At 39.9% G+C, this 51,882-nt stretch overlaps 1 protein-coding gene across 2 annotated transcripts; it reads left to right on the forward strand.

Moving 5' to 3' along the window:
• The first annotated feature begins 235 nt into the window (after positions 1-235).
• Positions 236-46,865, forward strand: slc1a2b (solute carrier family 1 member 2b). Of its 2 annotated transcripts, none has more exons than XM_081355345.1 (11): positions 236-365; positions 29,573-29,712; positions 30,520-30,672; positions 32,261-32,511; positions 32,858-33,008; positions 33,101-33,227; positions 33,314-33,547; positions 33,700-33,894; positions 38,075-38,209; positions 40,232-40,466; positions 44,604-46,865. In XM_081355345.1, the coding sequence occupies exons 2-11, from the start codon at positions 29,583-29,585 to the stop codon at positions 44,676-44,678; spliced, it is 1,686 nt and encodes a 561-aa protein (XP_081211471.1). In that variant the 5' UTR covers positions 236-365; positions 29,573-29,582; the 3' UTR covers positions 44,679-46,865. The 2 variants fall into 2 exon arrangements, with proteins under 2 accessions (XP_081211471.1, XP_081211472.1); XM_081355346.1 differs by having other exon boundaries at positions 40,232-40,420; positions 44,604-44,686.
• Positions 46,866-51,882: the final 5,017 nt, after the last annotated feature.

A 51,882-nucleotide genomic window follows, 5' to 3' on the forward strand; every position in this document is an offset into this window, starting at 1 on the left:
ATCTCGGACTCTACATCCCTGACTCCACACTTACTGCTGTCAGTAATACATGTCAGTTCTGAAGGAATGAGTTTTCCTGATGAATGTGAGCGGAATCCCTGAAGAGTGTGAAGACAGGAGGAGGCTGGTGCGAGGCGGGGCAGGAGGAGTGTGTACACACACAGCCTGTGTTCTCACTGAGGTAGTCTTCCTTCAGTGTGACTGTAGATGTGCTCGGAGCACCGGATTATCCACACAACACACAACGCACAACGCAGAACGCGCTCCCGACGCGTCACATCCTCACCAAAGCGCATGAGAGAAACCGAGCAAAGAGTGAAGAAAACAGCGACATTCACCCGTTCCTGAGTCTTCCAGGTCGACAGGTGAGTGAGAGCTGTTCAGGCGGTGTGTGTGAGTGTGTGATCCATAGTGGTAGCTGTAAATATGTCATTCATAGATTCATACTTGCATTAACATTTATTAATGCGCTCAGTATATTTGAAATATGTCGTTGCATCTTTCTTTCTTTCTTTCTTTCTTTCTTTCTTTCTTTCTTTCTTTCTTTCTTTCTTTCTTTCTTTCTTTCTTTCTTTCTTTCTTTCTGGATTAAGCACACAATCATAAGAAAACTGGTCCCACTTTGTATTAAGTGTCTTTAACTACAATTTAATATCATTTAAATGAATAATTTGCTACAATACACTTGTTGTGGACATACGTGTATTTAAAATTGTACTTGTATATAAAAATACCTGCGTGTAATTACATCTGTAATTAATTTCTGTAATTACATCTATAATGACACTGTTAACAACCTTAAACCCACACATACCTGTGCTAATCGTACCCGTATCCTCCTCAATAACAGCACATGTGATTTACAGTACAACAACACAATAAGTACATTTAACTTAATTATTCTAAGTAGTTAAAGACACCTAATATAGTGTTAAAAAATCAGCAACTAAATGTTTAACTAAATGAGAGTGTCATCATTAATTGTGCTCACGTACATTCAACTGTTGTCAAATGTGCATTTTACTCAAGATATCTGCATTCTCTGCAAAGCTCCTGTAGCTATTCACTTAATAGTAATAATAAGAAGGAACAGAAATGTCAGGTTATCCAGCAGAATCTGGGGTCATTCAGTGTTGGTTTTTAAACCCGGCTTTATTTATTTCTGACTAGGACCGCTTGACTAATGTGTGATTTTAAGAGAAGTATGAGAGAGCCTTCATGCAAATAATCCATTATGTTCATTCTGGTGGAGATCAAAAGGCTCTAGAGTCGCAAAACGTTCAGTACAAGTCCTCCATTCAGTGTGTGTGTGTGTGTGTGTGTGTGTGTGTATAGATGCATAATGTGTTTATGCTGTACCTCCAGTGATTCATGTTATTTTTATTCTAACCTATCAGCTACACAGACAGAATAAAACGATTTTTGAAAGTACCTTTATTTTAGCTTCATTTCTGCAGGTTGTGTCATACTTTGATTTGGCAACACGATGGATTATGAAGCGTTGTGTGTCTGATTTCCTCCCCCACTCGTGTCACATCGGTGCTGGGGGTCAGAGGTCAGCGTGAAGGCAGGTGTGATGGGCTGAAATGAGCGCGGGGGGTTGGTGTGTCGAGTCAAAATCAATGTAAAGTGCATCCTGGGGAAATAGAGCATGCCGTGAAGACTCATCAGGTACATCTGTTGTTCAGCGTGGAGGAATCGTTCAGTTCATGGTTCTGCGTTTACTGAGGAGTAACTGGGGTAGGGTTGTGTTTCTGGATACGCATTCTGAAGACATTCCCGTTACTGAGCGTCTGTCGGCTCACAGAGGAGGAAGAAATGAGGCTAATTAAAGTGAAAAGCAGGATGCCCAAAAATAGTGGATAAATGGTGTGAGAGAGAAATTTAAAACAGCTTAAGGAGTGTTAGAAGTGAAAAGATGAGGGGAAGAAAGGCTGAGCGACAAATAAATGTGTGTGTTTTTCGGTGTGAGTAATCCTCCTGGGAAAACGCCGGCGCTGCCAAAGTGCCATCCAACTCCTTTCTCCGCGCGCTCTTCATCACCCCTTTCTTCCCTCCTCCTCCCCCAAACGTGGACTTCAAACACATGTGGTCATGAGAACGGGTGAAGATGCTGCTCCTGCTCTTTTAGCTGTCCGATCTGAAGTGTTCGGATCATTCCCACACCGGATTTCCCATCGCTCTGAATGAGCTCAGAGCTGGAGTCTCCGTCTTTGATATTCAGCGCACTCCTCCACGAGGGTTTTGTCCCAGCGATGCCTTGAGAACCGTGTCTGGTTCCCCATAAAACCTCTCAGTGTTCTTAAAGCACCTAAAGAACCCATTTCTAAGCTTTTGAATCCGTGGATGTTTAAGGTTCTTCACTAAACCATCGATGCCCATAAAGAAGCTTTATTTTTAAGAGTGTGTATTTTTAAGGTTTTTATTCGATTTTTCTGTGTAGGGTTGATCAAATATGAGCTAATTATCAGCTAATCCCATCCAGGATCATTTGCATGTGGCCGTTATTTTGGCGTAATCAGTATTTTAAGATTTCCTTCAGTGAGTTGGATACAGCTTTGAATAATAATCTTTAATCATTTTTGAATGTGTGCTTCACATCACATGATAACTGATCCAGCTATGAGTCCCGGGCCAGTGTGATCGATGGGATTGTTGACTTGTGTGGTCTATCATCCTGAATGAACTCACTCTCACGATCATCTCTCAGGTTTGGAGAAGAAGGCAGTGTTGTGTTGTGTACAGTCTGCCACACACACACACACACACACGGCCAGAACAGTGTGAATCAGTGCGTGTGAGATTCTGTTTGTTCATTGTGCAGCGATTATCAAAGAAACATTAGCATTAGGATCCATATATCACACACATGTCCTCTTCCGAGTGTGTTTTTGTTTTCCCCAGCCTCGGATGCACGAACCCTCGGCTTCCACTCAAGTCTCCGGCTTTGTGAGTGTCTTTGTGTGCACTGTCGGAGATCGCGGGCCATTAATTTCACTCTTGTGAATGTAAATAAGTAAATGTGTGGGAGCGCAGAGCCGTTACTCACTGGATCCGAGAGAGCTTTATCACCCTCTGCTTCTCTGAAGGGACACGCATGAGAATCCCAGCGCTGCACACAATGCCAGCTCCCACAATGGCACCCTATGCCCATCTCCATCAGCTTCCGTCTCTGTCCTTCCCGAGCTCCGGGAACACTGGCCGCTGTGTGTTTACCTCCGGCTGGGGCCAACAGAGCACAACACAATCCCCTTCATTGCCTGTTTGTCAGCTCTGAGGCTTTTGAAAGCCGGCGAAAAAAAGAGAGATGGGAAAACAATTAAAAGCCCCTCCTGAACGCTGCACTAACATTTTCCCAGCTCAGGGAGCCTGTGAACAGGGACAGAGCCTCTAAACGCCTCCATTATCCCGGCGCTCTTGGCCTGATCCGAGACTCAATGAAACACTCACACAGAGAGCTTTTGTGGAGGAACTTGGCAGAACTCAAGCACTGGTTAATTAAGATCTGTCTCTCTATCTATCTATCTATCTATCTATCTATCTATCTATCTATCTATCTATCTATCTATCTATCTATCTATCTATCTATCTATCCATCTATCTATCTATCTATCTATCTATCTATCCATCATCCATCTATCTCTCCATCTATCTATCTATCTATCTATCTATCTATCTATCTATCTATCTATCTATCTATCTATCTATCTATCCATCTATCTCTCCATCTATCTGTCTATCTATCTATCCATCTATCATCTATCCTTCTATCTATCTATCTATCTATCTATCTATCTATCTATATATCTATCTATCTATCTATCTATCTGTCTCTCTATCTATCTATCTATCTATCTATCTATCTATCTATCTATCTATATATAATCTGTCATCTATCTATCTCTCCATCTATCATCTATCCTTCTATCTATCTATCTATCTATCTATCTATCTATCTATCTATCTATATATCTATCTATCTATCCATCTATCCATCTATCTATCCATCTATCCATCTATCTATCTATCCATCTATCCATCTGTCTCTCTATCTATCTATTTATCTATAATCTGTCATCTATCTATCTATCTCTCCATCTATCTATCTATCCATCTATCATCTATCCTTCTATCTATCTATCTATCTATCTATCTATCTATCTATCTATCTATCTATCATCCATCATCCATCCATCTATCTCTCTATCTCTCTATCTCTCCATCTATCTATCTATCTATCTATCTATCTATCTATCTATCTATCTATCTATCTATCTATCTATCTATCATCTATCCTTCTATCTATCTCTCTCTATCATCTATCCATCTATCTCTCTATCTATCTATCTATCTATCTATCTATCTATCCTTCTATCTATCTCTCTCTATCATCTATCCATCTATCTCTCTATCTATCATCTTATCATCTTATCATCTATCCATCTATCTATCCATCATCCATCTATCTCTCCATCTATCTATCTATCTATCTATCTATCTATCTATCTATCTATCTATCTATCCATCTATCATCTATCTATCTATCTATCTATCTATCTATCTATCTGTCTATTAGGGCTGGGCGATAAATCGATTTTATCGTTTAACTCGAATGTGTAGTTTACGTCAATTTGTTTGAATGAAAATTGGTTTTCTCTTTAAGTCAAGTCAAGTCATCTTCATTTATATAGCGCTTTTAACAATGTAGATTGTCTCAAAGCAGCTTTACAGAGATAAGCGTATAATTTAAGGTAACAGAGATTGTTTCGGCTTTACAGCAGAGTTAAGTTATTTCCATCTAAAGTTAGTTTTAATTGATTTGGTTCCGTCGCAACGATCATTTGTTATTAAATTAGGGGCCGCTAAGACGACACCATTCTCTCTACACAGACTTTAAACGCGAACCTGTGAGAAACGCTGATGGCGTTCACATGCGCATTTAGAATGGGTTCTATAGTTATGTGCGTTAGAATATACGCAGGTTTGGAATTCCCTACAAGCCAAGCCTAAACAAAGTACTTGTCTTTCCTTATAAATTTTGATAAGGAATTTTATTTTATTTGTTGCTTTGGGGTAGGACCGCAAGACGAATTTCCCGACAACGCCTTATCTGTAGAGTGGTAGTGGGATCCTCCATAGGGAGAGACTAGTTGGCACTTCAGCACTGCGTTGACACCGGGTCCAGGCGAAGGTCCTTCATCAGATCTGGATACGGCCCGGATCCGGCAGGCTGCAGGAAAAACCTTGGGATAAACAAAGACACTAAAATTAGCGTAGATGCCATTCTTCTCATGATGTAACGAGTACATCAGGAGTTATGGGAAGTGTTCCCGGTTCCGGCTGACCTAATCTATGCAGCATAACATTAAATTATAGAAGTCTATAATGTATTATGTGTATGCTAGGTCAAAGAGATGTGTTTTTAATCTAGCTTTGAACTGACAGAGTGTGTCTGCTTCCCGGACAATGGTAGGAAGACTGTTCCAGAGTTTTGGTGCTAAATAGGAGAAGGATCTACCGCCAGCAGTGGATTTTGATATTCTAGGTATTATCAACTGGCCGGAATTTTGAGATCGTAATAGACGTGACGGACTATAATGCGTTAAGAGCTCGCTCAAGTACTGCGGAGCTAAACCATTCAGTGCTTTGTAAGTAATCAGCAATATTTTAAAATTTATGCGATGTTTAATAGGGAGCCAACGCAGTTTTGACAGAACCGGGCTAATATGGTCATACTTCCTGGTTCTGGTAAGAACTCGAGCTGCTGCGTTTTGAACCAGCTGTAAAAACATCCACCGACGCTCCCTCTGGGCTCCCGTAGTTCCGAACGTTTGAGCGTTTGCCATAGAAGGCACGTTTCCATTACAGAATTGCGCAAAAAAAGCTTTTTTTTTCTAAATATCGATAAAAAACTGTTGCGAAATGACAGCGTTTCCATTAACCGATGTTATGCGACTAAAACGTAATTTTTTCCTCACGCGATAAGTCATTCCAAACATCATGGCAGCGGATGTTGGTAGGTTTATATATATCCCAGCCACCACACTGGCCATTATTATTATTAATGGAAGGAGACGTATGTGTGTTATCCAAGCATTAATGGCAAGGAAAGACCCTTAGGCTATACTGTGAGCGGCACATATGAAGTGTTTCTGGGTGTTTCTCCCTCAGATCTGCTGCGAGGTCTTGATTGTGGCATTTCTATGAGGTTTAGAATCCATTATTCCTGTCATTCTTTTGTCTTTTATGAACTTAATAAAAAACTCTGTCTCGTATTCTGTCCAAACACACCGCGTCGTCTACGTTCGGTGACCTTTAAATGCGCAAAAACTGTTTCCATTGCAGTTGTGCAAAATATTTCTTTTTTGAATTGCCTGAAAACCTCCTCATGCGAGCGGAAAAACTTTTTTGCGATAAATGGGAGTTTTTGCGAAATTGACGTGTTTCCATTGGCCGTATTTTCAATTCGCAATTTCAATTTGCGCAATTTGAAGGGTAATGGAAACGCAGCTAGAGATACACAAACAGCATCACAAATGAACAAGACCGCGACAGCACAAGCACACCCGCCCAAAACATTTACAAACTGAATCCGCAGGGCCGCCAACTCTCACGAACTCACCGTGAGACTCAGCCAATCGTCACTTTCACACGCTCTCACGCCACACATCCACTTTCTCATGCAGAGAAAAATCGTGAAGCAAAGAGGACACGGAGATCGACAGACAAGACAGAGAAAGTTACTACTGATATGAAATCAGTTCTTAGAGCTCAGATTTTGTCAATTTAATTATGAAATTCAAACAATAAATACCGTTTTGGCGCTTGTAAATGTGACGTGACTGATCTCTGACAGAGTTCAAGCGGCACGTGAACCGATCATGTTACTCTTTACACTAGTTAATGGTAAATAAACACCAATGATCAATAGGTAATTTGAAAGAGACAGTTCAACTTACCGAAATGTAATAAAACCGATCGATCAGTTTTTTCAACCGTGGAAAGAGGTCCATAAAACAGCTGGAGAACAACACGTCACATTACATTTACCTCAGGAAAGACATTTAATGACTATAGCACGTTAAGTTGGACTTAAAAAAATGCTATAGAGAGGAGTATTTTGCTAAATATGATAACTATATTACATATTTATTATATTTTTACCTATATCATTAAAATATTATAACGCTGTTATTATAAAAAAGCATTATATTTAATTTGAGATGTTAGTTTTAACCTTTAATAATAATATTAGCTGACAGGGCTCTGTATGTTTACAGCATTAGGTGAGTTTTTTTTTTTTTTTGGAGAACAATTAACATAACACATTAACATATCTACTGTACCTAATATTTATCTAAAGGAATCGATATTGAATCAAGGCCAGAATCAAACTGAATTGAATTGAAATTGTGAAATTTTTGGCAAGCAATAATAAAAACAGTAGCATACCAGTCATTGTACCATGCACACATTGTGTTGTCACTACACTGAAAAATTCTGATTAGTTACCAAATGTTTTTACAATCACAATTCTTATTGTTTAAGCTAGTTTTTTTTTACATTCACAATTTTGTTTCATGGGAATCAAACCCATGACATGGCATTGCAAGCGCCAACGCTCTACTGTTTCCTGAGATACAGGAAAGCTATACCTGTCCCTCTATCCATCTATCCATCTATCTATCTATCTATCTATCTATCTATCTATCTATCTATCTATCTATATATCTATATATCTATCTATCTATCTATCTATCTCTTCATCTATCTATCTATCTATCTATCTATCTATCTATCTATCTATCTATCTGTCTGTCTATCTCTCTATCTATCTATCATCTATCTATCAGTTATCTATCTATCTATATATCTATCTGTCTATCTATATATCTGTCTATCTCTCTATCATCTATCCATCTATCTCTTCATCTATCTATCTATCTATCTATCTATCCATCTATCCATCTATCTATCTATCTATCTATCTATCTATCTATCTATCTATCTATCTATCTATCTATCTATCTATCATCTATCCATCTATCTCTTCATCTATCTATCTATCTATCTATCTATCCGTCTATCTCTCTATCATCTATCTATCTCTCTATCTATCCATCTATCTATCAGTTATCTCTCTATCTATCTGTCTATCTATCTATCATCTATCCATCTATCATCTATTATCTATCTATCTATCTATCTGTCTATCTATCTATCATCTATCCATCTATCATCTATTATTGATCTATCTATCCGTCTATCTCTCTATCATCTATCCATCTATCATCTATCCATCTATCATCTATTATCTATCTATCTATCCGTCTATCTATCTATCATCTATCCATCTATCATCTATCCATCTCCATCTATCCATCTATCATCTATTATCTATCTATCTATCCATCTATCTATCTATCTATCATCTATCCATCTATCATCTATTATCTATCTATCTATCCGTCTATCTCTCTATCTATCTCTCTATCTATCCATCTATCTATCAGTTATCTATCTGTCAATCTGTCTATCCATCCATCCATCCTGATATTTAGTTGCAGACGTGGCTCAGCTGATGGCCATGTTCCACCTTTATGAGTGTAATAGTGTTAAAGGGATCCTTCACCGATTAGCATTAAGCTTTGTATCAGTAGAAACCCGGTAGTATTTTGGAATGACCGTGCTTCCCTCCCTCATGTCCCCCTGAGACCAGAGATTTCTGTATTGTGTTTTCTGGAAAAAACCTCTGATGACGCAAAAATCGTCATTTAGCATCGAAGGCTTTTCTGTCCAGAGGTGAGAGACTCCAGCCAGTAGGAGGCGCTAGTTCCGCATGTGTTCAACCTGGGGGATCTCACGATAAAACGCTATCTTTTCAGTTTCGAGTCACTAGTAGCCTAGCTGTATAATTTCTTCCGAGACTGCCCTCTGTAACCGGGAGGCGTTGCTTGGGAGTGTCCTCGTAGGGCAGCGAAGCAAGTGCATTCTGGGAGTTGTTGTCTTTCATCCACATGAGCCAAAAATACATTTTCTGGCTTTTCTCAGTCTAGAAGGCACCACTTTCTAACATAATTTCACATTTCTACTACATAAATGACCCAAGTTAAATACACATTCATCTTTCCAGCGGTCAAATATCCCTTTAAGCATAATGTTGCAAATTCAGTGTATAAATCTATACTTGTGGATTCTAAACAAACATAGAAAGCTCTTTTGACTAGCATTGCGTTTCTGTGATTTAGACATCTTTTTTTATCAACAAGATTGCATGTTGATATAGTCACAGTAAGTGTTTAAAGATACTGATCGTCTCTTCGTCTCATCTTAGTCTTATCTTTTCGTCATAGTTTTCGCTAACAAAATGAACTCTATACTTGAAAGCACAAAAAAGAGAGACGTGATCAAAACTGCAATGTTTTAGTCTGTAATGTTTTAAGTCTTCATACTTTGTGCACAAAGTTTGTAATTCCACATAAACATAATTTAATGAGGGGTGCATTGAAACTTTTACATATCTTTTGCTTCAGATCAGTGTTCAGAGTGTGTGTAAAACTGGCCACATCATGTCATCTCAGCTAACCAGGCTTCAGTGTGTACTACAGTTTCCAACCTTGATGTGCAGTCAGGTTCGAGTGTGTGCGCTGTTTGAACGAGTGTTCCCACTGATACGCTTGTGATTGTCCAGATTCGCGGAGTTCTGACGAGTTTTATAGTCTTGATATTGTTTCTTATTCAAAAGGTGTGTTTAGTATGTCACAAAGAGAACAGGCGGCGTTTGGAGGAGGAGGGGAGGTTAACGATTCTGATGAAAGATTACCAGTGCACATTACTAAAAAAAATTAACTTATAATAAACACTGCAGCATTCTGTAAAAAAAATAAGAATAGTCCATTTTGATATTATGTTGACCTTTGATTATATTTTAACCGTGCCAACTCTTCATCCAAACACTGGATGTCAAAAGTGTCAAAAGTCATTTTATCAGTCAGTCAATAAATAGCTGTATTCTGTACGTTTGACTCGTGTACGATAATTTTCTTCCAAATACGATAACGTTGAGCTTCTGGTACGATACTTGGACATTTCCAATCTGGCTTCAGGTTATGCATCAGACGTTTAGCACATGTAGTGTGGACTGAAACACAGTTTACAATATAAACCGTCTATCTCACAGGAGGAATATAAAATCTTCATATTATTTTTGCATTACCTTTATCCGGCAGTCGAGATGCAAGAAGAGAAATAAGAGAAGAAATTGCACCAGAAGAGCTGTATGAACTCATTTGTTAGTGAGTTAGTGAAATTCTGTGGGCGATATTTCACATTATCACTTTCAGATTCATGAGTGCTTGTATCTTTTTTAATGCTATAGGTAGTGTGTTGGTTTGTGTTGGCAGACTGATGGCACTGCATTTTGATAACAATATAGACAGTCAGACTTTATATAAGGTGTCTTTAAAGGATTAGTTCACCTCAAAATGAAAATTTCCTGATAATTGATCCCAATGCCATCCAAGATGTCCATGTCTTTCTTTCTTCAGTGGAAAAGAAATTAAGTTTTTTGAGGAAAACATTTCAGGATTTTTCTCCACACAATGGACTTCAACGGTAACCAAATTGTTGAAGTCCAAATCAAGCGTGACCTTTCCAACGTGATGACGTAATGCCTGGCGCGTCGCAGACCAGCACAAGATGAACAATTGTGGTTAAAAAGTATATACTTTTTTTATTTTTATTTTATTAAATGACCGATCGTTTCGCTAGATAAGACCCTATTCCTCAGCTGGGATCATGCAGAGACCTTTGAAGCACTTCAGAGTCCTTTGAAACTGCATTGATTTGGACTTCAACAATTTGGTTACCATTGAAGTCCATTGTGTGGAGAAAAATCCTGAAAACTTTTACTCAAAAAAATTAATTTATTTTCCACTGAAGAAAGAAAGACATGAACATCTTGGATGGCTTTGGGGTCAATTATCAGGGAATTTTCATTTTGAGGTGAATCCTTTAACTACTATGAACTGTGTAAAACAATAGATAGAAAATAGGTTTATTGTGTTGATGTTGTACTGTAAACACTTGTGCTGTTATTGAGGAGGATACAGGTGATATTAGCACAGGTTTACTGTATGTGTGGGTTTAAGGGGTTAACAGTGTCATTATAGATATATAGAATGACATTCAATTCAGTAATTAATTACAGATGTAATTACATGCAGGTATTTTTAAATAAAAGTACAGTGTAAAAACATGTACAATATGTACACAATAAGTGCATTGTATCAACTGATTGATTTAAATGTTAGAACATAGTTAAAGACACTTAATATAAAGTTGGACCCTATTTACTTTAATGATAGATAATAACATAAGTAGTTGACTAATTAGTTAAATGTGATCACCCTATTTACATATGATTGGAGTTAATTTACATACACATGATTAACTATAAAATATTTGAGCTTGTTTGTGAATCTGCCGGAGAGTTTTAGGAAGGGTCCATGGAAGATTCATGAATGACTCCCACTGTATGTTTTTTATCATCAGTCTATATGTTTTAGGCATTTGTTCAGTGATTTTTACAACTTGTTTCCCGTTGTTTACCTTGTTGAATTAAAATGCTTTAAATGAAATGAGGTGGAGGTGGAGAAGAAACGGATGTCCATGTGTTCTGGTGGAAGAAAGTACAGCTGTCTCAGTCCCTCAGGTGTTCTCACATCTCCGCTCAAATATTACCACACTACAACTGAAATCAAAGATAATAGAAATATTATTATACCATATTATTTTCTCTACAGTAACAGTGTCATTTTACCCATCAAATGCATGATGTATTTTGTTGGTCAAATAAAAGTAACTATAGAAAGTATTCAGATTATGCTACTTTCATGTTGTGAAATTTGCATTAGGTTACTAATGATGTTTTTAGGAACAATAATATGCTGAAATGGATTTACTCTTAATGCAGTAAACGGTGTTTTGTCATTCTTTGTCTTTCCTGAGAGACATTAGAGAAACTAATCCTATGCTTAAAGCACAGTTGTGACGATAAATCCACTGAAGGCGAGCGTGAGAACCCATGTGCAGTTTATTAAAGTACACCTGAATAGAATTGAACCAGAGAGTGACTTGACCAAAATTAACATAATAAACCATGAAACAAAGATTCACCAACAGCAAGTTACATTTAACAAAGCTAGATATGAGGGCTAAATATACAAGGACTAATGACATAAGACACACCTGAAAGTAATCAACACAATGAACCAGTGGAAAAACAGAACTAAATACCACATGACAAGACCATAAACCAATGAGAACCAGACCAAAGGAACCAATCAGAACATGAAGCAATGGAAGCACATGACAACAACTGGAAACATGGCTGACAAATTACAAAATAAAAGACAAGGAAACATGAACTGAGAGAGTATTAAATCATTATAGTCATTATTATCAAATTATTTATGGAATCGTCTTGTTTTGTGGTGAATTTGCTGTTTTTTGGAATTTAATTGAAACTGTGAATCGCGAATTGAATAAAATGAATATGAAGGGTTTTGGTGGTTTTAGTGTGTTTTGATAGAGAGATGTGTGAAGAGCTTTTTAAAAGTGTACTGAACTTTACATAAGTATATAAAATATAGTATATAGAAATTTGAGAAATCCCTTCAGCCAAAAAAAAAAGAAAAAAAGTTAATCGCACAATTACATCAGAATCCTACAGATTGTTTGAGTTTTAGGTTTATTTTAGGGTTGCTTTCTCAACATTTTCTGCTCAAACACTAACCAGAATAAGCATGGGATTTTTTAACCAACAAAATAAATGGCAAAAGCCTTCATATATAAATCCTCTTTTCCACAAGTAGTGTATAAACACAAGGAACTTTTGTTGCATCTGTCCCTGTGTGTTAATGTTACAAATCTAATATTATCCTACATTTCGCTAAAATACAATGACAATGTTTATACTTGTTTTGTTGTGTTTTTTTACATTTTAAATGTATGTAAATTGTATAGTGTATCATTTCAGTATTTTTGTGAATTTGTGATGGATACACATTGTCCTACCGTCAGTGCAGTCAACTGTTAGCATGCATATAAAAACACTCATTTTAAAAAGCCAAATCAATAATGAAACCAGGCGCAGTTTGTATTCATGATCAGACAGGGATAACAATCTATTTACATCAAAGAACGAATGAATAAAATGAAACACAAACAGAACCCTCCAAAAAAGTATCATTTTCCTTGTGGGAATGTGACTCTGTGCTTTCATTTTTCCACGCAGAGGATGCTACTGTGAACATGCGCATGAATGACGGCAGTACAAACTTGCATGAGGAGATAATTTTCCTGTTACAGCTGTACTCATTATATAGCTGAGACTCTGCAATTACAACGAATGGGAGAAACTGTAACACCTAATGTGGGGAAGTAAGTCCTGCCTGACAAACATGAAATATAAATATTCGAGATTTTGGTATTCCCAATTAAATTAGATAGGAAGTGTAGTGGCATGACTGAAAGCATCTGCCCGAGTGCGTTCCCAAGATGGCCAGCTAATGAACGGATTGCCTTGAAAGGAAGGTGTTTTAATTGGGCTGTGAGAAATTAGGACCATCTATCTTCTGTCCTGTTGTTTGCTTCACAGTCTCTTTGTTTTGCTGAGCGTTTGATTCTGCTGGTTGTGGATGTGATGGTCTGCTGTGTGTGTGGATTCAGGAGTGAAGCGTCTCTCTGTCGGTGTGGAGGACGAGATGCGGGGGGTTTAATGAGCTCCTCTGGGGTTCGGACTGAGATGATCAAATGCTGCTCTTCTCTACAGTCAGATAACAGGCTGTGTGTTTAATGATGAGCTCAACAGAGCTGCACTGGATGCCTTTACATCTGCACCAATAATGCTAATATTAATCAATGTTAAGACTTAAAGTCGGCATGAAAGGGGAGTTGCGCTGGTCTTTTATTCTCTGTTGTGCCGTATATCCGAGTGAAACGCTTCTGGCTTGATTGTGTCCGTAGGGAATTGATTGGATGGTTGTGGTTTGCTATTGGCTGATCTCATGTGAGTGACAGGTTGCCCCGCCCTCATCATCAGAGAAGAGAAGAGATGCTGCAAGAGGGAGGGGAAGTTATCCTGATTCAAGATTATTAAAACAATAATGATGTGCACCGATAAATCATTTATTTTGGAATAATTGATTCGGATTGGTCAACCAATGCATTCAACAATTTGCCAATATTGACCGTTGTCTATGGAAACACTGTATGCCAGACCGATAATCCAGGTAACTGAAACCGTCTCTCGTATAAAGTCAAATCACATCACGCCAGGTTTATTTGTATTGCTCTTTTCAAAGCAGCTTAAGAGACTGAATTACTGTACATGCTTCATTATCACATCTCTCCATAGAGTCACTCTCTGTTGTTATAGACGTAAATGCAGTCTCAGGTGTTTGTTGTTGTGAAAATGACCTCCTAGGACTTAAATTTTTATATTATTGTAATATTATTGCTGTTCATCTTGTTGCTTGAATTCTTTTGTACTTTACAATGGAGCATGTTTTTTTCTAAGTGGACGCTTTATATACAGTATAGCTAATATTGAAAAATAATTTAATCTTAAATCAATATTTCAAGGCCACATATTTACGTATTTGGTGAGAAGTGGTGTAATGTGTAAAATAAACTCATTCCGGGTGAAACGAGACCCGATTACCCTGTCTTTACGTTACTGATCGGCTGACTGTACATCATCTTCACTAATGTTTGTCATGTTTTTGAACCATCATCCACGTGTAGCTCTAGTACACACACACACACACTGATCAGAGTGGAAGAAATGTGAGTAAAGTTTATACGCACCTGTTTGATGTGATTAACATCGCAGTACTCCTCATATTTTACTCTGATTATGAGCATTATTTCATTAAAGTCCCCCTGAAGTCAATATTTGTATCCCTTAAAACTCACCTTTGATCACCAAAAATACATATTTCAATGTTTTTCCTTGAATTTTTTTTAAAAGGAGTAGTTCACCTTAAAATGAAAATTAGCCCATGATTCACTCTCCCTCAAGTCATCCTAGGTGTATATGACATTCTTCTTTCAGACGAATACAATCAGAGTTATATATAAAAAATATCCTGGCTCTTCCAAGCTTGATAATGGCAGTGAATGGCAACCAACAGTTTGAAGCTCAAAAAAGTGAATTGTGAAGATACTCAGCAATGGTGTCGACTTATAAATATACACATGGTTTGTCTTAAAGCATATTAAAAACACCACATAGACACATAAACAACATTAAAAGCTGGATTTTCACCACAGGGGGACTTTCAGAAGGTTTACGTGAGCTACAGTACTGCCATAAACACATCATAATCACATTATATTGATTTATGCCGTTTTATGAGATTAGAGGATGACATCACAGAGCGTTTACAGGAAACATCTTCACAGTGAACAGCCTTACACCGGGAGCAGTGTGTTGTGATTGGTGTGTTTGGGAAAGGTCCCGCCCCTTTCCATAACCGGCAGTTTAACACACTACTAACTAACTCAACCAGGCCCCGCCCCTTTATGCTGCGCATTAATTATTTAAATGAGGAATATTGTGATGTGTTTGTTCCCGGAAGAAAATCGAGACTACAGTGGAGGCGTTTCAGGAGTTCAGGAACACTGACTCTGATATAGAGAAGAACTCCCGCCTGAGGGACTTTGGAGATTTGCAGAGCTTTTTCATGATCAAACAGCAACAATACACACTAAAGAAAGATGAACATGATGAAAAGCAGAATACGTCCACTTTAAAACACTGTTAAAAATGTTGATTGATTGATTGATTGATCTGTGTAGTTGTGGGATGCACTTGTGGATTGGTGTAACTCCTGTGGCTTCATGTAAGCAGTGTTTTATGGATAGCCGTGTCACATCTCTTTATGGTTTCTTCACGCAGATAATGTGTCAAGCAAAACTAGCCATGTTTACTTTTTAAACCGGTTAAGACATGAGATCAGACGTAACTTTACACAGAATTCTACCAAAGCAGTCTCATGTTAACCTGTGTCTTAATACTGCATGCTGGACTTCCAGTAAAACATATCCAGTTTATAAATACAAAGAAGCGAGGGAATTAGTTTCGCACTCCGCAGTACGGCACAAGTGATCTCTATAAACATTGTGTTGAAAATATTCCTGTGGAAAAGCTTTGTGGAATCTGACAAAACACTTGGCACACAAACCAGCGCACAGTAGTTACGTGAGAAGGAATCTAGACAACATAAAGTATAGAATGAAAGAAAATAAGTGAGAAAGAGGAGGCATGTGAAAGAGAGAGAGACTGTGGCGGCCCTCGGCCCCTGAGGGCCCCTCTGTGTGCTCACTATAGATGAATGAAGGCCTGCTAACCCTTCAACCAGAATGATCTGAGCACATCATTACAGCTCGCGTCTGAAACCTGTGCGCAGCCCCGAATCCCTAATCACTCGCTCATTACAGCCTGAACCGGCTCCGCACACAATACGAGTGCGTCCATGCACACTGATGGAGTGCACATATGGGTCAATCATGTGCTTTACCTCACAGCATCACGGAGGTGCAGGGCTCAATAACACCACGACATGCTCCGTTTATTTCTCCTCTGCACGGTACATGGAGAAAAGTATGCACTGGTAGTTGTGAAAATTGCTACTTTCCATAAGTTGACACTATACATTTTATACTATGCTTTTTACAATTAATATGCATGCAGTAATAATTCTAGTTGTAAAACTTCTAAATATGAAATATTTGTTTATTTTGAAGTATTATCATGATTTTCTTTACATTAATTTGGCTCTAAAAAATCTATATTTTAATCAAATTATAATATTTGTACACAGTGACGAAGAGTAACTAAAATACGCAACGCTACGGACTTTTCCGGTACTTTTTTCTGTAGCTCAGCTGCATTGTTTAGTACTCTCGACATTGCCGATCCAGAAGATTCCTGTAGAGCAAGAGTTCAGATCCAGCCCTGATCTCACACACCTGAACGAGCTGATGGAGGTCTTCAGGCAGGGAGTGTGTTCAGGGCTGGAGCTAAACTCTGCAGGACAGTGGACCGAATCAGATAGTTTGGTGTTAAATTGCATTGTGCGAGTTTGTGTGATTCAGTTATTAAAACTCGAAATGCTTTTTTCCCCCTTGCTCTTTGTTTTGACCTAATGGGATGCACGTGTGTGTCCTTGTGTGTGTGTCCACCAGCACAGATCTGACCTCTGTCTGGACACTCACTGTTGCCCCGAGTCTTGACCCCAGACTGTGTGTGTGTGTGTGTGTGTGTGTGTGTGTGTGTGTGTGTGTGTGTGTGTGTGTGTGTGTGTGTGTGTGTGTGTGTGTGTGTGTGTGTGTGTGTGTGTGTGTGTGTGTGTCGTGACTCTGACCCATACTGCCTGGTTATGACACTATGATATGATTAAGATTCATGTGGTGTTTTCTGTTGTAAATCTCAACCACAGTTTCCTATGAAAAGAAAACCTCACTTGTGATTGATTTTGTATAATGATTTTAGTCACAACATTTGGGATGTTTTAAATCATTTAAATGTTTACATGTCAGATTTGAACTTAAAGCAAAAAAGTAAAATTTCTCTTCATAATGTTTTCAGCCTAATTGTTTAATAAAACGGTGTTGTAGGTCGGCTTATATAAGTTTTAAGCTATAAGACCTTTTGATAATTGTGCATAAGCAATTACTTCTCAAAATATCTTGAATGTGTCAGTAACTTTCTTCATGAAATAACATATGCAAGAGAGGTTCATCCTTCACAGCTAAATTCACAGCATCACACAGATTCTGGACCAGTATCTATAATACTGGAGCATCTTGTGAACATTCCTGTAAATGAAGTTTGTGTCATTCTGTCTCACTCGAGAAAAAAAGTGCTGCAAGACATTAAGGGCTAAAAATATTCACTGCACTCTTAAAAATACAGGTTCCGAAAGGGGTTTTTCACAGGGGTGCCGTAGATGAACACTTTCTGGTTCGCCAAAGAACCTTTCAGTGATCAGTTCTTAGTGTGAAAAACATAAAAAAGAAAATCTAAAGAAGCCTTTGTGCAAAGGAAAGATTCCATGGATGTTAATGGTTCTTCATGGGACCATCGATGCCAATCAAGAACTTTTATTTTTAAGAGAGTGAGCAACAAGAACTACCAAGAGTCTGTTAACTGAAAGCAAACTGAGTGTGATATATATATATCAGCACTGATATTATCAATCGGTTCTGCATTGACTGAAGATATTCTAGTCCAATGACCTCGTGTTTTGAACATGTCATTTGATTAATGATTTGATTGCAGTGATGTGACATCTTTTCAACATCTTTATTTCAGATGATTAGTTGCTTTTCATCTATCTTTTACTCCAGCTTTATCGATTTATTATGTAACAAGCTGTTGTGGAGAGCTGTGCGTGTGTGTGTGTGTGTGTGTGTGTGTGTGTGTGTGTGTGTGTGTGTGTGTGTGTGTGTTTAATTCAAGAAGGGTTAAAAGGTTGTAATAGCTGTCAGAGAGAGACTCAGAAAGAAAGAGAGTCAGAGAGAGAATCTCTTCACTCTGGACAGTAGCATAAAATTGGGATAATCGCCATCAATTGTGCCTCACAGTGGGCTGCCATTCCTGAAAGAGTGATTCATCCCGATAGAGAGCGGATTGAGCGAGAGGAGAATGGGTCCTGCCCCCCTCCGAGTCCATCCGCTGCTCTCCCACGGTGGGCATATGCATGACATCAGCGGCTGAATGGGGCTGGCATCCTCCCGCATCCCTCTCCATGCCAGATTAAACCCAAAGGGAGGAAGAAGGGGGCACTGACACTTTGGGGAAGGACAAAAGCCCTCAGATGGGTAGCCGGGAAACTTCACATGGTCCTGGCCAAGTTAGAGAGAAAAAAAAGAGTGAATTCTCTGTTACCTTTCACTGGCCTCCTTTGGCATGGCATTGAGACACATCAAACACACATACCCACACACACACACACACACACACACACACACATGTTGTGTTTTCATGTTTTATGGGGACTTTCCATTGACAATGATTTTTATACTGTACAAACTATATATTCCATCCCCCTATACTAACCCTACCCCTAAACCTACCCATCACAGAACATTAGTATGATTTATGAGCCGTTTTCCTCATGGGGACCAAAAATGTCCCCTAACCCCATAACTTAGGGTTTACCTGAGCCACACACACACACACACACACTGCACTTCACCTTTGATGCCGGGTGAGGAATTTTAACTCAAGGGATTCTCTTTCGAACAGGAACTGGCACTGAGTTTAAAGACATTTTGTCCGAAGCACAGACATTAGCCTGCGACAGTCGTGACATCACTGTAGCGCGACCGTGAGTCACCTATAGAGTACACGTCATCAGCTTTTTTGTCTTCAGGAGACCATTTGTTTTGAAGCGTGTGAAGGCGAAATAGAATGGCATCCTCTGACAAGTGTTTCAGGAAGTGTGTTCCCCCGTGTCCGTGTTATCTGACGCTGGAGAATACACTCTACATGTGCGTTATTTGTCCCGGTGAGGATCATGACTCTTCTGGCTTCGAGCCAGGAAGAGCAGGATGGGGCTGTTGAGGGCAAAAATATAGTAATGGAGCCCTCTCAACCTGTCTGCCCTGCAGAACTGAACTGTTAGAGGTAATGGCCCTCGTGTCTGAGAGATTAGATCTTGCTTGGAAACGCGAGAAGCCGCAGATTCACAGCGAGGTGGAGAGGTCCTGGAGAAAACATATCCGGCTCGCATTCATCTCTTTCATCACGTGAATTATGCGAATGTGGAGGGATGCAAAAGCACGGATATGCATCAATGCCTCTCATTGATTATACACCTGTCTTTCAATCGGGGGAAACATCGATGTTAAAGACTCCAACCCTGCAGTCAAAGCCATTACGAGTAACATCATAGCTCAATGGCAGGGCGTATGCAGCTGCGGGTCAGGCCGGTGGGGCGTTTCAGGTTACCAGGTTAAACCTGCTTTAAAAAATCCTCAGTTCCTCCCCCCATCCTTTCTGTCCTCTCCTTTCCCTTTAAGACCTTTAGTGGGGGGTTTGAAGCAGCACATCAAGTGTGTCTGCTTTCTGTGAGCCGCTGTGATGGCTGTCTCTTAGGTTGAGCGTGAGGTTGAGCGTTTACTCTCCTTCTAGAGAGTAACTCTGTTGGGCATCCGCTCACCTGAGCTGCAGCTAGACAGTGACATCAAATGTGTCGGCTCGCTGGGGGCCGCTGTGATTGTTGTTTCTTAGGTTGAGTGTGTTTGGCCTCCTCTCTCACTGGAGAGTAGTTCTTGGGCCTCCTCTCAGTTGGGCTTCGGCTAGACAGCGACATTTAAGGTGTCGACCCTCTTTTGGCCGCTGTGATGACTGTCTTTTAGGATGAGTGTGTCTGGCCTCTTCCCTTGCTACAGAATAGTTCTGTTAGGCCGCCGTTCATCTGAACCGAGGCTTGACAGTGACATCAAGTGTGTCAGCCCACCATAAGCTGCTGTGATGACTGTCTTTTAGGATGAGTGTGTCTGGCCTCTTCTCTTTCTAGAGAACAGTTTGTTTGAGGCCCCCGCTCACCTGAGCTGCAGTTAGACAGCAATAACAAGTGTGCCGGCTCTCTCTCGGGCCGCTGTGATAAGCTGTCTTTAAGGAGAAGTATGGTCGGCCTCTTATTCTAGAGCGCTGTTCGGCTGAGGCCTCTACTCATCTGAGCTCCAGCTAAGCAGTATATCAAGTGTGTCAGCTCTTTTTGCAGTTGCTGTGATGTGCTGTCTTTAGGTTTGAGCTTGGTTGGCCTTCTCTCAGGCCTCTGCTCTCTGGAGCCCATCTAGACAGTAAAATCACGACCGCTGTGATGCCCGCCCCGGTAAGGAGGAATTAACGGCAGGTTCTTCCTTGCATAGGGCTTGGAGCTTAGGTTGTGGCCTTAGGGAATAGAGTCACTGACAGTTACACGTTTGACCGGAGTGAGGGATTGGTCTCCGGCATCTATGTCCGTTGAGCCTTTCTTTGTGCTTGTCATAGCCATTTAGGCAGTTATTTCTTCAGCATGACAGAGTGGGTACGCCTACCCCAGAGTGTATTTGGACCCAGTGCGAGTTCCCATTTAAAAGTACACGTCACACCTCTCCTCATAAAATTGCACTGGTTGCTAGAAGCCGCAAGCATCAAATTCAAGACTCTGATGTTTGCCTACAGAACAACCACTGGCTCTGCACCCCTATACCTGAACTCATCACTTCAGACCTACGTGCCACCCAGAAGCTTGCGATCTGCAAGTGAACGGCACCTTGTGGTGCCATCCCAGAGAAGCACAAAATTATTTTCACTGACTTTTACCCTGACTGTTCCAAGCTGGTAGAATGACCTGCCTTAGTCTTTAGCCATTTTCAAGAACCGGCTGAAGACGCATCTTTTTCTGCAACACATGACCCATTATTTAATTAAATTAAAAAAAGCAGAATGATTTATTTGAACTTTCGAATTTGAACTTTCAAAATTGATTTGAAAATTAGTGTGAGCCCTGTGCTTGATGTCTTTCTGCTAATGTCTTTACTGCGGGTTGCAGAGACGTTAGTTTCAGCCGTAGTGCGCCTGAGGCATGCAAAGTCTAAGCGATTGCCTATAATCTTCTAACAAGAATAAAAACATATGAACAATTAAATTATTATTTTATTATTCATTATTTTTAACTATCTTGAAACTACCCAAGCAGCGTTTCGCGCTCAGATGTGGCAGCGGAATTAATACCAAAAATGTGATTACAGAATATATTTAAATTATCCATAAAATTGTCATTTTCTCCTTACAGTCTTGCGAGTTAACAATAATGCCTGGCCTGTAAATTACTTGGTGAACAAAGAAAACATTTTGGCATTAGATACAGATACAGATACAGATACAGATAGCTTTATTAATCCCCTAAGGGCAATTCAGTTTCTACAGTACACCGTCAAGACATACAACCATTCACACAGCCATAGCATGTAGTATATAATAAGGGTAACATATAGAAAGAATAAATAAATAAAAAATATACAATAAGAAGTAAATATAAAATGAATTGCACATATCCGTAGCTCCTAAAGTGCATAGTGCTAAGAACAGATCAGTCCATAATTATTTCCTCAGCTCAATGTTTAACAGCATAATTGCTGAAGGAATAAATGATCTTCCATAACGGTTTGTCTTTCTAGGGGGCTGCAAGTATCGCCGACCTGATGGCATCAGAACAAATTCATCTCCCAGAATATGATGTTGGTTCATCAGACTTTTTACTTTTTGAAGAACACGTTTCTCCCAAAGAGAATTTAGGTCACACATTTGGATTCCAATAATTTTGGAGCAGACTTTCACAATGTTATTTAAACAGTTTCGGTCCTTCACTGAAATGTTACCAAACCAACAAATGAAAGAGAAAGTAAGGAGGCTCTCAATATAAGACAAATACACAGTGCACAGTATAGATTTAGAAACCCCGAAGGAATTTATCCTACGCAATAAATGTACTCTCTGCTGGGCCCGTTTGACCACTGATTCAGAGTTCCTTTCAAACTTCAGTTTAGAATCAAAAACCGTACCCAGATATTTATAATGATTTACGATCTCCACATCCTCACCATGGATCCTGCATATTGAGGTATTTGTCCCTTTTTTTCTAAAATCGATAATGAGTTCTTTAGTTTTAAGAACATTAAGATCGAGAAGGCTGTCATCACACCACTTTACAAAATCAGGAAGTGCACGTCCGTGATCTGACTCTGCGCCATGGAGGAGTGACAGCAGAGCAGTATCATCAGAAAATTTAACAAGAAAACTGTCCTCTTTAAGAGACCTACAACTATCCGTGTATAAAATGAACAGTAGCGGGGAAAGTACGCAGCCTTGTGGAGAACCTGTATTGGAGACTTGGGTTTTTGAAGTAACCCCATTTACTAAAACCCTCTGTGTCCTATCAGTCAAAAAGTTTAAGAGGCACTAGGTGCCTAGGAGTTTATTAGGCACTAGGTAATGCCTAAAAATGTAAGTTTTACCTTTTAAATAGAATTTAGTTAAATTAATTTTAAAATTCGTCGCCGGAGTTAATGGGAACATGATTTATTGAAAATATTTGAAAATATATAAGTGGTTCTTAAGTCAATACTTCTTTAATGGCTTGTCAACTTTGCATTCCTCCGCTGTGTGATTCTAGCCAGCGCCGGATTGTTGTCAGCGCGAAACACATTTTTGAGCATGTGAATGCTGTTCTTGTTCTTGTGAATGCTGTTCTGGTGAATGCTGTTCTGGTGAATGCTGTTCTGGTGAACGCTGTTCTTGTCAGTGCTTGAGCGCTGGTGTCACATTCACCGTCTGTCTTCTCAGCACTACACTTCCCAGTATCCTCCGTCATCATCACCATCACCTGTTCATCATCATCATCGTTATCATCACCGCCTTCACCTGTGTTTCACTCATCATCACCGTCACCTGTTCATCATCATCATCGTTATCATCACCGCCTTCACCTGTGTTTCACTCATCATCACCGTCACCTGTTCATCATCATCATCATCGTTATCATCACCGCCTTCACCTGTGTTTCACTCATCATCACCGTCACCTGTTCATCATCATCATCGTTATCATCACCGCCTTCACCTGTGTTTCACTCATCATCACCGTCACCTGTTCATCATCATCATCGTTATCATCACCGCCTTCACCTGTGTTTCACTCATCATCACCATCACCTGTTCATCATCATCATCGTTATCATCACCGCCTTCACCTGTGTTTCACTCATCATCACCGTCACCTGTTGTCTTTGTCATTATCTCTGTGTATTTAAGCTCCCCCTGTTTCTCTGTTCACGTGCCGGTTATTGTTTGTGTTCATACACACTGTTTTGATTGTTGGATTGTTTGCCTGTTGGAATATTAAACCTTGGTTATTTTTGTACTTCGAGTTCGCCTTCTTCATCATCTACCCTGAGACGTAACAGCTGGTCTATGACTGGAAAAATAATAGAGTCGTTGCAAAAGAAATGATACATAGCTTACATGTCGCATTAAACCGGCAGATTTTAGAATGTTGTTGGCAATTATTTTGCAAGTAATTACATGTTTAATCTTGTCTGGCCTGGATCTTTGGTGTAAACTCGTGAACGCCCTCCATGAACACTTGAGCGTTTCCAAAATCTTGCTGTCAACGCCAGTGTTGAGAACCACTAAACTAGATGATGTTTTACTCTAGTAAATATATTACTTTTGGTTATTTTACGCAAATATATGTGCTATATTTCAGTGATTAAGACTGCATGAAGGTGTTCACTTCTGAGAGCGACAAAGAAATAGAAAATATTTAACGCTAGTTAATTTATCTTCCGCTTCTCTACTTATTCATCCAGCATTACATTTGTTAATGAATTTTACTTTCATATATATTTTTGGTCACTTGTTTGTTTGCAATATTATGTATATGAGTGTGACCCTAAAGGTGCATTCGGCAGAGTTTAGTTCAAGTTCACAGTGACTAGACTTGACAGATCTGACCCTGCTGTTGTTAACTTTTGTCCCGCATCTGCATCACTGCGCATGTTTAAATGAAATGGGGATTCGCCTATTGTCTCACACTCAGTCATTTTGAAGTGTTTTTTATTTTGTTATTGTTATTGTTTGTATTGTTTATGGCAAAGACTTTGAAGGGAATAGGGTGATAATTTCTGAATGAGACACATCCTCTGTTTTTTTAAATGTCTCTCACACTCACACATCCAGTACATGTGCATCCGTTCTGTTCTAAGTAACTGGATAGAAACAGCCGAAAGTGAAGAGCCGTCAAGTCCTGCGTGACCTTGTGTGCAGCTCGGAATATTGAGATTTGATTGGCCAGTCACTGTTATGGTAAATTTAAATGTAGAATTACCATATGTAATGGTAATTTAAGTTTTACATAATACACAACACTATTAATCTAAATGGGATGATAAGGGGATGGTGGTTTTACAGAGATGTGTTTTGAACAAGGGCATGGCAGATCGAGCACTGCATAATTCCAAGTAAAAGAACTCACACTATATATAAAAGAATTTCAGACGAGACCACTTTGGCAAGTTTACTTGAGTTTATTGAACACAATTTATCTTTGGCGGTATGGTTCCTTATGGGGGTTCTTGCTCCATAATTAATGAATTAATGAGCTTTAGCATTAACCCCCCTATGGAACCATCAGCTTGAGCAATACACAGATGATTAAGACAGTTTAGTAATGTTTTTAAGCCGTGGTTAAACATGTAGACGTAGCAGTGAAGTCCGGGAGGCAGATCACTCTGTTCTGTTTCAGTTATTCTTCTGCTATTGTTACATGGATTGATTTTACAATTCAAATCCATTCACAGAAGACAATTTTATATTGGCAACTTTATTGCATCTGCATTTCTCAGCAACATACTTTGCCATTGCATGCATGCTATCTCTGCGCCCTGACGTGTGCATCTCAAAATGTCTGAACAGCCGCTGTGAGTTCTGCCAACGCTTAACATTCCTGTATTCGTGGCGACCCATCAAGCGTATGCAAGCTCTGATGCATCAGTTTTATTTTATTTTTTAAATACTTTTATAATGGTCATGTTATATCATGGGTAAATGATAATGCAGCCATGTTTGTTTACATTGCTTCTCAGTCAGGGAGTGAGAGACACATAGATTCCACTTCTGGGAGAAGAATAACTATTGTCAGTTTATATTTGAAAGGTTATTTTCTCAATTATTAGACATGTTAATGTCATGTTTAATCTGTTTTGGTTTCGTTTTCTCTGTGTTTTGTTCCTGTTTTGCCTTCTAGTTAGTTTCCATAGTTCTTAATTAGTTAGCCTGTTCTGTTTTAGTCAGTTATCCACAGTGTATTTAAGCTCTCAGTTTCATGTGTTCCTTTGTCCGGTCTCGTCTATGTTACATTATCCTCCTTTGTTTTAGTTTGTGGATTATAATAAAGACTGTTTTGTTTCTCTACTCCTTCGTCGTGTGCTCTCAATACAACCTACTCCTCACATGTTAGATATCAGTGTGTTTTTTACGAACTATAAACGTCCTTTGTTACTATGGGCCCTATTTTAGCGATCTGAAACGCAAGTATCAAACGCGAAATGCAAGTAACTTCTAAAATGGGTTGGTCTGAAGAAGCTTCATTACTCATAGGTGTGGTTTGGGCGTAATGTGAAATAAACCAATCAGAGCGTCATCTCACATTCCCTTTAAGAGCAGGCGCGCTTGTTCCATGGCGGATTGCTATTATAACGGCGGATTTACCAGACGCACGCCAGGAGCGGTTCACAGCCGAGGAGACCGACGTTCTCGTCAGGGCCGTAAAACACAGAGAAGTGACATTGGGGATGGAGAAACACACCCAGATTAGCTTCGGTTAAACAGGCGTATAATAATTCGGCCTATTTTTTCACATCTTCATGGACACCACAATGATTTCCCTCGTGTGGAATATTTTTCCTTGTAATAATTTATGATTTGCAAAAATGGAACTGCTGCGTCTGTGTAGATGAGAGAATCAAAGTGTGTGTGTGTTGTGCACACGCTACATTATGGCCAAGCATGCGCCCTTAAAATAGCATCTGAATAACGCGCCACTGACTTTAGACGAGGTTTCTCCTGGTCAGTGGAGGAATTGTTTTCTGAAACTGCAAAATAGCACCAGGGAACGTTTGCGCCGGAACACGCCTCCTCTTTTCACTGAACCGCCCCCGGGAGCGCAAGTTCATTCCCTAATTTACCGACGTGCGTCTGTGGAGGGAAAAGTCCACTGTGCGTCGGGAGCAAAACAGGAATCATACATGCGTCGGTGTACAAAGTCAGTTGTGCTGGGTGCGAGATAGGGACCCTTGTCTTGTATTTTGAACGTTGATTGAAAACACTGAAAGTTTGTGATTATATAAATCCTATATGAGCGTGTCAATCTCTGGCAGAGCATGAAAGCTGATTTGTGTTTAGCAGTCTTGTAAGTGTGATTGTATTGCAGCTTGCCTTGTGACAGGCATGGTTTCGTGGGCCGGTTACAGCGTTTCAGAGGGCTGTAGTTTATGGACCCCTGGCCTAAATACTGCTTGGCAGAGAGCGAGAGACAACCCCGTTTAGGGTCCTTGACAATGGGAACTTGGACATGTTTGTAGCTCACTTCCTTGGCTGACTGGTTCACCTTCTGCTGTGTTTTGCCATCGTGAATGAAGCAGCTCACAGATCTGGCACTGATGCAGTCAGTCAGGACACGGCATTAGTAGAGCGTTGGTAGAACTTGTCTGAATATGTCTTATTACCACAGAGTTCCAGATGCCCAATGCTATCCTCGAATATAATCCTTGCTCAGTGTGTTAAACGTGAATCCATAAGTGTGAGTCTTAAGTCTTTTAACAATGACCAACACCGTTGACATGTTTGTGTGCAGCAAAGCAAACATTTAATATGTGAGTCAAACAAACTCATGCAATCCATCTGTCTCATATGGGCTAGAATGACTCTATGTGTGTGTGTGTGTGTGTGTGTGTGGTTCAGGTAAACCCTACATATTGGGGACAAAATGTCTGAAATGACTGGAATAACCAAAGCCATTTAACAGAACAGGAATCATACATCAGTAAACAACACATCAAACTTGAAAAAGGTAGAACGTTTGGATGATAAATTTTCACTTAGACATCAAAAATAGCAAAACTTCCTGATCTCCATCTGTTCCTTGAAGCTGGCGACGAGATCTACCCGTAGGGAACCCAGCATTGCCTCATTAAGACAGACACATGTGCCATTCTGCCAGTTCCTCTAAACACGCATCCAATTAAAAATGTGTAATTACACAAGATCACACATGATCAGCCAACATGAACACCAGAGTGTCGCGTCTGTGAGAGGGAGCAGTGCTAATGCGTTTGCAGGGTGTACATGTGCATTGCTTATTTTCACACCATATATTCTGACCTAATTTTATTTATTTATTTCTCAGATTCAAAGTAAACCAATATGTGGATTAAACAGGATTTTAAGAGCGGTCATGTTAAACGGTGCTGATATCTGACATAAACTGTGGATGTACTCTGACTGATTTGAGAACCCTATTAACCTTATAGCAACATTGTTTTGCTAACGGGGCTTTAAAGTGTACTATGAGAAAATTTAATTGCTTTTAATTTACTTAATTTTTTTTAACTGCTAACAAACTAACAAAAGAAGCTCTCCAATATGAAATAAGACAAAGCAGAACTGCAGTATTTAGGACTAGTTATGAGTTTATTCTAATAACCTGTTACTAGACGTGTCCTCTTATGTTCATCATACATCACTTCATTTGCTGAACAAAAACTGTATAAATATAGTTCCTATCTGTAGGAACCCGAACACAGGGTGACGATGCCATAGCAACACATCAGTGCTATAGAATCGTGTCAGTTGATTGGCTGATGGCGCTAAAACATCGCTCATAAGGAGCTGTCAGAGCTGTAAGTACACACATGGTGCCATTGTGTCTGATTTTTCTTTCTGCAGTGCACAGTTTGTCTCAGCCGGTTGTCCTACAACTCACGCTGAAGTGAAATAATTCCACTTTTGAGTGGCAGTTATGTGGCTTCAGCCTTGCACACTATGACGGTCTTGAAAGCCTGTCAAGCTCATTTCAAGAGGCGCAGCAGTGGATGCCGAGGCTTGACACTGTGGGCTACCAAGCGAATGACGAATGATTGAAGATCCTGTTGGTTCCATACTGAATTTTGTTCAGATGCAACTCCTTTGACACTTAAGGTGTATGTAGTTCCTGCTTTAAGATTGGGCTTTTGCCAATGAGTCGGTGCATTTTCTAGTGTTTTCACCCCTGGGCATTCGGGCTGAAAGTGAGTGGAAGTTTGACTCCTGGATCACAAGTTCTTATCGTTTGACAGGTCTACATTTTATGTGTAGCCTATTGGTGTGCTACTATGTGTGCCACATGGGCTGAGCTACTGTTTGCATGGCGTGACTGCATATCATTCCCATTGTGTCATCTTGCAGCGTTGAGTTCCAACAAAATGGAAGGGAAAACCTGATTCCCTGAGTGGGAACAAGACTCTGTGTAGCTTCTTGGGCTTGTGCCCTTTGCAGACAAATCTAATGCAGTGGTGCCAAGTATGGGCTAGTAAGGCTCCTTATGGGCGTCATCCATCAGCCAATGAACTGGCGTGATTCTGTAGGACAACGTGACCACTGATGTGTTCCCATTGCATCATTACGCAGCGTCTCGTTCCCACAAAGGGAACGTCTTGGTTACGCAAGTACCCTTGTTCCCTTTTTGTCAGTCACGTTCAACGTTACGTCAGAACAACTGACGACTCGGGATCCCAATTCATCAGTCGTTCTGACGTAACGTCGATTGTGACCGACTAAAAGGGAACCAGGGTTACCTCATTAACCTAGATGTTTTGTTGTTATTTGTATGATTTTTATGTAAATGCCAGCTGTCTCTTCACATGCTCATGCCATGACTCCACCTATTTACTCTTTTGTCTGTTTTTGTCTGCAGTTCTGGAAACATGCCGAAGCACGTGGAGGTCAGAATGCATGAGAGCCACCTGGAGCCCATTGAGGCGAGGCCGAGGTCCAAATTTATCACAATATGCCAGAAGCTGCGCAAGAACTTGCTGCTCACACTGACTGTCCTGGGTGAGTGTTCTTCAACATATGACAGTGATGAACAGTTTCACAGCACTCGTAGCATCATTACACATAGAGCTACTGCTGAATATCTGCACAGGAGAGGCTCAGAACACCACGGGAAACAGCTGACTGTAAATCCTGCTATTTGTTTTAAACCTCCGTCAAATAAAGTGAAATAAATTGTGGCTTTCACCGATGCTTTCATTTACTGCGACTGAAGCATTGTTGAACACAGTATATATTTGAACAGGTGAATATGCGATGAGCTCTAGAGAGTGTGTATAGCAGTTAGTGTCTCTGTGAAGAAATCCGGCGTGGGCGGGTGTGATACATGTGCGATATGAGTGTGTTTCAGGACGTAACAAACAAACTTCTTTGCAGGATTATAAAGCCAGAAAGTAATCTGCCTCAGCATTAGTGCTGTAAAGAGTGTTGGTACATGTAGAGCTGAACGGCGAAAGGCTGCACTTTTCCCAGAGCCTTCACTACACACAGATCTGGATAATGACGCCTCATGCAGCATAGGTCCACAACACAATATCTGAAAACATCCCGTGTGTATGTCATGGTACATATGGCTACCCAGACCTGAATTTCAAGACTGTGTTTTTTGTTTTTGTTTTTTTGTCTAATTCAGCCCACTACACATGATCAGTCTTGCATTATTGACATTTTTTCCCATTTATTTAACATCTGCCTTTGGTTTCAGAGGACCTTAACTGGCTGGTGAGATTATTTGTTTGGAATCACATATGTTCAGGAATACTTTGTCCAAATGATCCAAAAGAAGAGCTTCTCTTTCCCCCATCCCAGGTGTGATTTTGGGAGCGGTTTTTGGTATGCTGCTGCGCGTCGCTTCTCCGATCGATGACAACATTGTCATGGTCATTGCCTTCCCTGGAGATATTCTAATGAGGATGCTGAAAATGCTCATCCTTCCCTTAATCATCTCCAGCTTAATCACAGGTAACACACAAACCTCCTCTTTTAACAAGCTGTCGACTGTCCACGTACTGTACAACACGTTCTACTGATAAATAATGCCTGTGTGTGTGTTATATTACACTAACAAACAGAGGGAGAGAGATCAATACTCCTTAACCCTTATGCTTTTTGAAAATATAGTCATATCTCTGATTTAATAAAGCCAAAATCTGCTGATGCAGAGTAATGTGAGAAAAACTGTGCTCTGTCTTTTTAAGTTGCACTGTTCTCATAAATGATGTTTGCTTTTGCTTCATCTGCATTGTTTACTGTATTTACTCTTCAGAGTTAAAGCATTATTTACGGTGTTATATACAGCTGGTCTCTTCATGCACCTCAGTGATTTGATTATTTATTACTATCCGATTTGCACATTTCATCTTACACTTGGCAACATAAACATATCTTCACAAAATGGGAATAAATCTGATGTTTAATTCCTGTGTTTGCACTAAATGAGACTCAACTGATCTCCCGTCACAAACGCCTCCTCCTGAAGTCTGTATTGCAATCTGTCTCAAACGCTTGGTCTCTTCATGATTATATATATTCCTGTAGTTCAGTCAGTAAAGCATGGCGCTAGCAAAGATCATGGGTTTGATTCCCAGGGAATGCATGAACTGATAAATGTAGTGTAAGTTTTTCTGGATAAAAGTGTCTGCTGAATGCATAAATGACCGTATGGCTGTGAAGTGTGAAGTTTAAATTCTTAAATAACACAAAATCTTAACAAAAACTGTCCTTCAATGTCTGTGTATTCATTCATTTTAATTATGTAAGAGATAAATCGTTGAATGCGGAGGGGCAGCTGTGAAGGAAGTCTCTCCTGTAGAAGAAATCCCCTTTTCTCAGAAAGAGAGGGTCTTTTTTCAGTCATTATGTGTTGTGAACATAAGTGTCCTATACTGGACTGTTTAAATATGTTGAACATTTGGTTTGATAACTCATTTTTCATGCCCTTTTTACCATTAACAGACAACAGTGTCCAACAGACATTCACTAAAGTACTTTAATATATTTTTATATAATTTTTTATATAATATAATAATATACCGGTACGTTTTATATAAAACTTATTATATAATTCAACTTCTCTAAACTTTAATTTTCCCTAATGCCAATTCACTGAGGTTTAACACAAAAGTATAGAAAAGGTCATGATTCCGTTTAGTAGAGCTTTTGCATGTGTTTGTGGATAGCAAGGGTCAGGCTGTCATTATCGCTATTTAAACTGCTTCATGATGAGTTATAGTTATATTTTTGTTATAGCATATGTATTATTTATCATATAAATAAACAAAGTTACGAGCCAGTAAATGTATAATTTTAGCTTTATTTTAGTGGTGGATTTACACAGCAGTCACATTCACAGGATTCTTGTGCACAGACAAAAGAAATAAGATGTGTGCTGATTGTCATAAAAGGGATGTTTAAAGATTTTTACTCTATGACTGCTTTCATACCCAATGCATTAAAGCAGATTGAGCTAGACTAGAGTGATAAAAGCTATATATCAAGACATTTGAGCTGGTGAATATGAAACAATGACATGACATTTCCCCCAACCAAGGTCTGGCTGGTCTGGATGCGAAGTCAAGTGGTCGTCTGGGTTCCAGAGCCATGATCTATTACATGACCACTACTATCATTGCTGCTGTGCTGGGCGTGATCCTGGTGCTCCTCATCCACCCTGGAAATCCAAAACTCAAGGAGAATCTCGGAGAAGGAGCTAAGAATGATGAGGTTTCCAGTCTGGATGCCTTTTTTGACCTTATCAGAAACCTCTTTCCTGAGAACTTGGTTCAGGCTTGCTTCCAGCAGGTACGACGCCAGTTGATACAGCATACGTGTTGTGTATATATGGCTGGGGGGAATAAAATAACTGATGCAGCATCCGCAAAGATTCCACATTCATTTGGACATTCAGTGTGAAAATATAATAATACGTAAATACAGCACTAGTGAATAACTGCATGTAATTACACTGTTGACTGACTGAACACTTAAACACCAACACCAACAGCTATATGTACTGTGTCAGCACACTAAGCAGACTGTATTAAATGCTTAATGGTTAAGCATTTAATACAGTGGGACAGGAACTTTAAGTGGGACAGGAACTTGCAACAAAATGGTGAATTGATTGAGGTGATGTTTAAATGCACAGATCCAGACCGTTGTGAAGAAGGTAGAAGTTCAACCTGACCCCGTTGACCCCAACAGCACCCTGTCTGACTTTCTCTCTAATGCCACCAAGCCACCGCCCATTATCATAGACAAGAAATCTCTAGAGTTCAAGAGTGGAATGAATGTGCTGGGTAGGGCAATCATTCTCTCAAATATCTTTAGATAAATCCTTACCCTTTCATTTATGTATCTTTTTTCATCTTTGTCTTTCAATATGTTCCAGGTCTAATTGGATTCTTTATTGCCTTTGGAATTTGCATGGGCAAGATGGGAGAGAGAGCTAGGCTTATGATTGAGTTCTTCAACATTCTCAATGAGATTGTGATGAAGCTTGTCATCATGATTATGTGGTCAGTTGGACTTTTCATGTCCTGAATAAGAAGTCTAGTGATTATGTTTTATACCAATGGACTCACATTATGGACTGACTTTGTAGGTACTCACCCTTTGGCATCGCCTGCTTGATCTGTGGAAAGATCATCTCTATTAAAGATCTGGAGGTGGTGGCCAAGCAGCTGGGGATGTACATGGTGACGGTTATTGTTGGTCTGATCATCCATGGTGCCATATTCCTGCCATGCATCTACTTTGCAATTGTGAGGAAAAACCCCTTCACATTCTTCATGGGAATCTTCCAGGCCTGGATCACGGCTCTGGGCACAGCTTCTAGGTATGAAGTTACACTACATGATCTACATTCATCATGTAGCCATACATTTGTAAAATAAATATATTTACATTTTGCATGCATAGTGCAACATAATCACAAGCATAATTTATTATCAGAGTAAGAATGATCATTTTTGTCTTTCCTTCTTCTAGTGCTGGCACTCTGCCTGTAACTTTCCGTTGTCTTGAAGAAAACCTTGGTATTGACAAGAGAGTTACACGTTTTGTACTTCCAGTTGGAGCAACAATTAACATGGATGGAACAGCCCTCTATGAGGCTGTAGCTGCCATTTTTATTGCCCAGATGAACGGAATTTATTTAGATCCTGGTCAGATCGTCACTGTCAGGTAATAATAGGTTGGTTCGTAATTATATTATGAACCAACATCCACCTAATAATTCATGCACTGTGCACCAACTAAATGTTACAATTATTCAATGTTTTTTTGTAGGTAAATGTTCAACAATATGCATTTGTTCCTCCCCAAGTTTTCCCCCCCAGAACACCCAAATTTAACATTTCCCTTACCAGAAACTGCATTATGCATATCAAATAAAAAGTGATTTTCTTATTAGCTGTCAATTGTTCTTGTCCTCTGCTGAGGCATTCAGTAGCACCAAATCTTAAATGAAGTATAAATAAGTTAAAAACACCTAACACACTAACAAAATAGTCTAATTTTTCAACTGAGGTCAGTTCAGTGTCGATCCAGTTCTGTTCCATAACTGTGTAAAGTTCATCAATTATAAAATTAGTTCAATACAGCTATGAAGCAGCTCTGTAGAATGAGAGTGATGTCATCATCCAGCTCAGATCAGTTCTCATCCATTAGTGTCAGTGCAGTCAGATCAATAATATTAGCAAAGCAAGGCAATTCATTTATAAAGCACTATTTAAAACAACAGTTAAACACCAATGTGCTGTACAATTCTTAACCATGCAAAAAGCAAACATACAGTCCACCCCAATATTACACAACACAGCAATAGTAGTAGTAGAGGTGAAGGAGGAATGGAGGGGGCTTTGGAGGTGGCTGAGGCGATGACACAGGGAAGACAGGAGATGAAGAGGGGATGGTGCAATATGGACGACGAGACCCCGGCGGCGATGATGAAGGGCGTCTGATGGCACAGACCCAGAGATAACAGCCCATGGTGGAGACGAAGGAGGAGCCAAGGTGGTGTGGAGGCAGATGTCAACTGGCTGACAACCGACGGAAACGGAGCCGATGGATCCCAGGGCGCAGACGGAGAGCCGATGGATATGAGCGACATCGCTGGCACAAGACGATCATCTGAGGTGGAGCCAGACTGCCCGAGAACTGAGGCGATGGCGGTGTGATGGAGGACTGAGGCGTAACCAAAGGTCCGTGGCAGAGGTGGAGTGATGACTGACCAAGGGGGAGCCGGTGGGACGAGGGAACCCGGTGGAGCCGTAAGGCCGAGGGTGTCTGGAGGAGCCAAGGTGGAGCTGACAGGTCGATGGGCCGAGACTGAGCAGGACGATCTGAGGCGGGAGGCTGAGCCACTGGATCTATCCGCTAAGGTTCTGATGGTGGTTGTAGGACCTGAGGCTCGTCCGAATGTGTTCTGGACCAAGGGTAAACACACTCTAGACACCGGATGATATCGTCCCTCTAGTTCAGCCCTGAGGTGTCTGGGAGGTCTACAGGGTGATGGTAATACACCCAATCCAGAACAGTGACTTCAGGGTCTCGTCATCAAAGGGGCTGGTGACGGCAAGAAGGCAAAATTTCTCCATGAAAATAAAAAATGTGAGGCTCTTCTGAGCCACAGCAGCGAAAAAGTATTCCATTCTTGGGTCCGATACTCTGTTACGGTAAATCCAAGATGAAGATGAAGCGAATATAATGTAAGGTTTATTCCTTCTTCAGGAAGATTTATCTGCCCATGCTTTATTTGCTTTGAGTCATTGGATTCATTGTGTTTCAGCAACTGACAATGTGTGGAATGATTGTTTTGGAACACAATGGCTTTTTGAAAGTATTTATCTCTGTGTCCTCACAAGTAAGAACATGCAAGGTAAGTGCGTGTAATGTTTGGTCGTTTGGCATTTGCCAACTGTGCTTGAATGGACTTGTTGAACCGGTTGCACTTTTAAAATGAAAGTGTTTCTTCCAAGGTTCATTTCGAGGAAAGAAGGGAAATCTGCTATCACCCATCGGTCTAATACTGGGGTTCACAACGTGCTACATGAGCTAGAGTTTTGGGGATTCGATGTTGAGCTTGAGGCATTTGACAGAGATCAGACAGTCTCTGCTTCTCCTCACTCTGTGCAGTGTATTCTCTGAAGAGTTTGCACATAAGGAGTTGGTATCAAGTCTGGAAACTCACAATGCAATCTCTATTAACTTGTATTATGGCTCCGTTTTCTATCGCTGCAAGTGATTCAGCACTTTTGGCTACAACATTCTGCTTACACGATCGGTCACTCCATGACTGATTTGCATGTTCAGGTTACAGTGTGTTACACATTTCAGATGACAACAGTTCAACTGTGGGTTTTGGATACAATAATTTTTCATTCATACTCCACGCAATAATGCTATTGGAGCATAGGAGCAGTGCTCACGACCACAATGTCATGATTTCAACAGTGTGTGTCCCTATGGGGATGTTCATATTAAATTGGCTGTACATTCTCCCGTTTTGGGATGGGCTAATCAGAAAACCATGTCAGACTTTTTAGACGTATCTGTCTTTCTCCTCGCTGTTCTTGGGATTCTGCTTTGTCAGTTCTGTTTTCAGGGGGATTCAGTAGTACAGCGCCTGACATGTCTGGATGTCTGGCATTTCTGTCCCTGGATGATTACTTCTGCTTTCACGTCATGATCTGGCCTTTTAGTAAAAAAAACATACAAACAGTTTTCTTGACATTAAGATGTAAACATGATTTGATAAGCCATTGTGAAACCTGCTTCATGGTATCAGTCAATTTCTGTGCCTCCTGTTGTCGACTTTTTGCATGTACATACAAGACAACATCATCAGCATACATTTGACAAATAACATCTAGAGGAAAGACATTTGGTAAATTATTTGCATACACACTAAACAACAATGGACCTATGATATGAGAAGAACATCACTTGGTTTTACCTCTGATGCTGTGAGGATCACCGCTATTTCCGTCTCTGTTGTTGTCGCATGTTGATGTGGAACAGAAGGTAATGTGCCAGATGAAACTGGTAATTACAAAGGGAGTGTACTATCTAGAGTTATTGGAATAAATCCAATGCAGTTGGTGTACTTGCCTTCATTTAGGTGACACTCACATGACCCAATATTGTGCGATTGGCACATTGTCTAAGCCGCAAAGTACAGTGTCAGGTGACTGTAGGGTAAGAATGACTTGAAGATGAAGGTGGATGGGGAAAGTTTACTGGAGGTGATCAGGATGGAGGTGATCGGGATGGAGGTGTAGCAGTCACTTTGATCATCATCTTTGTCCCCTTCTTCCCTTAGGAATTTTGCTATGTGTTCCACCTGTCATTTGTCATACTGTTTAAGTTTGCTGTGAAGCTGGGCCATGTCGACAGCCTCATCTTTCTCCTTGTCAGATATAGACTTGAAGAGTTTCCTCCGCGAGCCCATACTCAAAAAGTCTGTGGAGCTTGAAGTCTGTGGTGTCTGTGGCTGAATGCTCACCCTGTCTGGACGCAGGCTCTGCTTGACTAGTTTTAGCCCTGAAGCTGCTGCTCCTTTCTGCTCCCCTGACTCTCTTCTAATAATGTGTGAGGAAAGGCAGGCTATAGCCAGGGATGTACTCCTCCAGATGCTTGGCATGCAACAATGCATTGAGGGTCTATCAGAAGTCTTAATATGAGGGAGAGCAGTGGATTTATCTTCTGATGACAATAGTTGATCTGCCCCATGAGAATCTAGGCTTATTCTACAAACTAGAATTGTGCTGGGCTGAGGAGAGCATCTATCATTTAACTGTTGTGATTCTATATGGACAAGTCATTCCTAGGATTCCCCTAAACATGGGCTACTACTGTAGTGTCTCGTTCTCTTATTAATGGAACCGAGGTAATTTCCATGACCTGGAAGTTTTACTTTAAACTGTACTAGTTTTGATGTTGAAAGTGACATAAAGACCTATGCTGTTTACCATTAATATATAAGAAAAGTCAATCTAAGCAATCCAGTTATAATGACAAAATATATATTACATTTAAATAATGCATAATACAGTTTCTTTGCCTATTTTAGCTTCATTTTCTTTTGACTTTTGTTCTTCCTAAAGTTGATGTACCACATATTTTATTCTACAAAGAAAAGGCTCTTATACTACATGTGCACTGGAGAAATGTCTGGCTGCTTGCCCAGCCTCAATAACCTGTTAAGCTAAATTCAGAACACCTTTGTCTAGTAGGCCACATATTTTGTACATGACCAGTCATGTGTTTTGCCGTTTTTCACTTGCTCTGGACAAGAATGTCTACTAAATGCTTTGTATGTAAATATGAATGAATCATAAGTGCTTGCATTCCCATAATTTAGTCTTACAGCAACACTTGCCAGTGTTGGAGCGGCGAGTATCCCCAGTGCTGGACTTGTCACCATGTTACTTATCCTGACAGCCGTCGGCCTTCCTACTCAAGACATCAGTCTGCTGGTGGCTGTTGACTGGCTTCTGTGAGTATTCCTAATCTAGGTTTATTTTATCCTGATTAGGACTTTTTAATGTTAACTGAAGGCATTTCCTGAAGCTGTCAGTAGCCACGTTTCCATTATCCTTCAAATTGAAAATTGAAATTGAAAATGGAAAATCCGTCCAATGGAAACACGTAAATTTTGAAAAAACTATAACCATAATCACACAAAAGTTTTTATGCTTGCATGAGGTAGTTTTTCAGGCAATTTGAAAAAAGGAATATTTCGCAAAACTGCAATGGAAACAGTTTTTGCGTATTTACAGGTCACCTGATGGTGTGGTATGTAAGAATTGTAAGAATTGTGGAAATACTGGATTCTAAACCACAAATAAATGCCACAATCAAGACCTTGAAGCAGATTTGAGGAAGAAACACACATAAACACCTCATACGTGGCCCAAGTATAAGGGGCTTTCTTTGCCATTAATGATCGGATAACACGCCTACGTCTCATTTGATTAAAGGGGTCATGAACTGAGAAATCAAAATTTCCTTGAGGTTTTGACATATAAGAGGTCATCATATTATAAGATTGTCCTGAAAGTTTCATTCCAAAATCAGCTTTTATTGTTACCAGGCCCAGCGAATGACTCGTCCTGGAATGTGCCTCTTTATGATGTAATAAGGTAGTGAAAGCTTAGGCCCCGCCCACTGGCATTAGTGCGATGAGGAAGAGAGTAGAGCACAGGGTCACTCACTGGACTAAAAATAGCATTACTTTCAGGAGGATCCTAATGCTAGGAATGCGGATATTTATTTTCAACAATGGGAATGAATAAACATTATTCATTCATATTCTGTACATTTCACTGGATTCTTTGGTAAATCAGTCGGCAAATTCGGCGCAGGCTTTTACGATATGGACTCGACAGTATTGCCACAACATGTAAGTAATTTAATGTTCTGGCAGATTGGAAGTAATGATTCATGTAGCTTCAGTCAGATGTTCTTTGTCCTGTCAGTAAATCAGATCGGTGACTAAACGGTCTAGCCTACTTCACATTGTTTCTCTTAGTAGGGTGTAAATAATCTGTTATTTAAACTGATTAAATTATATATAGAAAATAATCAAAGAACAGCGCGAGTTTATCAGTGACTGAGTTCTGGACTCGCACCAACACTCCCATAATAATCAACAAATCTCTCATTTACATTGTGTTTGCATTGTTATGATGAAAGCATTCGTTAGTGTGCAGAAATCGAGTTGCAATGACGAGATCGCTGCACACATGTCTGTGTTCAGCTACACGCTTATCACGGCAAACCTTTCATGCCACGATCTAAATATAATGCCAAAGATGTAATTGTAATGCTATAATTATCACTTTTCACGAGTAGTTAACATTGAGAGCTGTAATAATAAAAACGTGCTAAAAGTTTTTGAGAGAGTTCCACATGTAATACTAGTTATGTCAGCCAATCACAGCAGTGGGCGTTTACACTGAAGTCTCACAGCCAATCACAGCAGTGGGCATTTACACTGAAGTCTCACAGCCAATCACAGCAGTGGGCGTTTACACTGAAGTCTCACAGCCAATCACAGCAGTGGGCGTTTACACTAAAGTCTCACAGCAGACACGCCCCTTCAAACAGAGTGTTCAAATCAGAGGCTAAAATCAGGCTAGGGAAAATGCCTTTTATTTCTAAATTATGACAATTTTTTTGGTAAAAATCATACTAACATTATAAGTGCACCCCAGGAAACATAAATAATGGCTAGTGCAGTGGCTGGGATACTGCAAACCTTACCTCCATGATTTTTGGAATGATTTATCGCAATAGAAAAAAATTACGTTTCATTTGCATAACATCGGACAATGGAAACGCCGTCATTTCGCAATAGTTTTTTATCGACATTTAGAAAATATTGCAAAAGTTTTGCGCAAATCTGTAATGGAATCACGGCTAGTGTAATTTTTAAGCTTATCCTTCTCTTGTTAAGGAAATTCTTTGTGATTGCTGAGCGGAGCTTTTCGTCTGGTGTTTTCTTTATTTTCCTCAGGGATCGTTTCCGTACCTCAGTTAATGTGGTTGGAGACTCATATGGTGCTGGCATCGTCTACCACTTGTCCAAGGCAGAGCTGGACGCTCTGGATGCCCAACATGGGAAGACTGATGACATAGAATTGATGACCAAGACCCCATCCTACTATGATGACCTCAAAAACCATCATGAAAACAACTCCAACCAGTGCGTCTATGCTGCTCAAAATTCAGTCTTATTAGATGATTGCAAGGTACAAGTCACGCTTATGGACGTAGAGACATCTATTTAACACATGCCTGCATGCTCTGCACATCTCTTTACTGATATCTTTTGCATGTTAGCATATATGTATATCCATAAACATATATGTGTGTCTGTGCATATATGGTATGTATAGTATAATTGTGTTTGTGCTAATATTTATTTGCTTCTTTTCTTGGAGCATATTTTCTGCATTTTACAACATAGGATTCTTTGTTGTGAACAAAGTACATCAGAATCTATTTTTTTTTAAATGAAATCATAATTTTTTACCATAAACTCCAATTTTACATCTTTACACCAATTTTACAACCTTACATCAAAAAAATTATATCATGACAATTACAGTAATAGCACATAAATCTTTGCCATCTTGAAGTGATACTTCAGATAGATATGCCATGCTTCAATGAATGGTAAATATTTCAAAGTTATCTTTAAAAGTTTGTTCAGTTGAGATACATGTGTATAATAATAAACTACAAACTAAAATAATCTTTTCCACCAGCAGGCTGAGAATGGTGATGAATGAATCCAGACACATTTCCAATTGAGCATGGTACGATTACAAACTGTTAGCAAACCACGCTGTCTTACACCTGTAGTGACGCGTTAATGGGTTTCTAGTATAGTACAGTATTATTCTACAAGATAGCTAGCTCATTAAAACTCTCATATATCAATATATTACTCATATAATATTGTGTCAACAATTGTCCGTAGTAGCTAATCTAGGAACCTTTCCCTTTCTACGTGATGTGAGCGTCCTATATAGCACACACACTCCAGTGTTTACATACAGTATCATGCCACCACCAATTCTTTTGTGACCGAGGTTACAAACATCATAATCCTTAAAAGAAACCATAACCATGGCAACTGGCCCAGATCAGCATGAAACGGCATGGTTTGGCAACAAGAACCCTTCGGCCTGATGGTGGAAAAAAGGCTTTATTCAGCTCTGATGAATGCTCTATTGAGTGATTCAGTTTAAGTGATTATTCAGTTAACTCTGTAATTGAAATAAAATTCCCTGATGATCAAGTTTGAGAACATCAGCAATGAACCATTGCCTGAGACTAACCAAACGTTTAGGGGAATTAAGAATGAAAGGGTAGAACCATCCTCCTGAGTAGACACATCTTCGTTTTCTAGTTTTGATTATGCTCCTTTCACGGCATGTCGTTATTACCTTAATCACGAGATGACAACCTGTGATGTTCTCCGCTGAGCTACGTTTCCATGGAAACACTACCAATGCCAAACTGAATCTGCAGTGGACATGTGGTACAAGTCGGAGCTCTTAGAAAAGTTGTAATGACGAGTTTTTACAACGCTTTTTTCAAGTCAGAAACTCGTAATTGCGGTAATTCCGACATGGTGTGAACATTATTAAGCTTTATTTTATGTTACAGAGATTTAAACACATTTATGGATTCTGCTATTAACTGTTGTCTAATAGACAGAAAAACTGCTCCTTTTATTCTGCTGTCTGTTGTGCTTTCAAGCTCTGGATACAAATCTATAAAATAACAAAAACTAACCCAGTTTATTGAAAAATGCAATCCATTGTAGAAGCCTTGCAAAATAACCACTCATAAATGCATGTATGAATGTTGTACCTTGTTTGTTTGTTTGTTTATTTATTTATGAATTTTAATGAAAGACTGTGTTATGTTGAATATTATAGAATAGTCTGTGTATTTGTAATTGAATATTCTCACACAGGTAAAGCAGTCGAATGGTTTAAGTGTCAGTTTGTATTGTTAAATCTTGGAGCACAGAATTCTGAATGACTTAAACACTGGATTTATATTTCCTGAGTGAAACTGAAAAGTTATATCTAAAATGAGGCAAAAAGAAGAAGGAAGTCAAAGGAAGCACAGAGAGGAGACTAAGAATGATAACCATAATGATAACTTTGACTATGAAGTTGCATCATGCGTCATGGTGTTGATGCTATGGGAACGCTTCTGCTTGAGCCAGTGCCTGAACCATGTGTCTAAACACGGCAATCTGATTGGCTGAACATATGAACGTCATGACGTAGCATAGCGCATCACCAAGTCCATAAAAAGACACTAGAAACGTGCGCCGATGGCTTCTTTGTCTTCAGAAGCCTCGTGTTTGATGAAAAATTTGATTGTGTGTTTGGAAAATCTTTAGACCAGGAGTTAGTCTGTAAAATGCCTATCCGGTCTCTGGGTAGGCCCCCATCTCATATGGCATATAATCACCTGGAGATGAGGGCTGTATTTCTAGCATGGAAATACTTCTACATCTGAGGGCCTAACATGTGTCGGTCTGGACAGCTAACACACTAGTAGTCTCCTATATGTTCATATATAGTGGTTTGCACTCTCAAGTTAAGGGGACCATATTTCATCCCCTGGATCTGGAAGCTTTGGGTCTGGTACCAGCTCATAGATTCTGGTGTTTCGGCTGAGGTCACTGAGACAATCCTCAATCCTAGCATTGATCTTAAGAAGCCTTAACAGAAGCCCTATTTGAGTCCTTGGAGTCATTCTCAAAAGTGGCTCTGTTATTAACATTAACATCACTCAAGGGAGTAGGTGACCTCCAGGCTCTTTCAGTAGCCTTCTCCTGTTTAGACTTTGCACAAGGTGATGTCAGAGTTATTTTGCATCACAGGCCGGACTACATTACAAAAGTACCTTCTGTGGCTCCTCAGTCGGTCACTTTGCAGGCTTTCTTTCCTCCACCCCATGAGACGCTGCAGAAAGAAAGCCTCCACCTGCTATGTCCGGTCCGTGCTCTGAGAATCTGTGTCCACTGCTCAAGCCAGTGGCGTAGATCCTCTCAGCTTCTGGTATGCTTTGTTAGTCAAAATAGAAATAATGCGGTCACCAAGAAGCATATGTTGCATTGGATTACAGATGCTATCAACCTATCCTATGAGGTGCATGGACTGGCTTCGACTCTAGGGCTCAGGGCCCACTCCTCCAGGAGTGTGGCATCTTCCAAAGCTCCGGTGAGGGGTGGGCTTTATATGATGTTTGTGCTGTGGCAGGCTGGTATCAGAAAAGACTTTCATCAGGTTCTACAGTTTGGATATGGATTCAGCCCTAGGATCACCAGTCCTTCAGGGTTGACCTAAGTCCAGTCTATGCCTATAAACAGCCTTGTGGGCAGGCTCTTTTTCTTTAGGCATGGCGACATTGGAATGGAAGTTCCCAAAGCGTCAATGGCATGACATAGCGTCGGGTTCCACTCGAATGGCAACGTCTCAGGTTACTATTGTAACCCGGTTCCCTGAGAGGTAATCTAGAATCTGCGCCATGTTGCCACACCACGGTTATGCCTGTGTGTCTTCAGACAAATTGAATCTGTTAACGTGCATTTCTGGCGTCTATTTATGGACTTGGTGACTCGCTACATTACATCACGACGTCCAAACATTCTGCCAATCATATTGGCATGTTTAAGCACGTGCTTCAGACACAGTCTCATGCAGAAGCGTTCCCAAAGCATCAACGCCATGATGCCATGTCTCGCAACTCCCTCAGGGAACTCGGTTACATACTTAACCTGAGATGTTATCAAAAGAAGTCACTCAAAAGAATCCGGCTGTTGTGCTGAAGACACCCCAAAAGCAAACAACTCACGGTGTGCTTTAGTACTACTGAAAAACCTTTATCTCCATACCAAAATCTCACTAGGTCAGACAGTGATTCATCTTTTCTGAATCGTCAAAATATTGGTGTCCGGGACTTAAAGTGTCCTATCAATGAATAGTGCTGATAAACAGCAGTTGAGATAGGATTCTCACTTAAAACGGAGTAGAAGCTTGGACCCAGAATTAGTATTATCTGAAGGTTGATGCATCGAGTCCACACCATAATGTAACGACACAAAGGAACAATGTTGTTACACTATAGGGATCTTTTTCAGATAACTGAATTATTAAAACAATGACAGCTAGTCAAAAGATTTGCAAAGGCTATATTTAATCGAAAAGGAAAGAAAGGAAATCTTGTCGAAAACTTGTTTGAACAATTTTGCTAAAAGACCCAGAATTCTTTGCTCCAAAGCTTCATAGAGAATTGACATTTATTGTTGAACATACACATGGATGTGCACTCAAATGTGTTGATAACTGTTTCAGGTAACCTTGGCAGCCACAAATGGCTCAACTGCGGAGTGCACGCTTGTTGAGGAAGAACCTCGGGAAAACAATTAATGCAAGCACACAGACCCCGGCACCCAAAATGAGAGAAAAACCAACCTATATTCATGCACATAGAACAAATGGGTTTTGTAGTTTATTCCTATGGTTTCTATTCTTTTCTAACATGTTTAACAATGCATATGTTCTCATGTAACCCAAGAATGTGAGGCCAAAAGCTCACTCATGCAGCTGAGGCAGTTAGGGAAATTATTTGTGATGCTAATAAATATATACATAAACTTCCAAACCTATGAATTTTGAGGAAAAGGGGTGGAAAAAATTAGGGTTTTTAGAGGGATAACAAAGATTCTTGCAGAGCCATCATCACCCACTGCTGTTTCTATGAGAATACGACAGAAGCCTGCTTTTCTGCTTCAACTGAACCACCTTGCACAACACTATAGCTCCTAACAGTCCGAACAGATCTTAAACCACTTCTCGAAAGGGTAATTTGGTGTTGCTAGGATACAAAAGTAGGGACGGATTGGACAGCACACAGATGGAACGTAAAGCACAAGCTGCGTTTGAGCCCCTCCTCCTCTGCATCGCTCACAGGGGAGGGATTTTGTCTCTGTTCTGTCAAGGAAACGGATGAGAGGGTGTTGCTCGTATGTATGTTGGTGAGTCTGTGGCACAATAGCACAAAAACCTTTCAGGCACATTATATTTACCATTCAGGTCGTACGAGAGCCCTTTGCATCATTAAATACACTGAAATATGCAATACACGCCTTTTGTTTAGTTCATTTTAAAGCACAAACTGTCTATTTATGTTGTACAACCAAAACCAGGCCTGAACATGTGTCAGTCATACAGTGAACACACAGATGATGGCACCTGTGTGAAAAATCATCAACTCCAGAAGTGCATGTTTTAAAATGACATGGCTATTTTTCTATGTGGTTCCTAAACCCGGTTTGGCATTATTAACAATTCTTTTTAGATTAATATGTCAAGCACAACCCATCTACAATATCAACACACCTTCGCCCAGATACTCTGAATATCCCGTTTGTATTCTATATTTCGGCTGTTTTTCCTTCCACTGATATAGATATAGGTGTAGAGATATACTCAGGCATATAAAACTTAAATATAATCATTTTGTCCAGGAAAAAAAATTGTCAGGGAAAAAAACCACACATTCCTAATGCAGACAGAGATGATTTGTATGAAGGCCCTGTTAGCATGCTGGAGAGAATTTTTTAACCTGTTTTTATAATCCAAGTAGGTTTACACATTTTTAAATACCTAATGCCTTCGTCTTTCACTGCTGACGTTTCACTTTTTATTACAGTTATCTTTTTTTACGCCCCTTTTAAAATGAGCTGAAGTTCTTACCTCAGAGAGACATTGCCAAGGCTATTGTAACTATTTTTAAGCGATTTTGTTTTTGAGCTTTGAAAAACAACCGAGAAAACTACAAAAGCAAGTAGTATTACAACAGAAGGGTTTAATCGTGATGAAAAGGAGGATTTTATAACTAAGCTGTTATAAACACTACCTCTGGATGTACCATCCTCTTATCCATCTCTGACAGTGTCCTTCCCTCATTTTGCAAATGACTGTTTCTAAGCCCCGCCATGCTGCACAACCCTGATAGGCCCACCTCTCCCCCACTTCCTGTCAGACTGACCAATCAGCAGAGCACGTCCACATACCTCACTACGCCAGTCAGAGATTCCTACACAACAACATTTTATTTCAAGCGAGTGATAAATCCAGACACACTTTCAGTCTTCCCTGTGTGTGATATTTATCAGATGATGCTAAAAAAAATATATATTTAATATTAGTCTTTTACAAAGCTAAACAGAGATATTGATAGAACTCTACCCCTAATATATTAGACATATAAGACATCTGACTAAGATGCTTTGCGAACTAAACAGCTCTTTGACGATCCAGTGTTATAACCTTTGCCAAGAGAATAAATGCCATATGAACACAAGTTCATTTGCCACATTATATAGTGTGTGGAATCATAATGTGAATTTTAAATGTTGTGAGTGTTGCCCATTAAAAAGGCAGACATCTTGACACTTGAGATTGTTTGGTCATTGATCGTTGAGCCACTGTTGTGTTTTATCTCACTGTTAGATGCATGGACATTTAGTGTTTTTGCAGCAGTTTCTTAAAAAGCATGACTTGTAAAGTGCCTCCCTGCACTTTGTGTATATATTGAAGGCAGGGGCGTCGCTGGGACTGAGTACAGGGGGCCCTGGTCTATTGGGGGCCCTCAGCGGCGTTCCCCCTCGAGGGGCCCTGATCTATTGGGGGCCCTCAGCGGCGTTCCCCCTCGAGGGACCCCACGAATTCTACCATGGGGAAACTGAGAAACCCCAAACCTACTGAGGGATATTGATCCAATGAAACGTCCTATACTGGGGGCCGAGAAAACCTAGCGACGCCACTGATTGTTGGTGACATTGGTATTTTATTTTTCAGTCATAGAAATATTGAGATAGTGTTTAATTGATGTGACAGTTTTAATTGAAGTGTTTTGTAATACTGTAGAAACATATACCCCCTTTTGTGCTGCATAAGATAAAATACTATAGTGAAATGTATAGAAACGTAGGACATTGCTTGAGTTTAATTCAGACTAGCTCTCTCAGTAAATTCATATCTATTATTATATCTGATCTATGTTTGGAATGTTTTTCCCTACTTAAATTTATGTGTCCCTGCATTTTCATGTAAGAGATTACATTTTAAATCTAACATCAGACTCAAAAAAGGATATTTGTATATTATATATAGCATCTCAAGATATTCAAACTATATTTTTGAAGATGGTATACAATAATCATATTGTCTTTATGTGATAGTCTTATTGTACATCAAAAATATGTAACATCTTAAAAAGATCTGATAAGATATGCTGAGATATGATCTTGATGATATAAAGCACTCTGTATTAAGTCATCCACAGTATCTGTAAAACTTCATGCTGTCTGTTCTGTCTTGCTCTTGACTTTCCAATGTTTCTTTTCTGATATATTTTGTACACGCACACAGATACACAAAGACATTTACTGGCACAATGTTCATGTGAAACATTATTTCTAGAATAACCCAGATTTATTATTCTTACTTAATTGAGTACATCTGAAACCATCATTAGTAGATGGTTTACCTTTCTTACATTGATCTTATATGTAAAACCCATCAGTTCTGCTCCACTTTTCTCTCATCCTTTTTGATGTGATTTGTTTGTTTTTGTATGTAAAGGGAGGGGAAACTATAGTCAAAAAGGAAAGTGGTAAAATAAATGATTTCCTGTGTCATAGCTGTGAAATAAAATTGTGTTCATGCATATCAATATGTGTTGTACCATTGGTGTACATACAGTTATTATAACTAATAAATGTTGATTCATAACTAATCAAAGTTTTTTTATTGACTGACAGTTTTATGAATACAGAATACAGGTAATTTAGCTGGGTTAAATGTCAGAATCAGAAAGAGCAATATTGTCAAGTATGTTTGCACACATAAGGAATTTGTTTTGGTAACAAAAGAAGCTTCCAGTACATGGAGACAACAACAGTACACAGATAGTAGAATAAAAAATAAAGAAAAAAGATACAGTATGTGGATATGATACACACGCATATGCAGAGTAGAAGGGAATAAAAGAGGGATAGGTTATTGTCAAATAAATAGAAAGATTTTCTGAGCCCTTTTCATCACTCTTTAAAATTATTCAACAATATTATTGATCTCCTGCACTGACAACATTATACAAGAACTGAGCTGGACGATGACATCACGGTTTTCTCCAGAGCATCTATATATATATATATATAAACAAAAATGAACCATCACTGAACTTACTTAAGCTGGACTGTGACGCTATTTTCTTCTAGAAACAAACTTTGTTGCATTATTTTCCTGTTATCTCTGTAAAGCTGCTTTGAAACAATCTGTATTGTAAAAAGCGCTTGTAAGCTCGCGCTCGATTGGCCCAAAACCGGCATCTGACCAGCGCAGAAGGTCTTTACGTGTTACTGTCCTTTTCTCAAGGCAAAGTATTTTTTGATTAAATGCAATACATTTGAATATGTATTCTCTCATTATTTCATCTGACTCCATAAATGAAAAGGTTTTAATGATATCTGTGCATCATTGAATGTGAGCGAATGTTGGACTATTCCCTTTAACTCTTTAATGAAAATAATGTCAAAGTCGGTTAGAATAATCAAATGTAACAATTTATTATGTCAGGTAAATGTATCATGCCAATTTCATAATCAATTCAAAGATAATCGATACAAAACATCAAATGCTCTGGAATAAAGAGAAGAGATGCGAAGCCGACATTAAACTACATGATGCTGAATTCTTTGAGGTTCTTCAACATCATGGGCTCATCTGAGGTACAGAAGGCCCCGAATCCCCTGCTGCATTTCATTATATAGCCAGAACCTTTCACATGGAAACATCTGAATTTGCATTCAGAGTTGACACCTTTGGGTGTAGGGAGAACATTTGTCTAGAGACCAACCCCTCCTTGTGTGCCAGTTATCTCAGTTAACTCTTAAAAACCTTATTACCTTTTGTTTTACTTATTTGGGAATGAGACATTTGTACCAGTCGCACTGAGACATTTCAAATGATACTAAATATGTATAATACTCTATGTTAATCATTCACATTAAACCATATATTCTTGGGTGAGTTTTTGGTGATCTTCGCATGGGGGAGAAGGAGAGGGGGATGAGGGAAAGAGATGTAGATTAGGATGACTCTGAGGTGAGACTTTCGTCTCAATAGTGCACGAGGGGGAGTTCAAATGTTAATTTCCAGAGAGGTCCTTTGTCCTCTCGGGGTCTGGTCGCTCTTCAACCAGACTGTCCGGCATCTCCTAATTTCTCAATTCTTACACGCTATATAAATAAAGGTGATTTGACTTGACTTGACTCTAAAAGTATACAGTTCTTGGAGGGTGGGCAGGGGAGCACCAATAATCCTCAGCTGTCCGAACCGTCTGTAGTCTTCTGATGTCTGATTCTGGATCTGACCAGACAGTTATAGATGAGCTTAGTACAGACTCAATGACAGCAGAACAGAACTGCATCAGCTGCTCCTGTGGCAGGTTGAACTTCTTCATCTGGTGAAGGAGGTACAACCTCTGCTGGGCCTTTTTAGCAAAAGAGCAAACATAATTGTCCACCTTCAGGTCGTGAGAGATGGTGGTGCACAGGAACCTAAATGACTCCACTGATAAGTGTTCCTCCTGATAAGTCATTCAGTCCAGCGTGCGCTATGTACAGATTTCAGATCAGTCTCACTTGCAAGTATGGATAATCTGTGAGCAGTATCTGGACAGTTTCTGACCGTTTAAAAACCTACAGGTGAGTAATCCAGCAATTAAGCACCAGAGATACACTCCTCAAACAGATGGCAGCATGCACTCAGCAAAACAAGGTAATCCATGATCAGTCGGGTCCTTTCAAATCAAATTCAAATCTCTCGACCACCGGAAAAGCCGGTTTCTTATATGGTAAAAAAAAAAACACTGTATAGTTCCTGTTAGGGTGACGTGGCCTCACGAGAGGCTTCCTGTTAAAGGTCACGAGAGAGATCTTGCGAGGATGGATACAGAGGTCAAGGACACACACATAAGGGTGAAATACAGCACACAGGAGAAAGCAATTTAAACAAATGACTCAGATATGTCTCAGAAGTCAATATTATTTAAAAGCTTCCCCTTATGTGGCCAAGCTCGAGGTTGTTATAACTGCACCAGGCAGCCATCTGTTCAACCTCCTGCCTATATGCAGACTCGTCACTACTGTGTACGAGGCCGATGATGGCAGTGCCGTCTGCAAACTTCAGAAGTTTTACAGAAGGGACTGTGGCAGTGCAGTCATTCATGAACGGGGAGAAGAGCAGCGGGGGGATAACAGCCCTGGGGGTGCCAGTGCTGATTGTGCAGGTGTTGGATGTGAATTCTCCCATTCTCACTAGCTGTTGCCTCTCTGCCAGAAAGCTGGTGGAGCGTTTGAAGCCGGAAAGGACTTCGCACAGCTCCAGTGATCTGTTGAAGATTTGCGAGAAGATCAGCTGGACTGCACAGGTTTTCTCCTGCACCATCTGGGCCTGGTGGTTTCCTGAGGACCTGACGCACATCCTCTGAACTGATCTGAAGTGCAGAAGAGGAAGGTTACTTGAGGTGTTGTTTGTTGTGCAGAGAGACTGTCAGAGTGGGTGTGAGACTGGGATTTTCAGATCTGCAGTAGAAATCATTCAGGTCGTCAGCCAGTTGTTGTTGTTGGTGTCTTGTAGTTTGTCATGTCTTTCAGGTCATTCCACACTGATGCAGGGTCATTTTCCAGCTTTTCAGAGTAGCTCCTCTTAGACACTCTTATCTCTTTTGTCAGTGTGTTTTTGGCCTGATTGTACAAGATTTTGTTCCCATTCCTATAGGCATCTTCTGGCGAAGCGGTCTGAGTTTCACTGAGAACCATGGTTTGTTGTTGTTGTATGTAGTCGTGGTAAGAATGCACACAGAAACTGATGTGAGATGTGACAGAATCTATAAGCTCAACCAAATCAGTGGCAGCAGCTTCAAAAACTTGTAGCAAGCTTTCAAATCCCACTTGGCTTCATTAGTCCATCTTTTAACAGTCCTGATTTCAGTTTCTGCCTGTAGGTCGGTATAAGATGCACCAGACAGAGAGTCCTAAAGCTGCTCTAGGGGCAGAGTGATATGCATCCTTTATTGTGGTGTAGCAGTGGTCCAAAATATTTTTGTCTCTGGTTGGGCATGTAATGTGTTGTCTGTATTTTGGCAGTTCGAGGGTGAGGTTTGTTTGAATAAAGTCACCACGAATAACAGATTGCACAACAAGAGTGAGTCAGAATGATCCAGTAGTCGAGATAGTAGAGTATACAAATGCTCACTTCCATATACATGGCAAGGGCACCCTCTGCAAACCTATATAAAGACGTGGGGAGACATGGACAGCCCGAAGGGAAGGACCTTGGACTGGTTTGCTCGACCCTCAAAAGCAAACTGTAGAAACAGTCTGTGTTGAGGCAAAATCTAATCATGAAAGTATCGCTTCTGGTCAATTGCTTACACGTGAGGATGCGTTTCTGCATCAACATCTTGAACAGAAGCTTATGAAGGACCCAGTTCAGGACTCACAGATCCAAAATTGGTCGTAACCCATCGCCTTTCTTGGGCACGATGAAGTACAGACTG

The sequence above is a fragment of the Scardinius erythrophthalmus genome, assembly GCF_964197995.2.
Source record: "Scardinius erythrophthalmus genome assembly, chromosome: 24".
In the NCBI taxonomy this organism is placed as follows: Eukaryota; Metazoa; Chordata; class Actinopteri; order Cypriniformes; family Leuciscidae; genus Scardinius; species Scardinius erythrophthalmus.

What these genes read in the sequence shown, in the direction of transcription:
- slc1a2b (XM_081355345.1), top strand. Translation starts at nt 29,583, where the DNA reads ATGCCGAAGCACGTGGAGGTCAGAATGCATGAGAGCCACCTGGAGCCC. An exon ending in CATCTCCAGCTTAATCACAG is followed by an intron (nt 30,673 to 32,260) that starts GTAACACACAAA and finishes CCCCCAACCAAG; the next exon opens with GTCTGGCTGGTCTGGATGCG. An exon ending in GTGGCTGTTGACTGGCTTCT is followed by an intron (nt 38,210 to 40,231) that starts GTGAGTATTCCT and finishes TATTTTCCTCAG; the next exon opens with GGATCGTTTCCGTACCTCAG.